At 34.8% G+C, this 61918-nt stretch overlaps 3 protein-coding genes and 2 long non-coding RNA genes across 10 annotated transcripts; 3 read left to right on the top strand and 2 right to left on the bottom strand.

Moving 5' to 3' along the window:
- Positions 1-4002: 4002 nt before the first annotated feature.
- On the top strand, positions 4003-10696 carry LOC127831748 (uncharacterized). Its single transcript, XM_052356781.1, has 3 exons — positions 4003-4442; positions 6738-7325; positions 8474-10696. Exons 1-3 carry the CDS (start codon positions 4355-4357, stop codon positions 8731-8733), a joined length of 936 nt encoding a protein of 311 aa, XP_052212741.1. The 5' UTR covers positions 4003-4354; the 3' UTR covers positions 8734-10696.
- A 2780-nt stretch (positions 10697-13476) lies between these two features.
- LOC127832027 (uncharacterized) lies at positions 13477-17869 on the bottom strand. The gene is made up of 5 exons (XR_008026634.1): positions 17770-17869; positions 17354-17418; positions 15218-15279; positions 14843-14884; positions 13477-14426 (listed from the first exon to the last, which is right to left on the bottom strand). It is a non-coding gene; the product is annotated as an uncharacterized LOC127832027 (long non-coding RNA).
- Positions 16109-16708, top strand: LOC127832028 (uncharacterized). Its single transcript, XR_008026635.1, has 2 exons — positions 16109-16352; positions 16515-16708. It is a non-coding gene; the product is annotated as an uncharacterized LOC127832028 (long non-coding RNA).
- Positions 17870-20117: 2248 nt separating the features above from the next.
- Positions 20118-23371, bottom strand: LOC127832606 (uncharacterized). Its single transcript, XM_052358128.1, has 5 exons — positions 23211-23371; positions 22437-22598; positions 21936-22052; positions 20840-20984; positions 20118-20457 (listed from the first exon to the last, which is right to left on the bottom strand). The coding sequence occupies exons 1-5, from the start codon at positions 23292-23294 to the stop codon at positions 20135-20137; spliced, it is 831 nt and encodes a 276-aa protein (XP_052214088.1). The 5' UTR covers positions 23295-23371; the 3' UTR covers positions 20118-20134.
- A 7530-nt stretch (positions 23372-30901) lies between these two features.
- LOC127881530 (high affinity cationic amino acid transporter 1-like) lies at positions 30902-58098 on the top strand. 6 transcript variants are annotated; one of them, XM_052429450.1, is made up of 16 exons: positions 32876-33035; positions 33793-33937; positions 34331-34450; positions 36143-36271; positions 38932-39087; positions 42776-42915; positions 44720-44846; positions 45276-45498; positions 48070-48209; positions 49633-49735; positions 50250-50306; positions 51363-51523; positions 52641-52807; positions 53182-53290; positions 55885-56061; positions 56987-57126. In XM_052429450.1, exons 1-15 carry the CDS (start codon positions 33021-33023, stop codon positions 56046-56048), a joined length of 1956 nt encoding a protein of 651 aa, XP_052285410.1. In that variant the 5' UTR covers positions 32876-33020; the 3' UTR covers positions 56049-56061; positions 56987-57126. The 6 variants fall into 6 exon arrangements, with proteins under 6 accessions (XP_052285411.1, XP_052285414.1, XP_052285410.1 ...); XM_052429451.1 differs by lacking the exons at positions 32876-33035; positions 55885-56061 and adding an exon at positions 30902-31223 and having other exon boundaries at positions 56987-58098; XM_052429454.1 differs by lacking the exons at positions 32876-33035; positions 55885-56061 and adding an exon at positions 31270-31547 and having other exon boundaries at positions 56987-58098.
- Positions 58099-61918: the final 3820 nt, after the last annotated feature.

The raw sequence follows: 61918 nt of genomic DNA, 5'->3' as shown, positions 1-61918 counted from the left end.
TAGGGATGTCTATTATACTTAGTTCTCAATTTAGAATGTGTTTATTACAGAAATTCCTTTAAGCAAACAGCGCAGACCCTGATGAGACGCCGCATCATGCGGCGTCTCATCTGGGTCTACGCTGTTTGCCAAGGCCTTTTTTTTAGACGCTACGCATAAATGGGTTAAGTCGTTTTTTTTATTTGGTTTTATTATTTTATGATCTCTTCTACGTTTTTGGTGAGTGCAAGTGGAAACTGCGATTTAAATAAAGCCGATCTACTATACATTGATGTATGTGATTGAAAACTGAGATTTAAGGTTATATTGGGCTTCTAACAACTGATGATACTTAATTTCTATATTTGGATCTTTGGATATTTGCCTTAAACATGTTAAATAGTCCGTCACACAAGTCTGCTAATCAGTCTGTAATTTCCTTACAGACATATTTATATGAGAACCATGCTTGTTCATTTTTAATTGTTGACTGTTATGCAAAGAATTATCGAATGTGTGTAGTGTAAACAGTAGACTAAGCAGTCGACAAAGAAGACGGTTGGCGTTTTTTAAACAAATGTGTGTGCTTTGTAATAGTTTGTAAGCATCATCGCATTGGATGTTACACGTCTGAATTCGTATTGCTAAACATACTTGTAGAGGTTGCCTTCGTCTTCATGGTTTTCTGAAGAGCGTTATATGATAATATTTAATCGTGTGATCATACAACGTTTTGTAAAGAAATAATCAATACCATTCAGTTGTTTTTGTTGTTTTTAAGCGCAAATCTCATATGGTAAAACCATGTCAGCAATAATTAAGGCTCAATAAGTATTTTTTTTATCCCATAAGCCATAAGTACACATATTTAGATCGCACCCTAAGTAGAAGTTTACATGCATCTGGTGATAGGAAATAAATTGGTAAAAATATGAACGTTGTAGTGACATTGATACCGCAACATTTTCAGGTGTCCTAGCTGACACTACCAATCCATATAACGCGCCTGCATAATATTACGTTGCACATTGTCTTTATATATATATAAAGTGATATATATATATATATATATATATATATATATATATATATATATATATATATATATATATATATATATATATATATATATATATAAAGTGATATATATATATATATATATATATATATATATATATATATATATATATATATATATATACTTCGTCCGTGGATATGCTTTCCAATCGTGTGGATTAAAGGCAATATTCATAGCGATTCGTCGCTATGTAATACGTTTCTGTTGCTTAAACGGCATTTTGACGAAGATTGGCGATATGAATATGAAACGAATTTGGCAAACATCATTTTGATAAAATATTTATATCCGAAAACATCACACACCTCGTAGCACTGGATTTTAAATGTAGCACCTATTCGAAGAACTCAATGAAGAATTCCAATGTCGGTAATTAAGGAATCCCAAATCGTAACCTTGTGAACAGATTTATAAATGAAAATGTATGCGTCTGTTAAGTTAATAACGTCTATATGATACAACATTCAATTAAAAACAAATTTTAAAAAATGTTTTAGTTTCGAAAAAAAAGCTCATTTTCATAAATGTTAACTAGTACATGTAATGAAAAACAAAAATAAACGTGATTAAAAACATAATGCAGTGCATTTTAACAGCCCGTACATTAAAAACATATTCTAGACAATTATCTGTTCTTTTTACACGAAGCTCTTTACTATTGACAATTCTATCGTATAACGATACGCTGAATTAAAATGTTTCACGTATGGCCGCAAGCTGGTATTGTTTAGTTATTGATTTTTTGTATATCATGAAAGTTCTCATACTCAGAAAGTATTTTATACACGTTGACCGCTAACGCACGTTCAAAGCACATATACATATATCAATATGTGCTGTCATTAATTGCAACAGTTCTGCTTTGGCACGGATGTGAAATAGAAATATCTCAGAGTTATTGTTGTTCAAATTCGAACTGCACTACTAACTTAATTATTCATTACAAGTAAATATTACCATCTTAATAGCCAACAATAATCTGTCTGAATTAATTTATGCAACGATGTTATTTATTCTTCTGTTTAAAATAAACATTCAAGTCCAAATTGTTTTTGTAATGTATTACTATCGACGTCACCTTCCACACAAATATTTTGTTATAATTCGATTGCTTCCAATCACTATTATTATTTTGAATAACTAAGGACAGTACTCACGATGGTATTTTATTATGCCACTAGTGCACAATTAAATTGGAGACGCTGTACCAATATAATGAAGTGTTTTATACCCATAATCGATACCGCTAATCAACTCCGCCAAAATTATTATGTGTTTTACCGATATCACAATCTTAGCCCCGTCCACATTGAGATTATCATTTTTCTCAGCACGCACTCTTGGAGAGTTTGTATGTGTGCTTGGATGTCATTAAAAAGTAAACATTAAGAATCGCTTGAGGTCAGAGGTTGAAAAGTATTAATGAATGAGGTATTATAATTTTCACAGTTTTGATTGGAAACACGTAAATGACACAAACAATAAACATACGTCCAACAGTACCTAAAAGAATTCAGAAACGTTATTGTTATCACAATCATATATAAATACAATCGCCATCTTAACTGTTACATTTTTTACAATAATAGCATGTTAAAATGCATATTTTTAAGTCTTATCGTATAATCTCTTGTCCAAAATAATCCACTGTGATCATTAAAGCGCCAACCATTTTTGTAATGGAACTTTCGTTGTGTTTGTCACAGAGTTACATATCTTGACTTTTGTTGCACTAAAAAAATCGTTTATATATGTTGTTGCCTGCAGCCATTAATTTCCAACAAATTTCGCAGAATACGTCATGGTAGGGATCGATTTCTTTACTTCTACACAAAAGCAGTATTTTGTTATAAAAATATAATATAATTTTATTCATACAAACTCACATCACATGTGAACATATATATATGTTTAATCACACGACAAATAAAGGTTTTTCAATCCGATTTTGTTCAAATATTAAATGATTGTTAAAATGTTATTATTAATGGTTTTAACAAAAGCTTATTCGTGTGTGTAATGTTCAGTACACATCGATCCATTTTGGCGTCTCATTTGCATATAGTCCTGTTCTGTAAATCGCTCAGTATTTGCGATGTGTTATATTATACTTATTTCGGGATAAGTTTGTAAGATTTTAGAACAAAGTGGAATAATAAATAGAATATATTGCTGCTGACTTTTGATATTATGTGATTTCAGACTCGTCCGAAATGGCGCGTGAAAATGCACTGAAAGCTTCAACCTTTTCCTATCCAAAGTCCCCAACCTCTATATCACTACCTTTGTATATACGTATTACGATGAACACCGTATGTACACAGCGTGCAAGTCGTTATAAATATATGATAATTGTTATGTTATGTTATGTTCATACAAGTTTTTTTTCAAAATTTAATGCAAAAAAACAACAAAAAATTAACTTTAAAACAATTCATTTTCACATATGGATATTCCTTAAAGCAACTATTGTCCCATATAAACAGTTAGTGTAGTGTGTTTTTCGCCATTCTTGTATGGCGGTGAAATAAATGTAGTGAGCAATTTTACAACTGATATTCAAGACGCAATCCCATGTGCATATAATAAAGGGAAATAGCTGCTGTTAATGTTCCTGTTTTGTGGGACGTTTTATTCTCCCTTTATTTATAAGTCTATAAGTCTATTTATAAGTCTATCAAAATCTATAATTATCCAGCTAATGTGTACACATTGCTTTAATTAGTGAACAAATCATACTACGTGGGCAGCATATCATTTATAAATAAAGTTTTATTTAAAAACAAAATAATTTCAGATTGCTCATTCATTACACAAATTGTATTGTAGTTTTAACAAGAGTTAGGTAAACTCTTTAATGATCAAACAAACCGAACCGCTTTGCTTTGTAAACAAAGGGACCAGTCATTGTAGTATACATCGCCAATAAATACAGTTTTATTATTTTGTCGAGAACACATCGCCAGTTGTGCAGTCTTTTATCGAGGCTGGTTATATATTTGCGCGTCGGAAAACAGGCGAAATGCATCCTTACTGTATAAATAGATGGCGACGTCACTGCAGAAGGGAAATGAAAGTAGATTTATCGGTGTTAATCATAATGACTAGTCCCTCTATTTTCACCTTGAAACAGCTGTAGTAAACCATTTAGCTTACCTGACATAATTGTACATGTAGCTATGGGCATTAATCGTTCGCACAGGTCCAAAACGGGCTAAGATGTGACAATTTAATAAGGGATAAGATCGGTCAGTGACTGTTTAAATACTTAAAGATGTTGATCGTTTAGAGAGGACTATGTCGAAATTTGTACCCCTCAAAAGATCGAAGAGTGAACAGGATATCTACGAGTCTACCAACGTTACATCGGAAAAATCGTATAATGGTAAGTGAAATACAATGTTAGAATGTATTAATAATATCATCGACGGTTTTCAGTAATTGGTTAAATTCTAGAGAATACTGAACAGTTAAAAAAGTAGTCGAATATTACTAGTGAACGAATAGTGAACATAATTGCGCCGGTTGTATCGTTATAAAATATAATTTATGCTTGAATCGTCTGTTATATGTAAATTTAATAGAATTGTGCGGTAACATGTCTAATATTAACGCTTTACTTACGGATAGGACGCATAATAACATCGATTGTATTATGTATGCGGTTAAACACATTTGCTACATACATTGAGGCATATTGACTTTAATGTAAAGAAATATTATCGAAAAGAAATTAACTTTTGTAATGTGCATAACAAAGGAGATTGATTATAGTATTTCAGACTACTGCAGTTACTGTCAAAATAAATTTAAATTATATGCATTTGTTACATTGAATATTGCACTTGTTCACATTAGATGAAGTCCTTTTAAACTGTGTTCACGATATATAAACCGTTCTTGTAATTTCTATCGGATCATCCCATCAATATATGTTCTTTATTTATTATTTGCACCATACCTGAAGACATTGTTTATTAACACTCTGATAAATGTAAAATAGTTAAAGTGTGCGCTTAGGTAAATAAAATATCTCCTCAGTGCCGGATTAAGCACGTTCGAGGACCATAGACAGTGAAACTTGTGGGGCCCACGAGCCAGGCCCCTAGTGGGCCTAGTGCCTACTAGAACACCAGTGCCCAGTCGATTTCACTTGGGAAGGGGACAACTACAACGAGCGAGGCATGGTATAGGGGAGATAACCATGGGTTATGGTTAGGTTAGGGTTCGGTTTAGGGGTCGGGTAAGGGTTAAGGTTAGGGTTTAGGCTAACCCTTACCCAAACCCGACCTCTAACCCTTACCCTAACCCTCTAGGCTCTAACCCCCACATGCGCATTACAATACCATGCGTCGCTCGTTGTCGTTGTCCGCTTCCCATTTCACTTGTTTAAAAATTCCTAACTCTACTCCAGTGTGAGGCGCCTAATTTATGTATTAAAAACGAAATCACTTTAAAAACAATACGGTTGCAAATAATAAAATATTTCATTCGTAAGATAATTTAAAGCCTTTAATCGGAGCATGACATTGATGTAAAATAATTGGCTCGTCAGGTAAAAAGTAAGTTAGTAAAAAGAATAATTTCGCCTCAATCTAATGAGGCCCTAAAGTCGCGGAGCCCATAGACAGATGCCTCATGTGCCTAATGGGTAATCATAGACTGTCACTACCGTACAAGATATTTAATTGCAGTATAGGTTTAGGTAATAAAGTTTCACAATGTGTCATTGCTTAACCTACTATTTGAATAACGACTTGCGTGTGTATAAGCAACTTATTTTGTACATTATCCTTAAAGAAAACTTATTATCGGTTAAGTTTTACTATTGTCTCGTTTCATATCAGAGAATGTACCGTACGCGATAAGCTATCGTATGAAAGAAAGCTGGACAATTATCGCAGGAACGTCATATGATAATTGTACGGGCATAGACAAATAATAATAATAATAACAATATTTAAAATAATTGTTAAAATTTTAATAACGTCGCCACATTAACATATGTACACAATACATATGTTCGCTTTGTTTAAATGAACTGAAGTATCGCACTCATCCATTTGGGCGTTTGTTAAATAAAAATATGTGAAAATATTGTTAAGCTAAAAGAAGCAAATAACATTTCGTCTGTGTTTAACTTTTCGAAAAAGTTGCGAGATGTTAACGATTTAAAATTGACGTTTACCTTGGTTATAAGGACGTCTTTTTTAACAAAACGTTGCTATTGAGAATACAGCTATGCTTCACACTGAACATTTACATGAACACTGGTCACCGGTACGTTTTGTTTATTTTACAAATAAAAGTAAATCTTATGCAAATTATCAAAGTTATCAAATGCGAATGAAGAAATATACCACTTTTAACTTAAGTGCGAATAAAACATATTGTTTTACACGTTTCCTTTTTAGTAAAAATAAATACATTTGCAAGAGTATTTTCACACTCAAGTGAAGTGCAACTGCCGAAGCATAAACTTTTATGACAGTGCAACCAATGAGATGTACATGTCATTTTTGTGCGAAAAATGAAGTACCTGTATGTATACATATTTTTATTGCATTGCGAGTATTGAAATACGTGTATGCAACTTTGTAAAATTACTTTTTTACGTACCTTTGGCACTTTGAGAATTATAGTCACAAAGGTCATTCACAAATTGAAATTCCCTTTCCAGGCGTGCGACTACTCGTCCAACTGGCGGAAGGCGACCTTCCGGTTCTCGACTTCCTCAACGACTTTATTCAGGAGATCCTTGACACCGAGTTCAAAGGTCACGGCGAGTTCTACATCCGGACCCACCAGTGCTTGAGCAAGCTCGAGCAACTGTACCGAACAAAGAGCTCGCTCTGCCCGTACTATCTTCTATCCTTCTTCCGGCATATCGTCACCTTGCTATCCGAGACTTTATTTCTATCAGCGTCGAGCGACGTGTGCAGATTCGCAATAGAGACTACCGTCGTGACGTCACCGGGCATTAAAGTAAAACTACGCGACCTCTGTCACAATGTTCACGAAATTCAGACCAGCACAGTACAACTTGAGCTTATAATTATGAAACATTTACAAAGCGCCGGAAACTCAGACTTTCAAATCACCCAGCTGGACTCGAAGTCTATCATTACGCAGACAGAGAGTATATGGCGGCAGATCCGCCGCTGCGAGACCCCCATGCGAGCCGTGATGACGGCCGTGGAATCCAAGGCTCGGATGGACGAGGCGTTTTTCCAGCGAGCGTCCCTGGGCATTGGCGCCGTCTGCGCAGGTTCGTCCGGACTATCAAAGTTGCCATATGGCTATTTCTTTAAAGATATTTTTAAATCCAACTAGTGTTTTTTTCGAAGATTTTCTAAGTTTTCGTGTTAAAATTTCCTCCGTCCTTCGGCCCGATTACTACGAACATTCTTAAGTTAAGTCTTAAACTTAATCGTAGGTACATCCGATGAATGAAACTGAAACCTAAAATGTAACAAGCGTTGTTATTGGTAAAAAATTAACTGGGAGGGGGAGGGGGGGCAAGTACAAGAACTAGAATGCTGTTATCGTTGGCGATTTTCTGAACGGGTCCGTTGTCAGACGCTAACACTTTGGCTTAATAACTTGTGCGCGGATGGAAAGGTCAGGTATAATGAAGCTACTCATTCATTAAAACTTATCCGCTATCCAATTCGAGCAGTTTGCACTTTGCTACTCACTTATAGTGGGTTCAACCCTCTGTGAACATTAATAGAATCCAACTAGCTCGCATGAGACAGTCGACCTTGACGTATGTACGAAGAAGAACTGGGCCATTTATTTTACAATGAGCACTAACTACGCATTCGCCTGTTTCCCATGTGACAAAAGCCTTTCCAGTTACCTAGAGTTATTTCCAATTGAGGCAATAGGCCATAAACACATATCGATTGATGGCGATTTAACCATTTCGCTGATGTGACACATTTGTTATATATTGTAATAATTATAATTCTTAATTATTGAAGATTTTCATTTTAAAGACAATTGGGATGTTTTGACCTCTTATCCCGCTAGTAAAAGCATCTCTCCCCAGTTATTTCAACCATAAACAACACGCATTTAAATTGGTAATATACTAGCGTTTTAAATAATGTACATGTCTCATAATTACTAATTAACGGTTTAAGCATTGTTGTTTGATTTGGCTTTATTTTATGTAAGCTTTAAAAAATGTGTATTATAACCCTGAAACTAATTAGCTCTTGCAAATCACGCTTTTATCTACGTCATTTGAGCAACGATACCCAAAGTCACTGAAAACGTATTGTTTTATTGTTTAATAAAATAGTATTGATTATAAATTCTAAAAAGAGCTGATCTCCATTTAACAATATTTTTTTAGTGGAAGAGACTTGTAAATGTACATGTTTACAATTATGTATGTGTACATTTCAGGTCGTTTTCTGTGGTCACTCTGGCAAGGCGGGGACCAGCAAAGCGTGATGAACGCTGGCCTTTGGTCGCTTGGAACCAGTATTTCCGGTGCGGTGCTACAGATCCCGCGTGCGCGCGCAACTAAAATCCTGGAACAGTTGCGACAGCAGAAGAAAAAGAAAAGGGAAATGCAGGAACTTGTTAGACATTGGTTGATCGAATCCGATGAGTTTTGTGCGAAACTGGTACTCATTTCATCAAGTAAAACAAAAGAATCATAGCACATGTACTTACTTAACTATATGTTTTATGATATAGTTATTTTGACTTTTAACGAATCAATAAAAAAGTTCATAATTCGTACTTCACGATATACTTTTTGTATATGATTATTTTAATTGTTATGATTATTTATAGTCGTTCAATTATTCAGTATGTCAGTTATTATTATGATAATGCAATTATTCGAATTAGGTCAAATAAGGACTTATTACTGGATTTGGCTTTTAAAGTGACTTTTATTGATTATCTAATCAGCTTATTAAGCATTAAAGGCGATGTTGATCTAATCGGTTTTGTACCCTGTGGAGATTTAGGCAGCGTTGTGAAACAAGTTAAAGACGTAATCATGTTTAATAAAGCAATACTCATTTTCCAAAAATTCCAGTCGGAAAATCAGGTGTACGATCTTAACGCCCTTACATTGTGTTTTTAGTATTTATTTATATGTTTATTTACTTATTTCGTACCCTTTGTTCTATTACATGTTTTACTACATTTGCATATTTATGAGACTATTCTGCCTCACACAAATCACTGCGGATAGATCAAACATTTAGTCGGGCACATGTTAACGTTTTGTTTTCTTTATATTGTATTGTTATCATATGCAATTTTAAATGCAATGTTAAAGGGATCTTTTCACGCTTTGGTAAATTGACAAAATTGAAAAAAGTTGTTTCAGATTCGTAAGTTTTCGTTTTAGTTATGATATTTGTGAGGAAACAGTAATACTGAACATTAACCATGCTCTAATATAGCCATTATATGCATCTTTTGACGATTTTAAAACCTAAAAATTATAAAGCGTTGCAACGCGAAACGATTGAATAATTTGGAGAGTTCTGTTTTTGTCGTTAAATTTTGTGAAACTACGAAGATTGCTTATATAAGGTATAAAATACGTCAAGAATGTATACTCGGCGGAATAGCTCAGTAGGCTAAAGCGTTTTTACTTCAGGACTCTGGCAGGACTCCAGGGGTCACTGGTTCGAAATCTGCTCCGGGCAATGTTCTTTTCCTTTTTTTAATTTTTTTCGTGATTTTTTACTGGAGCTTTTATGATCCAATGTTTACATTTATCAATATAAAGCATTTAATGAATAAGTTAAATAAAATGCCAAAATCTGTGAAAAGGCCCCTTTAAATGCATTGTTCACTCATTACATTATTGTTTAATAATGCAACTATATAACATTTTAAAACAAAGTATAGGTGTATACGTAGCGATATTTGTAAATGTATACAACTAACATTCCATGTACATGGAGCATTTAATTCATGTATTCTGGAGCTTGTTGTCCAGCTACTGTAATATGCTCATTTTGAGGAAAACAAGTAGCATGATAGGCGTTTGAAATGTCTATATTAAATATCTTATTTCTGACGGTCGCTATTCGCTTGTGAATTTCAAATTCCAGACGGTCAAGAGTTTTTCGGGTTCGTTTTTTGTTTTACACGTTTATATGATATAAATCTCGGATTACAAACTATTTATTAATGCATTTAGCAAGTATAAGCTTAAAAACGCTCATTAGAAATATGTGTAGTAAATGTACATGAAGTTTACAACAGAGTTATCTCTAGCTGTCGCATAAACAGGTTTTCAAAAGCATTATGACTGTACCGATTTCAATGGTATTTTGCGATGTGATCGGTTGGATGTAAATTGGAGTCGATTTTGTTTTAGTTCGATGCCAATGCTACTGGTTCAAGCACCATGTTTTCTCCCCGCGCCCCGCCCTCTTGTCGAGATTGTTTCATGTTCATTTATGTTTATATGTTCGTAAAATATGTGTGCTGTATATGACGTCTTTGATTTGTCAACTGTTGTTGCGGGAGTTATTTTGGAAATGTGGTTCTTTCGCATAATTCTTACATGCTCAGGACGCATTCATTATTCTTGTTACGATTTGTTTTATCGTTATACGTAGTGTTATCGTTAATAAACAGCAAAAAACTGTACTGTGTGCTGCTTTATTTATTTGTTAATTGACCAACACGTGTGTCACCGAAATGAATAGTATAAATGCTATTCCTACTAGTAGCTGATTTGGTTTTCACACAATGAGGCCCCAGGCGCGATAGGATCTCTTAAACTTCGAAATTTACGCACACATCGTGTTAAACCCGAAAGAAACATTGACAAATATAATGTCCTAAAAACAAAAATTCATTAACGGATTATGGCATCCCGCAATGAATAGAACAATACTCATATCGTGTTTGTGCAATACATGTTTCTATAAAATTGTGAGTAAATAAATTTTAGGCCCGAAATATGACGTCGCAAACATTGGACTTCCGTGTCGCATCAAGGTCACACTTCAAAAGCGTGAAGGGACAATGTTACAAGTATATAATAAGAAGATCGTCTATCATTTCCGGGACTCAACTGATGCAGAAAATGTTCATTGAAAAAATAGTTGATTTCCAATACCCACTGAATTCGCCCATGAGTCGAACACATTCGCCTTTTAAACAGGCACATATTTGTCTTAAGCACCGATTAGGTTATTCATTCCCTAGATTTATAATGATTCAAATAATCACAATTAAATCCCTGCGTTAATTTTACAAGTTTTGTATGCCCCCGGTCGAATGATCGGGGGTATATTGTTTTATCGAATGATCGGGGGTATATTGTGTTTGGCCTGTCTGTCTTTCTTTCTGACTGTCATTCTGTCATTCTGTCCCAAAACTTTAACCTTACAGTAAAGTTTTGCAATAACTTTTGAAATATTGAACATAGCAACTTGATATTTTGGATGCATGTGTATCTCAAGGAGCTTCACATTTTGAGTGGTGAAAGGTAAAGGTCATCCTTCAAGGTCAAAGGTAAAAAAAAGCGGCGCATAAGGGGGCATTGTGTTTCTGACAAACACATCTCTTGTTAACTTTGAAAATAGATTGACGGAAATAGGTTTTTTAAAAGACCAATGACATCGAAACTTCTAGAGCCGTATTCACCAATGTACGTAAGTCTCAAATCTTAGACTCAGCTCCAGTTTCTGACTCAGACTCAGACTCAGCCTTACAAAACTTAATTCACGAAACATAAAATGGTTAGTTTTAGACTCAGACTCAGTAAGATAAGTCTCAAATGCTAAGTCTACAATGTTTAGACTTACGCTATACAATCATGACGTAACGTCGTTTGAACGTTTACTTTACAAAATGGCCGCCGCACGAGCTCCTTGCGTAATAATAATATTATATTTGAAAGAGTGTATCTAGATCGTACCAACCCTTTGGAGATTTATAGGGATATTGAACTTTACAAACGGTATCGTTTAACCCGACCGGGAATCGTATTTCTTTGCAATATTTGCAAGGAATAGTTGAGCCGCAATACGATGCGGATTCTGCAAGTTCCGGTCGCCCTGGCAGTGTGTACTTTCCCGAGCAACGTGGCAAAAATCATAAAAAAGCGGCATTTAAAGTTATGGTAGCCAGAACTAGGTAGACCTGTGCACAGGTCAATAATATTTTGACAGCTAAGAGTTGAAGTTGTCAAATTTCCAGCTGGTACGACGCCGTTCGTGCAAAACAAGAACTTGGTGCGATCGCTGATACGTGAGTCATTTGCGATGTGTGCATTTTGCAATTGTTCTTATTTATTGTAAACAACTGTCAAATTCATATTTGTCCGCGTTTGTTTGTTTGTTTTTCGTGAAAATAATCTCCAAACTGAATGAACGTGAACATGCACTAATTTTATGGATAATACTTGTTGTTTGAATGAAAAAGTAATAACATATAATTTGCATGTATCATAAACTATAATAATGGATATTCTCTAAAAAGGGAAACCTATTAGAAAACGTTTACAAGACATTTACTATGCATAAATTTTGATTTCATTACTATTACAAATCTATTTATAGATGTAGGAATTTACCTATAGATATGTATATGCCGAAAAAAGTTACACTGCCATGACGCAGTTGGTAGCGCATCGGTGCTCGTGATTATATTTGACCGACTAGTCAGTGGTTCGAAATTACATCGGGGACTTTTTTTTTCTCAACATTTTCAAAATAAATTATGACGATTATTTAGTTATTTTTAAATTCTTGATCTTAAATGTAATGTTAATTAATGTTTATTAATTTTAAAAAAGGTGCTATAATTAATGTGCAAATTATACACTCTGTTTAGAAGATATAGGGTACACCTGAATCCATATGTGCATCTGTCCTTGTGTCTGTCTATGTTGTAATTGAGTTCCAATACAAAATGTATTTTTGCGACAAATGCTGTAGAATATGCATTTGTTGATGGCAAGTGCATTGTTGTAATGCACTTTATTTGTAAATTAATAAAACACTCAACAACAGGAATAATATTTTATTCTCAAATGCACATATTATTGCATTTTCAATCAATAGTAAAACGATGACATTACATTTGATTATCAAGTTAAGACACATCAGCATATTGCATCACTTCTGACATAAGGCAGAACTTTCATTCAATATAATGCACATAAATGCACCGATCATAATCCATTTATATCAATATCTATTTACTTATTAATATTGTAATTTTTACAAAAAATGGGTCAATTTTAAATGATCAACTTTCAGGTTTTACAAGTACTTTGGGGTGCATCGATTGGACGCATGTGCATATCAAGAAGCCAGTAAACCATGTAGAAGGCTACATATGGCGAAAGGGCGTTCCCACCATCAACGTTCAGGTATGGCTTAACAGTCAGTTATGTGCAAGTCTAAATGCAATCCTTTTATTTGATACAACTTTATTTTAAACACAAATATTTAATGAAACAACTGTATGTTAATTTTAACAGTTTGCCATTAGCAAAATAAGAAACATTTTATCAGCATTTTATCAAATACCTAAGAAAAAAATTACAAAAATATGTCTTATTTTGTTAGTGTAATATAACATGTTTTATGTTAACAGGCTGTGTATGATGCCAGCTACAGAATAACGAGCTTCACTCAAGTTCACTGCCAGTTGGCCAGGGCGAAAGCATGATGCCAGGATTTGTTGATGTCTAATTTCAAATTCACATAACTGTATCTACCATTATTCTGGAATTTCATTCAGTTAATTGAATGAAGAATTTTATTATTATCAATGATGGATATCTTGTAAGCAAATAATATCAAGAAGTGTCCCAAGACACCGCATTCAACTAATATTCCTCTTTGAATGTAGAATGTATTTTATATGTCAGTAACATAATACAATGACCAATGTAATATTTAACCTACATTTCTTAAAGCACACAAATATTGACTGGAATTTTATAAGTACAAAAAGGGATAGAATCATATTTTTATCATAGAAATAATAGTATGCCCCTTTTTGAATAAAAAAAAATCTTATTATTTTGTGTGCAACTGCCCCATAACTATTATTTCTAATATAGACTATCTATTTTAGAAATAATAGAGTTATGAAGTAGTTGCACAAAAAATAATAAGATCCTTTTAATTACAAAAAGGCGAATAAATCTACTACTAGTATATTACATGTCAGAGTTATAGCACTTGGTCACGTATTGACACTAAACACATCTTTTTCTCCAAATGTATTATTTCAATTTCTACAGTCAACTTTTTTATTTCTTATTCTAATTTTTCTTAGTTATTTCCCATCGGTTTCTCTGTAAGTTTTGGTAATGTATCGGCTTGTGATCTCTTGTCGTTCTTCTTTGTGAGCGCTGCAAAAATGGATAAAAAGTGTGATTTGTATAAATGGACTTGTTCTCATATTATGATCTTCAAAGGTTAAAAAATTAATACATATATATCACATAATCTATGTATGCATTGGTACTATGCATTGGTACTATGTTTTAACATATTTGATGCTAATTATGTTTCAACAAATGCATGACTTTTGTTGCATATTACATAATAACATTATACAGTACTTGCTTTGTCAAATGGTATTGTCAGTATAGTTCTAAGAACTAGAATTCCATCCATGCAAGTTAATTATTAACTCTAAATTAATTGTATGCACTGCACTACCCTCCAATTAGAGCTACCTAAGTGATAAGTTTACCAATATTTATATTTTCAAGATTTGTTCCAGACAATTTGAAATCTAAATTTAAAGATATCCAAAACTTACATTCTTTCCACTTCATGCCTCTACTTTCATGACTGGTACACTCTGAAATCACATAAAAAATATAGTGTCACTTTAAAAATCTAAATTAATTTAATCCAGTGATGTTTTTAATGCAATAAAATGGACAACTAATGTTAATATACTATACTTAAGTTAATGTATAATAATCCCAGTGTTAACTTTCAAACACAATGTTTAATGTTAATTTAATGCATGTTTTTTTTCTTTTATTTTGTTTTATATAAGGGTGAATCTCTATTATATTGTATACTGTGTTGAATGTGATGTATACAATATAAGTCATATGGTTTGCATTTTCAATGTTCTATACATATGGTTAATGGTTTGCATATATATTATTATCTATTTATTTACCATATGTTCTTCTCTGCTGGCTGTTGTGGCACTCTCACTGCTTTGTAACGCATATGAAGAAGCTGCAAAAATAAAACCGCAAAAATTAATTCAAACATATAACTTTGTAAAACACTTAGGCACATACGCTTATGCTCATTAATAATAATATGTTGCAATTATGCCTAGATTTGATGTATCTGTAACAAAAAAAACAAAAACAGTTAATTCAAAGTTAATTTAGTATGGAACAAGAGATGTGTTTGTTAGAAACAATGCTCCCTACTGCGCCGCTTTGAACATATTTATTTGTTTACCGTTGACCTTGAAGGATGTTACTTTAGGTTTGGCATTTAATGTATTTTGTTACAAAAAAGTGGATTAATTATTATTATTAAAGAGTCGCTATAAATATAAGTCAGTTCAGTGAACATGTTACATAATACTGACTATATATATTACAAACTCAGAAGCTATAAAATGCTACATAATAAATGCTAAATTATGATAGCCAAAGAAATGTCATTTCAATACAGTCATACACACAGGTATTTTATTACTAGTATATAAAATAAAATAAAAATCTACTTGTTGAAGGCTTTGTTAATTTAAAAAATATATATTAATAATAATTTAATATGAACAGACACAACGACTCTTCCAAAACATATCTCAGATTGGGTGCCGCATTTCTCCGACCTTTTTAATTTCTACATTGGAAGAATAACAAATCATACTGTTTGATTACCAAGAAATACAATGTTTGTATTTGCACTCATTCCTTGAATAAATGAACTCAACAACAAAATTGAAATAGTCAAGAGATTTAAAGTATCTAACAAAAAGGAATAGAAATACTTCCTTAAATGCACAAACTTCATTAGCCGATCTAAAATTAATGATCTTAATGTTTTATTAACCAGGTTTTCCGAAGGAAAAAACTGGTTATTAGATTGGCGAATGCGGGCGGGCTGGCTGGCTGGCTGGCGGGCTGGCTGGCGGGCTGGCGGAATAAGCTTGTCCGGGCCATAACTATGTCGTTCATTGTCAGATTTTAAAATCATTTGGCACATTTGTTCACCATCATTGGACGGTGTGTCGCGCGAAATAATTACGTCGATATCTCCAAGGTCAAGGTCACACTTTGAGTTCAAAGGTCAAAAATGGCCATAAATGAGCTTGTCCGAGCCATAACTATGTCGTTCATCGTCAGATTTTAAAATCATTTGGCACATTTGTTCACCATCATTGGACGGTGTGTCGCGCGAAATAATTACGTCGATATCTCCAAGGTCAAGGTCACACTTTGAGTTCAAAGGTCAAAAATGGCCATAAATGAGCTTGTCCTGGCCATAACTATGTCATTCATTGTGAGATTTTAAAATCATTTGGCACATTTGTTCACCATCATGGGACGGTGTGTCCCACGAAAGAATCACGTCAATATCTCCAATGTCAAGGTCGCCACGACTAAAAATAGATTTAAAAAAAAAAAAAAACTTACAAAGAGGGTTAATTTTTTTTGGTCATTTCAAAAGTTCAGTTTGAGTTTTCTCCCTTTATCAGATTTTTTTTTCACAATGAAAACCTGGTTTTGTGACAATTTTGTCCCTTGTTTTAATTGTCCTTATACGGAACCCTGCTATATTTACAACAAACAAAGATTCTGATACAAGTTGCCATTTCATAACATATTTCTGTGAACGAGTTCATGAATATTGTTATTTAGTGTAGCTTTGGTGAGCTTACCTACATATTTCCTTGATGGGTTTAATCAATAATCATATGAATTGACAAGTGTCAGATCTTTTTTATAACACTAATTCAATTACGCAAAGACAATTATTATTAAGTTAAATTTAACGAAAAAAAAAGAAAATTGTTTTCAATGCGTGACATAGCTGTATATATTCTAGCACCATTTCAGCAAAATAATACAGTAGCATAAAACATAGATTAACCAATGAAAATGCTCATAAGCTTTTTTACAAATTTTAACAACATAAGTAAGTATTCATTGTGATTATATCACGTAGAAAACACATATTAGGTTCGACATGTAGTAATATTGAAACAAACTAATTGCAATTGATTATAGCTTTCAACAAATTTAATTAAATGAAAGCATAACAAAAAAAGTAATTTATGACAACTTACACCGAGCCTTGGAATTTTGGTACTTCTTCTGGCACTGTTCACCAGTTTTTGCGACCCCAAATTTTCTGAAAGTTTAATAAAAACAATTGAATGATGTATAGCAGTATTTATGAAACACATTACATTTCATGTTTGCCATAATGACTGTCGATTAGTTTAATATAAACGACATACAGGGTAATAGTTATCAATGTTAACTTGTAGTAATTGAAAAGTTCGTTTGGAAATGTGCAGATTGTAATCAGATACGAATAAAACACACATGGGTACGAATCTAACAGGGTACGAGATGAAAACTAAAACAATAGACCTCCTTAAATGGTAAACTTATCCGTGATATCACAAATATTCATTATTAATACTTAAATAACAATTCACGTGTGCAAATTTTGGAAACAAAGAACATGCAACTTTACCATAAATCATAACAAATGTTTGAAACTAAAACACATTCCACAATCACATCCGAAATCCGTAAGTACAATTTGCTGAGTGGTTATGCCCCTTGTTTACATAGTGCATTATTCGGCGCTAGTAAAAACGACATCGGTAGCAAATCCAACAGTAAGCTATTAAATAAAATATTACAACTATAAGGCAGATACGATAATAACATATAACTTACACTGATATTCTGCTCGCCACCTCGTCCCATTTTTTTCTTCGAATAACCAAAATCTTTTCGGCACCGATCCCCTTATACTCGCCGATAGAAGGTTCCAGCGGTTCCGAACCAGCGCATTAAAAACAATCTCTGGCTCGGACCAATCTGGACCTTCTGGCGCTTTGTTTCGCTGTCTTCAACTGCCAAACACTCCATTCAATATGTTATATCAAAAATGTCTGCTACTATTTTTGACACTATTTGGCGCGTTTTCCCTACTAGAGAGTTCGCTTAGTCGTGACGTCATAAAAACACGATCTTATTGAAGTCTATTTCCAAACGCGTTCGTGAATACCAATCCTGAGTCTGTCTTTAGTAAGTCTAAGTCTGAGTCAAAGTCTGAGTTTGAGTTCAAGTTTGAGTTTATTATTGATGAATACGGCTCCTGGTGTTTATTCAAACTCTACAACAGCGGAACCATTACTGGGTTGACACAGAAAAATACGTAAATACAAAAATACAAGATTATTTGATTCTTGTTTTTGTGAGCTTAGGGATTATATCTACGTTGAGTTGTGTAGCACGAGTAATGTTGTTAATACTCGTCCATACGCCATTGCCAGTATATTAATACATGTTCGCCATAAGGGAAAATTGCATTGTTACACATATTTTACTATGAAATCTATTAAATAGAACGAACCACTGAATATAGCCTTTTAATCTTACAGGTAATTTTTTTTAAATATATGCTGTAAAATGCATCTGGTCAAAATGCCGATGGCTTAATTTATAATTGAACATTCTAAATTAAGCGTAACCAGAAATTATTAAAACTTTTACATATCCAACTTCATAATGACAAAATATTTGATAACATTTTATTTAGATTTTTTTTATTTTCTGTATTATGAGTAAAATATGTTCTTCAAAGTTGAAGATAATTTAAAAAAACAACAACAAGACGTATAATTACAAATTAAAAAGATAGAATGTCCAAATCAAGGGCGATTATTACTATAGTAACGCATGACCTTATTCCATGACGATGCAAGTCACAATAGTACTATAGAAGTAAGAGGCATAATTCATGCCCTGTCATAACGCGAGTCACACTGTTACTATAGCATGAAGGCACATTTCCTTTAAAAAATATGACGTGGTTGACTTGCTCAATACGCAGAGGCAGATATGTTCGCGTTTGGAAAAGTATGTTTGATACTGTGCAATTATTGTTTCTTTCTTTTCGTGAAAGAGCATAATTTCTTGATCTGCCATTGTCAGTTCACTTATTGGTTGCAAACTCATTGATAAACTACAACACATACGTTTTAATTTAGTTATTTACTTTAATCGTTTAACAAATGAAAACAAAAGTGACGAAGCAAAACAAACAACAAATTTGGTAACACAAAAATAATTATTTTCAACAAACGTCGGGAAAAAAAAATTACATAAAGCAAATGGTACACTACATAATAATTACATTCAGCAAAAACACAATGATCACATTCAGCAACGGTGAACAATTAAAAAATATTATTACATTTAGCAACGGTGAGCAATACAGAATAATCACATTCAGTTAAGATGAGGTAAGCATAAACGTTACATTCATCAAAGGTGAGCTAAACAAAATACGTGTAAACTCATTCAGGAATGATTTGATTTGCAAGAAAGAGTCCACGACCATTTTTTCCTGAAAACATGGTGCAATAAGGAATATAACCTTCTATGTGAAACTGGAAACGTAGTACCGTATGTTATTAGAATTGTCAGCATTCGAACTAAATCACGTTCTGCAAAGAAACTAAAGACATATACATGAAGTTGAGCAAAATGTATTATGGTCCATGTAATTCACTCAGGACCCTGACACTGCAATTAATAAAACATGAATAATGACAACAAACACCTGCAAAGGAACAAAACGTATGAATTATTTTCTCCCGTAGGCTGTATGCCACAAAGGGATGTCAACGTCAGTGCAAGCTTAGATAGAGCTATGATAGACACAGCGACTGCAATAGCAAGACAAACACGCGAAAATGAGATACAATACCTTTTTAACACAATGACGAACAAGCATATAACAGAAAAGCGAGAAACGATAACGAAATACAAATTCACAATCACGCTCAAAACGATGATGAAAACACGATGACGAACAACCGGATTCACGCTAACAAAAACGCGCAGCCGTGATACAGAATTTTGATCTGAGTGGTTACGCTTATTATCACATCATTGTACAATCGCGATATTTTCTTTCGCATTTCACATTCTTTCATTTGAAGTAGAAAACTTAAATATGATATAAACAGGCAGTTACTCGTATTTCCTACCGACATCAATGAATTGTAAATGAAAACGACGAAATATATAAATTTAAACATGCATAAGATAATTATGTTACCAAACACTTTACTGACGAGCTCTTCTGGCACGTAAATCCGCATTTCTTCGAATAACCCCTGCACACAGACATTGCGCATATCATCTGAAAACGAACCAAATGCTGTGTTACTGGCCAATTCATTCATCTAAGTACTAGTATGTGTATTGAGTGAGTGCTTTATACGGAAGTTTAGCATGTTACCCTCTTATCTTTTATACTTTTAAGAAAATGTGCCATGGTACAAAGGTTGATCTGAATCTGCTTACGTCACAGTGAAAACTGAAACAAATTTTTGAAATCGTGTTAAAATCGCAATAATTTCAGCTTATCTAGCTAAGCGGCCAATAGTGACTCTGTCAATTTTACATTCTATTGCGTTGTTATTAAAACAATGAGCATTCGCATCCGAACTCCATATCTTGATATATTTGCAAATAAACGACGCTTAATCGCAAAACTTCTTCAACAGATTTGTATTCTATACCTGCGTCATATTCCTGCAAGAGGAACATGTGATCACTGGCGACGTCACAGAAGTCCGTCAGTCTCGCTTGATTGGACAGGTAATGCTCGTTCAGGGGCCCTCCAACTATGGCGTAGTTCCTCGCCCGTGCGCGGGGTAAGATGCTCTGCAATAGGAAGGCGCTAACTCAAAATGTTTCAGCGAACGGAGACACGTGTCAAGAGAGGTTACTCGGTTTTACTATGCGCCCTCGGTGTTACCACCCTTGACCTGTTGCAGTTTGTTTTATGCTGTACCACGCTCGTCCTATCTCAAGTTTTAATAAAATATTGTTCATGGTTTCTTCGACCCAGACGGTGATTTGGATCACCAAACACCAATAATGTTATAATGCTACTTATATGAATGCCGTACCAAGGCACGATTACATTATTCCAAAGATTATTAGAATGTGTCCCTATTATAAAAAGACAAACGCAAATCAAAATCACATGTCTGTCAAAAAAACCGCATAGGAAGTAAGCTGAAGTCAGTGATTTAAATGATACCCCGGCAAAGAGCTGACTGGTTCCGAGCATTAAGCTCGTATCAAAGAGCTTCAATCTTCATCGAAAGTAACCGTTATTAACAGTTTGTATTGAAAGGTTGTCCAAGTATTAAAAAGCTATAGAAATGGACAAGTTATAAGTAGACGCGTACGTAGCTTATCAAACTCAAGATTTAAAACATTTAAAGTGGGCGTCTATTTAACTAAATAAGATTAAGTATTAAATTTCTTCTATTTTAAAACAATTACAGTGGGTGTATGTTTAATTATGTTGTACCTGTCAATTTTTACTATGTCTCAAACAGTTCGAGTAATCAGAAAGTTGAACTTTCATATATATATTATTTTCCAACATTATACTATTTTGTTTCTGGTTTCCATACTTCAATTGGTCCTAAACAATTAAGCGTTCAGTCCCAAGTACCATATATAATTTAGTACCATATAAATTCTGCACTAAATTCGAGTTGCAAGTGTCATTAATGAAACCAATCCTGTCTGTTTAAACTTCTGCGTTGTCTACTCAAACCCTGCAATCATGTTTATCCATCAATAGTTTCACACACTCACCCCCTGGCGGCTTCGAAGATCGCGTTGCACATCTTGCCAGTTTCGCCCCTGGTCACTTCGTACAATGAAACACGCACTGGTCCCATCCGATAGCAACGGTCTGATGGCGAATATACCCTGGAGGGTTATAAACATCACATCGATGGAAATTAGTGTTAGTTCAAACAAAACATGTTATTGAAGTGTTGTTTGAAGCAGATTTTTTATCATTGTTTTAACAATAATTGGAGCAACGTGTGACTTTTTGATTAAACAGATTTAACTTTGTTAAATTGTATTACATTGTCCCTATTGTATTCAAAAGAATTCATACATTTTATCAAACTTTTAAATAATATTTTTACTCCTAATTTCGTATTTTCGCAATAATGAATAGCAAGCCTATTAAATAAATATAAAATACACACACGGCTAATGCTATATTTTCCATAGACAATGTCGTAATAATTATTGTATGCATTCACATAAACACATGTTCAATGCAAAAAAAATAATATTTACCTGTTGTGATTCGTTGCTGTAGTCGAAAAAACTGACCGCTGGGCTCAAGCTGTCCGTGGTCAAGGTCGTGGCAGAGTGGAGTAGCGTCATGGTGCCAGTATCCAAGGTGACCACTTCCCTTGGTGCGATACCCTTGCCCCAGTCACGTTTCCAGTCATACACCTAAAACAGAGAGTTCAGTTAAAAGTCTCATTTAGAAGCTCTTATACGGAACATATCATTACTTCATGAGACAATATTTGCATGATGCCAAAAATGGTTGGTACTCATATAATAGCAAATAAGTTAAGTCAGCACATTACCAATAAATAGTATAAAAACTATAAAAGTAATATTTAAAAAAATCGTCTTTTCTGTCAAGTTTTACAACTGATGCAGTTTCATACCTAAGAAACTGTGCATTTCGGTTGCGTCTAACACAGAACACTGTTTAAATCTAATACTGCAGTCAAACATTCAAATAGAACATACCATTCAATACGCGCTTCGATGACGACATTTTATGTTTAATTATATGCACTGTTTTCCATATCATTCAAAATAATAAGACTCAAAATATTACACAACTTCTACACGTTTTATATATTATATGCACAATGTATAACGTCACCCTATATATACAAACTTGTTTTTAAGAAAGAACACCTGATATACGCTTCATTTAATGTGACCAAACATCTCTAGAAAAACGCATTCATATGTGCATTCTCATCATTAACATCATTTTATTTTCATACATAATTTTAATCTTAAATATCATTAACAAATGTATACCTCAACACATTCCATTCCGCTCTTTAAGGCTATACAAAGAGCAAACGAAAGCATGCGCGTAATCCTCGACATGCCCATTTTCATCAAGTGCAAGTTTGTCGAACCAAGACCCGTGAACGAACCTTCGAAACAGAGCGTAAATTGTAAGTAACCGACGGCCAGTGTGCGTCAAAACTGCTATAGTTCGTAGAGCATGTTGATCTGATCGACCACTCGAGGGTCGTTATGTTCATTGATCCGTGACACAGTGATGTTTCTATATACATGTACACGTATTATGCTATAGGTACAAGTGTATACGCCGAGATAGGTGCACTGTATGACTGTCGATTTGTGCAAGTTTGTATTCACAATTTAAATGTCAACATTTCATGCCCTCATAACTTAATTATGTCCTAATCAGGATTACCCGGTATCCGGATTTATTGTGACAGACTGGACCGTTGGACTTAGTGCTATCTTGCCCTTGAACAATTTAAAATTTAAAAAGACTGGTGTACCGATTTCACCCATCTTCTCGCTATCTTTCCGTAATGTCTTAGCGTTCTTAGGTAAAACACTTTCTGATAACATTCATATACTTTCTAGTAAACGATGCTAAGGGTCACGCTTACGCAATACAATTTGTGTTATTTGGAATAAAACATCGAAATAAATTTGTGTTATTAATAAAATATATGTAAACAGCGTGTAAATGCCAAGTGTGCGATTATCGGTGGAGCAAAATGAATATAACCGATTGCATAGAGATAGTAAATGGCGAATTACGAAATATGCCAACGACAGAATGGGAACATGTAAGTTGTATGCGAACGACCACACATTAAACAGTAAGATGTAAAACAAATAAACAAATCAAATGCAATTGTCATATGGAGTATTCCAGTCCAAGCACAATATTGTGTCGCTATTGAGGAAAGGGTCTGACAAATAACACACTACACAAGGTGAAAACCGACCGCAAACGACCAACAATTAAAGTGTACGGAAGGGAATAAACCCTTTTCACATTCACGACATCGAGTTCCATCCCTTGATAAAACGGATCCAGGACGAGTCGGTAGATGTGGAAGCTGGAATCGACTTAAGTTTGGCAATTTAAGAAACACGCATCAATAGTTTTATTTACTTAAAGGCATAATTAAAATACTAAATAAAATTGGTGTCATAAACCACAGGTGGCAGATGTCTGGTCATTAAACACAACGTATATATTACCCCCATGTCTTCTCGTAGTTGTAGCATTGTGTAGTCATTTTAGGACTAATTTAACGCCAAATACTCAAATAGAACGTTATTTGTCCATTCAGATTATCACAGGATAATAACTGTAAAGAAGCCAGTTTAATCACAGTGATAAAGTTTATGCCGGACATTCGTTCTCGCGGACAATCGTTTATATGCTAATGTTGACACAGGTGGACAATAGTTCCTACATTATTTTTACAATCCGGATTTTAATAGCCCGGACATTCGTTCCTACGTTATTTTGATAGCCCGGACATTCGTTCCTACGTTATTTGGACAGCCTGAAGGTCCGTTATTATATAATATTTACATCCAGGACATTGCTTGATACATAATTGCTACCCTGGTTATCATTATCACATTCTACCCAAATGAATATGACACTATGGACATTTCTTTTCGGAATTTCAAGTGTCACATTATTAAAATAGTGCGCCATTTTTCAAATATATTTGTTTGCACTCAACAAAATTTGTCCTGAGCATGAGAATAATAAAAATTATTCGAATATATCGAGTTACACTGAGATCTGTAATTAGAGAAACTTTGCAGAAATCGGGGCGACTTAAACTTCATAGCCACCGAATTGTAGACTTAAACGTGCGTTTTTTGGCGTACGAAGAAAAGCACAGGCTGACCGCGTTCTTTCATAAGAAGTTCCTTGATGGAAGTAAAATTGAAGGAGTGTACATTACTATAGATACATGCCCATATTGTTTTCACAGTTTATGTATTGTCTATAACTGTAAGAACCAATGGCCATGAGTAACAATTATGAAGGAACGAATGTCCTTTGCGTGGTTATTATGTATAAACGAATATCCGGTCTGTTAAAATAATGTAGGAACGATTGTCAGGCTTGTTAAAATAAAGTAGGAACGAATGTCAGGGTTGTTAAAATAAAGTAGGAACGAATGCCCTGGCAGTCAGAACAACGTAGGAAAGATTCGAATGTCTGCCTTGTCAAAATTAGCGTAGGAACGATTGTCCATGAGAACGAATGTCCGGATACCTAATAAAGTGCTTAATACCTATATATGTTAATGATTTTAAAAATTGAATGCTACACATTTAAATGGGCTCCGGAAAAATAAAACATTTCGTAGTCCTATAAAGAGTGAAATTAACATCAAGTAATTTCGTTGAACACAACGGGGTAAAATAATATTTCCGAAAAATACAAACAATAGAGATTTTTTTTATATAAAATGATATATATTTAGTTTAAACGTATATCATAATTCTTCAAAAGTGTCATAGGCATACCAGTAAACGCTCTTAATCTACAATGGGGACATGGTCTCCCTTGAAGAGAATGCGTTTGCGCCTTTATCGCAGATGTGTATTCAAAAGGCTTAATTTATTGTCTTGCTAATTTATCAGTCATAAGTGAAGGCAAAATCAATATATTGTTTCCTGTTTTATAGTTTAATCTAAAGTTTACAATGCAATTGGAAAATTTAATGAAGAAATACATGTATATAAGTTCAGAAAATATATATAACATCGCCGGAACAGTTCATTCTATACATTGATGGTGACGTCACTTCGTTATTGTCAGTAAGACCGGTATGTACACAAAGCGGAACAGTTTGATATAAATTGATCCATTTTATTTCAGCCGTTAGTTTATTATATTAATTTTAAAATGATACTTGATTAAGAAACTTAAAGTGATATTATGCGCATCTAACAGTATATGCTATGTTTATAGGTGTCTATCGCAACCGTTGCTAATTTTTGGTGTTTTCACTTCATATACACTTATATTTGTTAATGCAGCATCAACATACTAAAACAATATCCCGGAAAGAGAAAAAAAATAAATTTGATTATCAACCGTACTTTCGTTTTGACTACTCACGACCGAAATGATTCGATGTACGATGTGAATCTAAATTTAGTTTTAGTGCAGATTCGTTCATACGACACAAAGACTCAATTTTGTTTTACGGATAATTTCGGCTTAGAGGACTGTACAGTCATGTAAAATATCGAATATATATATATATATATATATATATATATATATATATATATATATATATATATATATATATATATATATATATATATATATATATATATATATATTATAAACAACTGGTAGCAAGATGAGTTGTAGATAATTGGTCAGTTACCACATTTTAACTAACTCTTTTGACCTGTTAATTATTTTCAGCTCAATTCAACAGTGAAAAATGCGCATAATATCACTTTAAAGGGGCCTTTTTCACGTTTCGGTAAATTGACAAAATTGAAAAAAAATATTTCAGATTCGCAAATTTTCGTTGTAGTTATAATATTTGTGAGGAAACAGTAATACTGAACATTTACCATGCTCTAAAATATCCATATTATGCATGTTTTGACGGTTTAAAAACCTGAAAATTATAAAGCGTTGCAACGCAAAACGATTGAATAATTTGGAGAGTTTTATTGTTGTTAAATTTTTTGATACTACGAAAATTGCTTATATATAGTATAATTTTTTTGAATTTGTGTAAGCGCCGATAGCCTAGTGGTATAGACGATAGGCCTTTACTCCAGGAGTCAGTGGTTCGAATCCGATTGAGGGCTACTATTTTTCTTTCTTTATTTTTTTATTGTTTGTTTACTGAAGCTTTTTAGACCCAATGTTTACATTTATCAATATAAAGCACATAATGACAAACTTCAATAAATGCTAAAATCTGTGTAATGGCCCCTTTAAATAAGATTACAGTTTAAAGTGATATTATGCGCATTTTTCAGTGTTGTGTGTCAGATATGTATGATGTTTGATGAAGAAGGAAAGGAAACTTTGAAAACGACTGACATATAACCATAATAGTATTTTCTCTTTGAATTAAAACCTCTTATAAAGTTTCAAAGTAAATTCCTAATAAAATGTTCATAATTATAATATATTGCACATTTTTACTTTCAACACTGCTTTCTGGATTTTTTCTGACGCAATTTACTCCTTCGGATATTGAGCTTATTATTATTCCTCCGGTAGGGTGGCATATACTGTAGCAGTCGGACTGTCCGTCCGGCCTTTCATTTTCCAGACTTTTTTTTTCAAAACGCTTTAAGATGTTGACCTGATATTTGAAGAGTGAGTCTACCTACATGACTTTACCTCAGTAACAAATAGATTACCGATCATCGTCCGATCACCGTCCGGCGTTTTATTCCACTCGGGCTGGCGACCGGTCGAAAATCGCACGGACACCGGGTCATTTTGTAGCATCGGACGGCGTCCGGATTAATTTTAAGTTAATTTTAAGTGAAAATTTTACCTGACGTCGGGCCCGGGAAGGAAACGAGTTGAGATCGAAACAAGATCGGACGATCAACGCACGGTAATCGCCCGGCGATCGCACGACATCGGATTCATTGAACGTGTATCGGCAAAAGTAGAGGTATTTCCCAGGGGCATATACATCGGCCGGCGACCGTCTGATTGCCGTAGGAAATCCGCACGATGCCCGACGGACGCCGGACGGCGCTCGTTATGATAAACGTATAATAAATGCAATTTCGGGCGTACGCCGGGCGATAACCGTGCGTTGATCGTCCGATCTTTTTCCATCTCAACACGATTCCTTCCCGGGCCCGATGTCGGGTAAAAAAATTGTGAGATTATAAATTAATCCGGACGCTGCCCGATGCTACAAAATGACCCGATGTCCGTGTGATAATCGCCCGGCGCCAGCCCAATGAGCGGAAAAATACGTCGTCCGCTAATCGGACGGTGATCGGTGTCTATTTGTGACTGAGGTATTAAACTTAGTCACTCATAGGACGGCGGACGGCTCCGACGTGTCCTGTCTTCCCGATGTCTGAAGATCGGACACCTCGGCCGACGACCGGATTATTTGTGACTGAGGCATATACAGACGAAGTGTGACTTTCGTTCCGGTCCATTGGTTATAGACGAAGTTATGGGCATTGGACTAAGACAAAGAAACTTTCTGGTTCAAATTAATGACAATTATCCACCTCTCTAATTGCTTCTAACATTATTTGTTTTACACAAATTATTAATGTAATCAATTTTCAGACTTACAACCTCCTGTATCATTTGCTTCCATTCGCTACTTCTCTTTCCTTTGACAAACAAAAGACGGGTTACATCAACCATCGATAGATGAAGATGAAGATCAAAAGGGGTAATTGACTGATCGGGGTTGTGTGTAAAAGGCAATAAGAAAACATTGCCTATGGGCTGATCTCCACTTGCGAGTAAAATAGTGATAATCCCCTTGTTTATCAGAGACAATAAAACACATCTGCTCTTTTGTATTAACTGAAAGTGTACTGTGGACCCTTTCATTCGAGAAAAAATGCAGTAGGCCCATACTAAAAACAAACAACTAACTTGACAGCTGGCGGACCCGGGCCCCAGGGCCCAGGACCTGCGTACGGGCCTGGTCTAAACTGCGCTGTATCTAATTACCGACACTTTACTTTTCATATATTGACATTTATAATGTCTTACGTATACGCGTTTTTTGTGTATGACGAAATAAATAACGTGATTATTAATAGTTAATCAAAAGAACATGGCCACTGAATATATGCAAGCAGTATAAACAACTATACAAATGCCTATTGCGAGAATCGATTTTCGATTAATCAATAGGTTATTGCATCGTGATAATCGCCAAAAGTGGGAATGTGAAACTCGTCTATTTGCAATACTGATCAGTCGCGGGGCGTCTCATAATTGTAGTAATATACTTTTTCTAGTTAAAATGAAAATGGTGTGCATAGTAAGGCCCGATTTGTCATTGTCGGCTCGGGTACTACTTACATGTACCCCGGGTACTCTTTAGTATACTTAAATGTACCCCGGGTACGGAAAATATACTAGCACGTACCCGGCCGAATTTATACTCTACTCGAGCTTTATTCCCGCCAAAAAACCGAAGTCGTAAAACGTGCTACGGAATACGAAAAAAATTCTCTTTGAACAGAACCTGCCTAAACATGTTTTTTTTTATTCGGAGTTTCGTCAATATATAGGCCAGTTTACAGAATATTGACATAAATATGGACATAATTAATTTGAAAAAATAGCCGACAATGACCAATTTAGCGTTAGAATTCCCGGGTACGTTTCCGTATATGTTTCGCACCCGGGGTACATTTAAGTATACTTAAGAGTACCCGGGGTATATTTAAGTAGCACCAGAGCCGACAATGACAAATCGAGCCACAGTAAAGCTCGATTGGTCATTTTCGGCTCGGGTACTACTTACATGTACCCCGGGTACGGTAAATATACTTAAACGTACGCGGTCGATATTAGACTGGACCCGAGTTGAATTCCCGCCATAAAAGCGATGTCGTAAAACGCGCTACCGATTTCCGTAAAACGATATTGTTTATCTTAAACATTTTTTTTCTTTAAAAAAACTGCATCAGCATGCTTTTTGAGTATGAGTTTCGATAATAAAGACAATTTTAACAGACAATTGACATAAATGTGAACATAATTAATTAACAAAAAGCTGACAACGACCGATTAAGCGTTAAAATTCCCCAATCGCACATTCTCGGTCCTTTCCGATTATTGATAATCTGCGAGGGGTACCGAATGAAAATTCCCGAGTACGTTTTAGTATATTTACCGTACCCGGGCTACATGTAAGTATACATAAGAGTACCCGGGGTACATATAAGTAGTACCCGAGCCGACAATGACCAATCCAGCCATAGTAAGTTACATTTGAGGTAAACTGGGGTTAACTGGGGCTCGAATGGTCATTGCCCGCTCGGGCACTACTTATATGTACCCCGGGTACTCTTAAGTGTACTTAAATGCACACCGGGTACGGAAAATATACTAACACGTACCCGACCAATGTAAACTGTACCTGATATTTATTCCCGCATAAAATATGATGTCGTATAACGCGCTACGGAATACGAAACAAAATTATCTATGAAAAAAACTTCCTCAAAATGCCTTTTAAGCAGGAGTTACGATAAAACATGTATAGAGGCCATTTTACAGAATATTGACATATGTACATAATTAATTTGAAAAGCCGACAATGACCAATTTAGCGTTATAATTCCCGGGTACGTTTCAGTATATTTTCCGTAACCGGTGTACTTTTAAATATTCTTAAGAGTATCCGGGTACATTTCAGTAGTACTCGAGCCGACAATGACCAGTCGAGATAAACTGGGCTGGGTGGGTATAGTGATCGATGTTATGAGCCCTTGTGTCCCTTGCCCTTACGACAACCGTCAAGCCAGGACATGGGTTTAGTGGGTTATGTTGTTTGGTTATGCGTTGAATTCCTATCGGCTGCGCATTGATTTATCTCATAAAATGACCTCCTTGTAGGATACGATTTCATAGTGTATGTACCATTGTACGATTTCCATATCTGGGACATCGCTTTATCTACAGAAGTCGAAATCACGCAACATTTCGACATTCAATTTCGTGATTACATGTACCTGAGATTTCGTGAGCAAATCTTGATTAATATGTTCTCACTTTATTCTGGACTTGTATTGCGGCGTCTAAAATGCAACACCGTAGTTAATCTATTTATAGCGACACCGACGCGTACCAACATCACGTTCTATCGTTTGAAAGGATCCGATAAGGTCACGCTCCAAAAACAATATCCGAAACGATCCGAAATTCGTGTTGACATATTGCACATGACACGTCTTGTGATCTGTTTCTGACACTGTATTCGAAGTATTCAATATTTTACAGCGGATAACGCCAAAAAAGTGGTTGATGATTACTGTGTATGTGTTTCAGTTTTTTTTAAAGATAACTTGCGTTATATATCTACTTAGTTATTATTGAATGTTTTGAGCTTTTAGGTTTACATACAAAATACAGCGACCCGGAGCCGGAGGGTCAGTAGCTCTTTTCGAATTCTTTGAGCTTTCACACGAACAGCTCAAAGCGACCAGGGTCGGCAACTGGGAATTGGGTTATCCAAGCGACCCAGATGGTCATGCAGTAGCTGGAAATTGGGTTGTCCAAACGACCAGGGACCTATAAAAGTTTGTATAGGTCCCTGCAACGACCCAATTGTCAGTTTGGTTATCCCAGCGACTCAGAGGGTCAGTAGCTGAGAGTTAGAGTTGGATTATTGCTGTACAAGTTGTACTTGTCTAGTCATACTATGTTCATGTTACTTTCAGGTTGTAATTCTTTACTTTATTAAAAAAGCGTTGACTTTTTGGTATTGCTACATGTATAAGGAACACTGATTTTTTATGGGTCACCACATCATACTATATTATATACACGGACCCAAACTGAAAGTGACACAAAGCTTTTAATACGTACTAAGTTTGCATGACGTAGGGCTAAGAAAGGACTTTGACCTTACATACAAGCTTGTTATTTCTTTGATTTTCTAAATTTGTGCATGGACGAATTTAATAGGGGAAAACTTAAAAGCATTATAGAAGGGTGCTGTTTCCAGATGCTTTTTATGCCCCCAAAGGAGGGCATATAGTGAACGCACTGTCCGTCCGTCTGTCTGTGTGTCTTTCCGTCACACTTTGCGTTTAGGTTTAGAAAAATGCCAATAACTTCTATGTCGCTTCAGATGTAACCTTCATATTTGGTATGCATATGTATATAGACAAGGCCTTTCCATACGCACACAAATTTTGACCCCTTTGACCTTGACCTTGAACCGAGGGTCCGCGTTTAGGTTTCGAAATCTGCGTTTACGTTTCGAAAAATGCTCATAACTTCTATGTCGCTTCAGATGTAACCTTCACATTTGGTATGCAAATTTTGACCCCTTTGACCTTGACCTTGAACTTAGGGTCCGCGTTTAGGTTTTGAAATCTGCGTTTAGGTTTCAAAAAAGTGTTTTTCGGGGGCATATGCCTTCCGATGGAGACAGCTCTTGTTGGTTCCTGGACAGGTCAACCACAAAGAGTGTTAAAAGCTTCTTAAATGTATCACCCCTCAGCAAATTTTCAATATGAAGCAAATGCATTATTTAATAATGAATTGTAGACAAAGAAATTAAGTGTCACCAAACTGGTTTGGCTATGTAGGGCTTTGTGATCATAGATCTTTCCCTATTTCATGATTCAATTTATTGTAATGAACTTTACTTGTAAATATTTTTTAATGTCGTCTTATAAAATTACTAAATATGTGCTCAGACTTTGATGACTGTAACCTTATTATTGCAAGTGTGATGAAGGTGCGTCGAAAGTGTGGTTTATTTGATTACTGAAGGGTCAATGTGCCTGATCATGAATAGAATGTTAGTTACAATATACAGTAAACAGCTTACATAGCATACTATAAAGATTAGAATTAAGATATAGTAATCTTTGAATATGAAACAATTGTATCTGATTCATATTTCATAATTTGATACAATTGTTTCACACTTACCCCTAAATTTCGAGATCCATCAATTGATGATATCCACCAGATTTTGAAATTGTTTTGTACTTGCAGTTATGATGATGTAGTATAATATGTACTTGACATGAGACATATGTCATATTAAAGTCCTGTGATTTGTTTGACAAAGTCTTCACACAATAAACAGGAAAGAAATGAATTCAATTTGGGTAGGGACAAAGAACTTCAGTAAATGTGAAACGGTTGTATTTTGATAGTAAGTGATAATTTTGATGAAGAGGAACTATTTGTTTGATGAAATAAAGATATTTAGGATAGAGAAAAATGAATCTGGAACATTAACTGATAGTAGCATTGGTCTATAAAGTATTCAGTGTTGGAAATTAATATTTGATATTGCATCACCTGTAAATACTGGTAAGAAATTCATGCTCTATAGATTGTTAATTAATGACATACTGATATTCTTTTAGCAGGCTTTAGTTAAATAAATTCACTAACAGAAAGTGCAATGAAATTAATTAAATATGATTATTGGCGTGCATTAGACATTTTGGCTTAAATTTCAATAAATTTAATGGCAGTGCAATTTTAGCATTTGTTTTAAAAAGTTCTTTGGAAAACTTGATTAATGTGTAAATAATGTGTATTCAACTGATTCTTCATCGAGTATCATTGATAAAAATTTAATTGATAGTCATGAGTAATAGCGGTACTTGTCATTCAGAAATTGTTAGGAGGATCCAAACTTGGGCACCTCCTTAATAGTTCTGGATAATACAAGTATATATACCCTGCAATTTTAATGATCTTGAGTGTCTAAACTAAGTGTAGAATGAATGATGAATACAAAATAGTCAACATTGAATACAATCATTTATATGTAGAGTTTCACCAAAATGAAGTTAAAATAAATTTTTTAACCAACTGAACAAACTATAAAATCTTATGTTCATGATGGATTAGTTTCAGAACCAGAACACAGTTAAAGAGCGATCCAACTTCATGGATTTTCTACACAAGTTGACGAGGAGGAAGTTCATATCAGCTGACACTGTTGAGTCTACGCAGTTAGCACGATGCCTCAACACATTCGATTTGACAGCTTTGGGTAAAATATTCCTGATGTCTTGTTTACTTATACATGTACCAGCTACTTATTTAACAACAAAATTAACAAGCATTTTTATTTCATACACACCTGTAATTAATCCATGTATAACAGTCTATTAATGGAAGGTTGGGAGGATGAATACATTGCCCCAGGTATTTATTTGGATTTTGCTAGTTTTCATTCTTTTTAAAATCAATAAGCATGTCATAAGAGGTAAACTATGAAACCTACATAAAAAGCTGGGAAAATGACACAAACAAGTAATTTTACTCAGGTTATGAATTCAAAAGAGTCTTTAATGCTTTAAAACCAATCATACTTATGATAATAAGAACACAAAAGTTAATCATTCTGGTTCACATTCCCATGTTAGATATACTCTAACTGCAGGTATCGGGAGTACCCTTGGTGCGGGTATCTATGTGGTTGCTGGGCAGGTTGCCAAGCAGACGGCAGGTCCCTCTGTGGTTCTGTCCTTCCTGATCGCAGCTCTAGCCTCCATTCTTGCTGGTAAGTCTGTTAAACGATCCCTCACCAGGATTTTTCATTGTTTGTAAAATCACAAGCTGCGATTTATATTAATAATAATACGCCTTTTAAAACACAGAGATGATTAAAGGAACACCCATGACCAGTGGCGGGAATGTGGGCAATCAACGTCCGTGAACAATGTCACCCATATCAATTTTTTTTGTTTAACGAATCAACATTATCTAAGAAATTTAAATCAGATCATCATGATAACAAAGTTTCTTTTGGATCTTCATGAATCTTGGTTATAATGTTTGTTTGGCAAAATATCACGGCCAAGTTCAATAAACAGTTATATGGCATGAAGCTATTAAGAATTATGTCCCTTATAATAAAAAAAAATTGCCATATAAACCTTGTAAATTCTCTGATTAAAAAATCACATGTATCATAGCCTTCAAACTAATAAACTTTTTTGTGCACATCCCCGAATAATGATGTTCTGTAGTACACTTATGAAATGTTCTTCCTGTGCCATTATACATATTCAAAATAATTATATACTTTCCCAAATTTCATTTTACTTGCCCCAGGCTTTGGACATATGGGTAAGCTTCGAGACTGGTATCATAATTAAACTTAAGTGTTTATAGTTATGGCCATAATACCGAGATCAAGTTTGATATTTAGCCAGACTATCTTCAGTTATTAATTATAGACCTTGCATTATCCCAAATTAATGTTGCCTGCTTCCTTATAGGCTTTTCTGTTGTTGTTAAAAACTTCATGACACTTTAGATATATTAATGGAATTGCACTAAGTTTTATCGGAGTCAAGGTAAAGGTCACTTATACTTTAAATAGGAGTTTCTGCTAAATAACTAAGAATTATTGATGGAGGTATTGTATTCACATTTTGTAATATAGTTAGCTTACATAGAGACCAATGTTTGATATACATAGGGGGCTTGTTGGATCAAAGTCAAGTGACACTTAAACGGGTTTCCACTAAATAACTTAATAACTAACTAAATAACTTAACATTAGTTTTGAAGGAATTGTTTGTGTAGGTAGCTTATCTGCAGACCTAGCCTGGGATTTCATTTGGAGCCAGTCTGGTTTTGCTTAAGGTATTTTTTACTAAAAATAGAAAACAGTTTCTGCTTAATTACTTGAGGTTGGATGATGGTATTATGATTTAATTTTATGTATAAGTCGCTTTACCTGCATACCTTAATTGGGATATAACATTAATTATTTTATTAAATTGAATTAATGAGTTACACATACGAGATCTAGTTTTATGACATTGCAGTGGTTCCATTAATTTGTATGCTATCATTTGCACAATAAAGTAAAGCATCCGTCACAAACCATTTTAACCGAGACCTTTAACAGGCTTATTTTGTGACAAGTTGGCACTCTTTAAAAAAAATCTTCAGATGTATTCAAAAAGTGAAAATCCAGCTTACCTGCACACATTGCATGGTGATGATTATCCTGCCTTTGGTATTTAAAATAAGGGACTAAACATTATCATTGTTTTAATACATGTACATTGATTTCATGTATGATCAATCCAATTGTTATCACTGTTAAGAACTGCCATGGATTGGTAAAATCTTTTTTTCTTATTCAAGATTTTGTGATATAAAAGTATGATTTATTCACAATTTTTGCCATTTCTTTTGTGAAATTAATAACTTTGAATATTGTGTTTAACTTTGTCAGGCCTATGCTATGCTGAGTTTGGTGCTCGTGTACCAAGGACTGGGTCGGCCTATGTATACAGCTACGTAACCATTGGTGAACTGATGGCGTTTGTGATTGGCTGGAATCTCATCCTAGAGTATGTCATTGGTAGGTATCTTTAGAGTTGCTTTTGTTGGATTAAACATGTCCCACACCAATATTTATAAATTCATTGTAAAAAAAGATACTTCTTATTCTATCATGGCATGTGGCTTGTTTTCTAAATACATGGACGATGATAATTTATGTTTAAAGGCACATAAATATTCAAAATCAATGAATATTTCGTAAAAAAATATTTCGTAAAATAAAGTAAACCTATACAAAATCAGTGTTCCTTATAGCAATAGTCAAAATTACAATGCTAGATGTGGTCTTGAAACAAAGATTTAATGAGATACAAAATGCGCGTTTTTAATTTTTGGGTGACAATATATTCCATGTGAATTTCACGCGATGATATCAGAACATTCATGAGTGAACGGGAGATTTGCTTCGGGCAGCTCATGAGAACTTAGTCAAGCTTCCGACACTGCCGGAAACCAATCTCGCGGGAAATTCACATGGAATATATTATGAAACAAACAAATAAAAAAAAAGCATTTGTATCTCGTTCAATCTATTCCTTGAGTAGTAATGTGGCTTTAATTTTGCAATTATTATTTGAGTAGCATTTTATTAAGTGTACACTCCGCTTTTACTTAAATTTTACATACAGGAATTGAAGTAAATATATATCAGTGAACACAATTCCCTTTGAGGCAAAGGACTTTATTATAAAACGTGCACTGTGTTGCTTGAAAGGTTTATGGTGGAAAGCTGGAACAAATCTTGTAAATATTCTTGTAAATAGTTTATCCAATGTTTGTTTTTTATTATTGAATAATCAATGTGTATTTATTGCAAAATAAATTCAACTAAGCTATTGTATTTATGTTAAGTCTTATTGGTGGTAGGGCAGAACCAAAAAGTAACAAGAACACCACCCTGCTGTATTTTTAGCTCGGCTGTTTTCGGAGAAAACCCGAGGTATTGTCATAGCCAGCTCGCCGTTCAACGTCTGACGTCCGCCGTCCGCGTCGTGCTTAAACCTTTCATTGGCTCTAAAATTAAAGTGCTTCCACCTACAACTTTGAAACTTCATATGTAGATGCACCTAGATGAGTTCTACACGCCACACCCATTTTGGGGTCATTAGGTCAAAGGCCAAGGTCACTATAACCTCGTAAATGTCATTGTGACCTCTAAAAAAAAAAAAAAATTATGACAAGCTTTCATTTATTCAAAACTGCACCCGCAGCTGAGTGTTGGCACCCGTTATGCGGTGCACTTGTTAAAATCTTTCAATAATTTGTGATACAAATGTAAGTAATTAAACAAGTTTTGCTTGAGCTTTATTGTATGTTTTAATTTTAATTTTACATGTGTATTGAACATATTTGGCCAATTTATTTAACTTTCAATGCAAAAATACTGAAAATCTATGTTCATTTGCATTTTATTATATATTATTCCCTGCATTTTATTATATATAATCCCCTCACATTTTCTATTTAATGCCTACACATGTTTTCCTGTGACAATGGCTTATTATTCGACAAGCTATTTAAGAAAAACATTGTTCCTATAATGATATATAATAGGTAATTTGACAATCTATCATGAAAAGAAACAAATTGTCCCTGAATTGTTCTAAATGAAATCTCATTGGTTATTCAAAAACAAACAATGATAGAAAAATAGTATTTATAAATGAAATAATGTAGGTTCTTCCAAAAAAAAACAACTATGATAATAAAACATTAAAGCCACACCCCTTGAAATTAAATACATGTTAATCAATACATACAGAAGCAATTTGAAAGTATGCAAAATTGTCATTTAATCTATAGCCTAGTTAGAAAGTAATTTATAATTTTTCAAACAGCTTTTAAAACCGAAAGTAGGTATTCTATACGTACACATGTGTACGTCCATTTCAACAAACGCGGTTATTTTTAAGTTTTAAAGCGCAAAAAAGACGGGTTTCTACCTTGTTAACACCAGATATATTCTATTTGGCATATATGAAATTAAATCTATAGCCTAGTTAGCAAGTAATCTATAATTTTTCAAACGGTACTGCTTTTGAAACCGAAAGTAGGATTTCTAGAGGTATACGTCCATTTCGACAAACGCGATTATTTTTAAGTTGTAAAGCGCAAAAAGACGGATTTCTACCTTGTAACCACCAGATATATTCTAATAGGAATAGATAAAATATGTTTCTTATTTATACTTAAATTTACTATGCAAAATAAGGTGTGTGGCTTTAATCTTTAATGAAATACTTTATAGTTTTTTAAAACTAACTATGTCTGAAAAACATGATTTGTTTTGATGAAAGAAAAAAATTATTCTTAAATTACACACCATATCTAATTTGACAAAAACTAGTATATAAATACATTGATCATTTATGAAATACAGTTTGTTATAAGACAACATTATATTATAGAAAAACCTTGGTCTACAATATACTGCATACTAGAAAATACTGTAGCTATGTATTAACAAATAAGGAAAAAAGAAACATTGGTTCTTAATGACAGACCATAGAATATTTGATAGCAATATAACTATGATAGAAAAAAACATTGTACCTTAATGACTCACTGTGGATTATTTAACAAGAAAAACAATGTGCTTTAAGGACATACCTTTGGTTATTCCACAACAAACCATGATAGAAAAACATAGGTCATGAATAATAATTATGTTGTTTTCAGGTACAGCAAGTGTGGCCCGTGCCTGGAGTTCCTACTTTGACTCGCTGGTACACAACAGCATCCAGAATTTCTTCAAGGAGAACATGCCCATGTCTGTGGGAGGCCTTTCACCATACCCAGACTTCTTTGCACTGGCTATCACATTGTTCCTCACTGGTATGCACAAGTTATTGTAAGGATTAAACTTCCAATTGCACTGAGGACAAGTTACTGTGCACAATTACTTGCCAAGAGTGCAAAAAAATTCCCAAAATGTCAATGCTTGTTTTAAGCTCAGCGTATTGTCTATACTACTTACCTAAATGTCAGCATTAGCTTTGCCTTAGGCCGCTGCATCCTCGTTATGCTCTGGTCAAGGTAAACATGGTTTGAGGCCAAGTCCTGTTGCTCTGAGGTGCAAATTTGTATAATAATGCCCGCTTTTAGGCTTAAACATTTCATGAAAGAAAACATGCAACTTCTCTGTTGCACTGATTCTACTATCAAGTTTTATAACAGTGACTTGTTATTTAGCAGAATTAGGAGCCTTTTAGTTATTTTTATGCCCCTAAGGTGGGCATATAGTGATGGGACTGTTCGTCTGTCCGTTTGTCCATCCGTCTGTCTGCCACACTTTTGTGTTTAGGTTTTGAAAAATGCTCATAACTTTAATGTTGCTTCAAATGTAACCTTCATATCTGGTATGCATGTGTATATGGACAAGGCCTTTCCATACGCACAACAATTTTGACCCCTTTGACCTTGTACCTAGGGTCTGCGTTTAGGTTTCGAAATCTGCGTTGAGGTTTCGAAAAAGCGTTTTTCGGGGGCATATGCCTTTCGATGGAGACAGCTCTTGTTGCACTATGAAATTCCAAGCATTGGTGTCCAGCAACTCCCATCTTTTGTTGAAAAAAGATCAAAAGAGTTGTGCTTAATATCTTCATTAAGGATGGAGAAATTGTGCTGAAACTGTTTTTGTAGGTACATGTAGGTTACAGGCAGATCCATAGTTAGGGGCTAGTTGGGTCAACGTCACTGTTCTTAAAAATGGAAAAAAAAGTGTCTGCTTAAGTTTGGATTGACATTTGTGCTTTAATTTTGTAGGTAGCTCTCATTCAAAGATGGGATAGGATTTCATTTGGGGCCAGTTGGATCCAAGTTATTGTTACTAAAAATAGAAAAAATGTTTTCGCTCAGCACCTTGACTTTGAGTGGAGGTATTTTACTTTAAAGTTAATAAATTGTAAAACAAAATAAATTGAAATGATGAAAATCTAGTTTTCTTGTTTTAACTTATAAATTTTTATATTTTTTGTTAACTACTACACAGTTTCATCAATAAATATGTGTTTTTGGGGTCATTATATCAGCTGATTTGCAGAAAAAAACGTATGTTATATTATCAAAGCTGAAGAATAGTCGATTGATTGTGTTTCAGAAAAGCATGTGTTATTCCGAAAAACTTAATGAATCAAGCGAAATTACTTTTTGAATGAATGCTTTTAAGCAATTTACAAAATAATTTAGAAATGAATTAGTTTTCTGATAGTCAGTTGTAATTTAAATTAAGATTGATTTATACCTTAATAAGAGGATAAATGCAAAGAAAGATTCTGTAGTCATGAAGTTATGATAATTTACTTGCCTAACGGGCTACCTACTTTTTAAAATCACTTGCCCCCAGGAATTTTCATACCGGCATCGCCTAGGATATACATGTAATGTCAGATTTCCATTGTATTTATTTTGTATCTGCTTTTTCATTTTAAGAAATGTGCTCTTCTACAAAAGTCACACTTAATAAATTACTTTTGTTACCAGAGTATCATTTCAATATCATTAAATTAACTTTAAAAATGGGCATATTGAAATTGTTCCCTGTGATCACTTAGAATGATTAACATGTATGTCTAAGAGGAATTTAAAAAGAATATATATAAGAATGAAAATCAAGTTGCAAAACATTTATTGTCTTTTAGTTGCAAAACATTTATTGACTTTGAAACTTTGAGCTTGATACCACAATTTTTAATCATCAGAAAGTATTTATTGTGTTTATTACTCAATCTATATTTAAGCCAAGGCTTTCAAAAATGGGTATAATGCCATATTCAGCCAAATAAGCTCCGTACCAGCCTGCTTGTTCAGGCAGTCTGATCATCTGAAGCTACCTTGTTTGCTGATAAGACCACACACAATTGCTTTTCTTTAAAGCATTCAGGGTGTCTCCTTACCAGTCTGAGCAAATGCTATGCTGGCAACATAAGGCATAATACCCAACATAGGGCATAAGACCAAACATAGGGCATAAGACTCAACATAGGGCATAAGACCCAACATTGGGCATAAGACCCAACATAGGGCATAATACCCAACATAGGGCATAAGACCCAACATAGGGCATAAGACCAAACATAGGGCATAAGACCAAACAAAGGGCATAAGACACAACATAGGGCATAAGACCCAACATTGGGCATAAGACCCAACATAGGGCATAAGACCCAACATAGGGCATAAGACCTAATTTTGCAGGAAAAGGCTCATTTACCAAAAAAAAAATTTTCACCAGACTTAAAGACCAGCATTTATGAATATAAAATGGACTATTTCTCCTGCTTTGGCAACATGTGTCAACCTTAAGTTTGGCACACTTGCTCGGGTACAAAATAAGATGGCCAATACGGTCAAGACTATTACAAATTATTAAAAAATCACTACAGTTTCATTAGACCCGTATAATTGCCTAGGCTGTAACACATCTACTGCAGTCAAATAGTATTCCATTACAGTTCATACTGTTCTGTTAATAAAAATGCACACAGGCAAAATAGAGAATAGCCTAAAAAAGGATACATTGGCAAAAAGGTTTATGATATTTTTTTCAAATCTAATATAAAATCTGATATATGTCATACCGTACACAGTTCTTCTACACTTAAAAAAAATTACTGGACTTCTTTTGATAAAATTCAAAACTGCCTAATTTAATAGAAGCTGTCTTGTACTCCAATTCTTCATTAAACTTGTTCAGTTGTTCTCCCAATAATGTCTTGGCCCATATTAAGTCAGGGTCATGTATATAGTGCTGAAGTCTGACGGAAAATCCAAAACCTGTAAATCTGCATAAGGTATGGTATACAGGCTCTCATATCTGGCAAAATATTTAGGTTAAGAACTTATTTTCAATTGACCAGTTAATTGGAAAATGGGTCAGTAATAGATACAACTCTTTTTTTAACTGGCCCTGGTGGCCAACTTCCGCTCAGAAAAACTTACAAAAAACACAGTTTTATGTTGGTTTAAGTGTGTTTTGGTATGAAAGTGGTTAAATTTTTGGCAAGGGAAGTACCATAAAACGCTGTGTATAACGCGCATTAATGTATAATGGGCATCTACTTTTTGAAGCAAATAAATTGGGAAAAAAGTTTTTGAAGCAAAATAATCGGTGGAAAAAAACCATAACATTAAAATAAAAATGGCTTCCTTGTTTTTCATTTTCTTCAAATTTATTGTATTTAAATGTTGTGTACGAACCTGAAAAAGATAGAAAATATTAATGTTAACTTTATAACGTTTGTCCATCTATATTCAGATCATAAATATAACACAATTATTAACATAGTTACAGTTAAAACAACGGGGAGCAGAATGGTGCGAGTTACCGTAACTCGGTAACTGACAAGGAAAAAATCTCTCGGCATGGCAGTAGTTGTGTAAAACGTGAACTAAGTTTTTAAAATTAAATTTTGGGTTAAAAAAGTGTGTGTTATACACAGCGTTTTACGGTAATGTTTGTTAGGACTTTCATGCTTTCATGACATCTGAGTAATATGTTTTTAGATCATGTGAATGTTTTCAGTGATACTTGCTGTGGGAGTGAAGGAGTCTACACGTTTCAACAACATCTTCACTGGGGTGAACATCCTGGTGGTGGCGTACGTGATCATCTGTGGTTCCTTCAAGGCGGACACAGCCAACTGGAACATCGACCCCAAAAAGGTCGGTCACATGTGGGGAGGCTTCCTTTGTAAACATGGGCCTGTATTTATTCGCTGATTTTAAGACTTTTTCTCTGAAGAAAAAAGAATATTTTAACACCCCCAATTAAAGTTTGAGAGGAGATTTATTGGAGTCTCTCTTTGGGTAGTTTGTTTATACTTTCTGTCTGTAAGGCAGTCAAAATAATATTGTATAAGTTTGTGGAGCAAGCTACTTTAACCTTTTTCAAGTGTTTTAAACAAAATTTTAAAAGGTCCTAGCCATTAAGTGTAGATGTACAGGACACTTGTTATGTCTATCGATCCACTGTAGATGTGCAGGACACTTGTTATGTCTATCGATCCACTGTAGATGTGCAGGACACTTGTTATGTCTATCGATCCACTGTAGATGTGCAGGACACTTGTTATGTCTATCGATCCACTGTAGATGTACAGGACACTTGTTATGTCGATCAATCCACTGTAGATGTGCAGGACACTTGTTATGTCTATCGATCCACTGTAGATGTGCAGGACACTTGTTATGCTATCGATCCACTGTAGATGTGCAGGACACTTGTTATGTCTATCGATCCACTGTAGATGTGCAGGACACTTGTTATGTCTATCGATTCACTGTATTGCTGAGTTATTTGCCCTTGAACCAAGCTGACAAAGTGGTTTGTGGATATCTGATGGATTAGTGACAAACTTTATGCAAAACTTATATCTGAAGATTTAAGGAATATTTTCTTCTTTGCAATTACCTGAAAAAAGCTGTCAAAGTGAATCTTTTTTGTGTGTTTTTCAAAGCAAACTTTAGTGTTCACAAACTGAATTGATATGATTCAATAATGCAATAATGCCATAAGTAAAGTTTTCTCAAGAAAAATATTGCTTGTTTGTGTATAATATGTACAATCGAATAATTGTTTTCCTTGAGTGTCCATTCTTCGCAAGTAATTCTAAGAAGTAGTTGGTAAATACAAGCCCAGTGGTAAAACTTATGCCTGTAATAAAAAGATGATTTGAATGGATTGATTTTAGAACATTTCTTAACTTAATTGCTATGTTAAAGATAAGTAATATAAAGATGCCCATATTAAAAGCTATTGATGATAAACGTCAATTTATAAATACATTTTAAAGTTATTTGAAAGAAACCAATAGCTGCATTAGATTTTTAAGTTTTATGCACATGTTTTAAAGAAATCAGTATTGAACATTCACTACTGTACTTTGTGACATGACCTCCTTTAGTATAGATTCTTATCATATGAGCCACACTTTGAGAAAATGGGGCTTAATGCTTGTGCGTAAAGTGTCGTCCTAGATTAGCCTGTGGAGTGCGCTGAGGCTGACTAGGACGTCACTTTACGCCCTTTAGGTGATTTTGGTGAAAAGGAAGTCTCTTCCCAGAGACAATTCAATTCAGTGAGTGCATGATGTCCCTGATGAGCTGGTGCAGACTGCCTATACGCCACATAGACCCAGAGCATGGCTCATATTTACATGTCAGTTCAGCTCGATAACAAGTTTACTAAGGAATCTGTACTTAAAGGGTTGAGTGTAAAACTATTGTATTTCATTAAGCAGAAACAACAGTTTATGCTCGACCCTGAACATATTGTTGCCTGCCTTTACTATACTGTATTATTATAATACTAATACATGCATTGAGAATTTTACTTATTTCATGTACTCATAACAGTGTGTAGGCTGTAGTGTAAAACTTATGTAGGCTGTAGTGTAAAACTGTTTTATCTGCTTAACATTTCTTTATGAGGTACATTTATTTTGCTCTCAACAATCAATGTTTGCAGGAGACGGGTTACAACTCCACAGCTATCGGTACAGGTGGTTTCATGCCATTTGGATTCTCTGGCATGTTTTCTGGAGCTGCCACTTGCTTCTATGCCTTTGTGGGATTTGATGCAATTGCCACCACTGGTATGCTATCATTGATGGATAAATGTATTGAAATTGAAAAGAAAGTAGTCCAACAATAAATAACATGCAATTTGTTTTGTATAACAATGGTTTGATTCGCACCAGTCTATAAAAATTTAAAACAGTATTTAAAGCAAACTTGCCGTTTTGTGGGTTTTAATAAAAGTACATCTAAATTTTATTCAAAGTTAAAGAGGGATGGATGTAGGTCATTTATTTTTCTTTTGCAAATTTTTATTATTTTCACATTTTACCACATTTTTGAATGGAGAATGAACTTTTGTTTGTTTATTTGTTTAGTTGGACTTCAACAGCATTTCAGTCTAAATGAAACATAAATGGCATTGTTTAAGTGTTTTGTTGTTATTTTCACTTGTGCGTAGAACATATATATGGTAATTCATTTTTTGATATGTATGTATACTTCAGGAGAGGAGGTGATGAACCCCCAGAAGGCTATACCCATCAGTATTGTGATATCCCTGCTAGCGTGCTTTGCAGCCTACTCTGGAATCTCAATAGTGATCACCCTCATGTGTCCGTACTTTCTGCTGGATGGGGACGCCCCCTTGCCCGCAGTGTTTGACCGTGTGGGATGGAATGTGGCTCGATACATTATTGCTGTAGGGGCTATATGTGGACTTTCCACAAGGTAATGACTTTGTGTTCTCAAAGTATCAATTTACTGTCAGTCTTTTACTATAATTTATGATTTAATTTTAATGACATAGTAGTAATTTACTGTTGGCTTAAAATTGCAAACATTAAACGTATAATTGGCTGTCTACAATTTTGTCTTTATGGTCTTTTAAGTTAAAAATTATTATATAATAAGATATTCACAAGTAAGGATTTTCCGTTACCCTACGAATGAACAGATTTTGTGTTGATAGAACATAAACTAAATTACTTATTCTGTATTAATGTTTTCGTTTACAATAAGGTAATGATTTATTTCTGTTAATGGCTTTGCCTCGGGAAATTGTGCAACAGTTCCTATGTTTTCCTGGACAAATACTGTTGTATGCACTTGGCATAATTTAGAATAAAGTTTGTTGTTCAGATTTACTAGCAATATAGCCTTGCTCAGGAAAAATGGGGCTTGATGCATGTGTTTTAAGTATTGTACCAGATGAGCCTGTTATGATGCATGTGTTTTAAGTATTGTACCAGATGAGCCTGTTATGATGCATGTGTTTTAAGTATTGTACCAGATGAGCCTGTTATGATGCATGTGTTTTAAGTATTGTACCAGATGAGCCTGTTATGATGCATGTGTTTTAAGTATTGTACCAGATGAGCCTGTTATGATGCATGTGTTTTAAGTATTGTACCAGATGAGACTGTTATGATGCATGTGTTTTAAGTATTGTACCAGATGAGCCTGTTATGATGCATGTGTTTTAAGTATTGTACCAGATGAGCCTGTTATGATGCATGTGTTTTAAGTATTGTACCAGATGAGCCTGTTATGTCTACACACCCAAATCAGGAACAACTCTTTCTGCTTACACTGGAAGTTTGTCTATGAGAGACTTCCTTTAAACAACAAATTACATAAAAGGGTAAAGTGTTGTCCCTGATAATCCTGTGGGGACTATCCTGTAAAGCGTTGTCCGTGATAATCCTGTTGGGACTATCGTGTAAAGCGTTGTCCCTTATAATCCTGTGGTGACTGTCCTGTAAAGCATTGTCCCTGATAATCCTGTGGGGACTATCCTGTAAAGCATTGTCCCTGATAATCCTGTGGGGACTTTCATGTAAAGCATTGTCCCTTATAATCCTGTGGTGACTGTCCTGTAAAGCATTGTCCCTTATAATCCTGTGGGGACTATTCTGTAAAGCATTGTCCCTGATAATCCTGTGGGGACTATCCTGTAAAGTGTTGTCTCTGATAATCCTGTGGTGACTGTCCTGTGAAGCTTGTCCCTGATAATCCCGTGGGGACTATCCTGTAAAGCATTGTCCCTGATAATCCTGTGGGGACTATCCTGTAAAGCATTGTCCCTGATAATCCTGTGGGGACTATCCTGTAAAGTGTTGTCTCTGATAATCCTGTGGTGACTATCCTGTAAAGCTTGTCCCTGATAATCCTGTGGTGACTATCCTGTAAAGTGTTGTCCCTGATAATCCTTTGGGGACTATCCTGTAAAGTGTTGTCCCTGATAATCCTGTAGGGACTATCCTGTAAAGCATTGTCCCTGATAATCCTGTGGGGACTATCCTGTAGAGTGTTGTCTCTGATAATCCTGTGGGGACTATCCTGTTAAGTGTTGTCCCTGATAATCCTGTGGGGACTATCCTGTAAAGCATTGTCCCTGATAATCCTGTGGGGACTATCCTGTAAAGTGTTGTCTCTGATAATCCTGTGGGGACTTTCCTGTAAAGCGTTGTCCCTGATAATCCTGTGGTGACTATCCTGTAAAGTGTTGTCCCTGATAATCCTTTGGGGAATATCCTGTAAAGTGTTGTCCCTGATAATCCTGTGGGGACTATCCTGTAAAGCATTGTCCCTGATAATCCTGTGGGGACTATCCTGTAAAGTGTTGTCCCTGATAATCCTATGGGGACTATCCTGTAAAGCATTGTCTCTGCTAATCCTGTGGGGACTATCCTGTAAAGCTTGTCCCTGATAATCCCGTGGGGACTATCCTGTAAAGCATTGTCCCTGATAATCCTGTGGTGACTGTTCTGTAAAGCATTGTCCCTGATAATCCTGTGGGGACTATCCTGTAAAGCATTGTCCCTGATAATCCTGTGGGGACTATCCCTGATAATCCTGTGGGGACTATCCTGTAAAGCATTGTCCCTGATAATCCTGTGGGGACTATCCTGTAAAGTGTTGTCTCTGATAATCCTGTGGGGACTTTCCTGTAAAGCGTTGTCCCTGATAATCCTGTGGTGACTATCCTGTAAAGTGTTGTCCCTGATAATCCTGTGGGGAATATCCTGTAAAGTGTTGTCCCTGATAATCCTGTGGGGACTATCCTGTAAAGCATTGTCCCTGATAATCCTGTGGGGATAATCCTGTAAAGTGTTGTCCCTGATAATCCTATGGGGGCTATCCTGTAAAGCATTGTCTCTGATAATCCTGTGGGGACTATCCTGTAAAGCTTGTCCCTGATAATCCTGTGGGGACTATCCTGTAAAGCGTTGTCCCTGATAATCCTGTGGGAATTATCCTGTTTTCCTGGAGTGTCATTGTAATATTTAATTGTTTCAGTCTTCTGGGCGCCATGTTTCCTCTTCCACGGGTGATCTATGCCATCTCAAGTGATGGTCTTATGTTCAAGGCACTGGCAAAAGTTAGCGAGAAATTCAAGACTCCGCTCTTGGCTACGGCCATCTCTGGAGTGTTTGCAGGTTTGTTGTTTTTGTGGGTTCATGGTTTTATTTCATGTACTTCCTTGTGTGAGGCTGAATTATGTGGGGATCTGCACCTGTGACCTGGCTGAAGAAAACGGTTTATTTTCATGGAAAGTAGATCAATTTTATGCTGGCGTGAGCATTTTCAACAGAGATCATTTGGATCTAAATAAAAAGATGCATATTAGCAAATGATACACCCCTTGTTTGCATCACCCCTACTCAGTAAAAACTGAACAACACATTTATGTGACAGTTCTAACAGACATGATATAATGGAACTGTCACATAAATGTGTTGTTATTTTCAGTTGGATTCATATTATGTCTGTATTTTCAGTTGGATTCATACCATGTCTGTATTTTCAGTTCCATTCATATCATGCCTGTATTTTCAGTTCCATTCATATCATTGTCTGTACTTTCAGTTCCATTCATATCATGACTGTATTTTCAGTTCTATTCATATCATGACTGTATTTTCAGTTCCATTTATATCATGTCTGTAATTTCAGTTCCATTCATATCATGTCTGTATTTTGAGTTCCGTTCATATCATGTCTGTATTTTCAGTTCCATTCATTCATGACTGTATTTTCAGTTCCATTCATAACATGTATGTATTTTCATTTCCATTCATATCTTGACTGTATTTTCAGTTCGATTCACATCATGTCTGTATGTTCAGTTCCATTCATCTCTTGACTGTATTTTCAGTTCCATTCACATCATGTCTGTATGTTCAGTTCCATTCATCTCTTGACTGTATTTTCAGTTCCATTCATATCATGACTGTATTTTTAGTTCCATTCATCTCTTGACTGTATTTTCAGTTCCATTCATATCATGTCTTTGTTTTCAGTTCGATTCATATCATGTCTGTGTTTTCAGTTCCATTCATATCATGTCTGTGTTTTCAGTTCGATTCATATCATGTCTGTGTTTTCAGTTCCATTCATATCATGTCTGTGTTTTCAGTTCCATTCATATAATGTCTGCATTTGCAGTTCCATTCATATCGTGACTGTATTTTCAGTTCCATTCATATTATGGCTGTATTTTCAGTTCCATTCATTTCATGACTGTATTTTCAGTTCCATAAATATCATGACTATATTTTCAGTTCCATTCATATCATGTCTGTATTTTCATTTTCATTTATATATCATGTCTGTATTTTCAGTTTCATGCATATCATGTCTGTATTTTCAGTTCCACTCATATCATGACTGTATTTTCAGTTCCATTCATAACATGTATGTATTTTCATTTCCATTCACATCATGACTGTATTTCCAGTTTCATTCATATCATGACTGTATTTTCAGTCTTACATAAATGGTCATCTGTTTTCTTTGGATATTTTGTAATTACACACACGTGTACCTAGCCCTGTTAATACAATTGTATTCATTCACTAGGTGTTATGGCCATGTTGTTTGACCTCCAAGAGTTGGTGGATATGATGTCAATTGGAACCTTGCTGGCATATACACTGGTTGCAGTGTCTGTTTTAGTACTACGGTAAAAATAGATTTACACAATATTTATTCAATTGATGTTCATTTAATTAACCCAAATTTGACATGTTATGTAATGTGCACATGTTAAAACAATGTAATACAATAAAAGCGAACTTCATGTAGCCCTCAACTAAATCTTAAACTATTTAATATTTTCACACCCTGTCTTAGTCATTTCAGATTGTTGAATCACTCATCTTTAAATTGCTTTTATGTCTGGCTGAAATGTATGTTATTTCCCTACTTATAGCAAACAACATAAAAGCAATGTTTAATACAGATCAGTCTTGTAACTCCAGTTTAACAAACCTAATAATATACAAAGGTCTGTATTGTTATTGCCAGCTGTGTAATGAATATAGTGACTCCCTTGGAAACCCTCAGTAATGACCATAGCATTGTTGGCTGTAATGATATTGCATAAGCCCAAGTGAAAACAATCAAATATTGCTCATCAAAGTGAACCCTTGTTTGTTCACATTTGCTTATCATTGTATCAGTTTATTCCTTTGCAGGTACAAGGTACATAATATTGGTGAAACTACACAGAGCTATAGTCAATACTCACAATTGTAAGTTTCTTCAGTTTTTTATGTCTGTAGTATGTTTTATGATAGATAGATTAACGACTAGTTAAAGTGAAGATTTGGGTTGTTGCCTTTAAACTCAATATTGATTTAATATCAATAAACAACGTAAGCATATTGAAACCCTGTGTATTGAAGTAGAGTGTTGATACAGTATGAGTGAACAACATTTACTTAGTTATATCCTATGTATGAGTGAACAACATTTACTTAGTTATATCCTATGTATGAGGGAACAACATTTACTTAATTATATCCTATGTATGAGTGAACAACATTTACTTAGTTATATCCTATGTATGAGGGAACAACATTTACTTAGTTATATCCTATGTATGAGGGAACAACATTTACTGAGTTATATCCTATGTATGAGTGAACAACATTTACTTAGTTATATCCTATAACAAAGGAGCTGTTTAATGGAGTATCAGTTAACAACAGGAGGATTGCACTTAGATATGCTGCCTGTAATGAAGTACAGGGTTGTCATAGTATAAGTTTATACTACTATAAACTTAGATATGCTGCCTGTAACTTAGTAGAAGGTTGACATAGTATGAGTAAGAACATAATATTCTAGTTATACACCTGTAACGAAATTGAAGGTTGATACAGTTCAGTAAACAACCCCTTTGGTGAAAATTGCGACCATCTGAGTTCAAAATGTTAATAGTAAAATCTTATATTTGTTCTATTACTGTCTGAGACAATATCAAATATGTGCTATAAATAGTAGAAACGTATATAAAAGTCACAGTTATTACAAAAACATAACAAATCTTTAAATATCAGTTAAGTTTCTGCATGTCTTGGGTGAGCAACCTAGGGCATTTATGCCATCTTATTTGTAAAATTGATTTGCAACAAAAGTTTTTTTCTGTGATTATTAATTATTATTTCTATTAATTATTATTTGAAGCTGTGTATAATTCTCCTTTTTTCACACAGCTAATATTCACAAGAGGGTTAAATACAATTTCCTTAAAAAACCTGCACAATATACATAATCTAATTGCATTACACTTTAATTATCTCCAGACCCACAGATGAAACAGACTCGAACCTGGGTAAAAAGCGTTCAGATCGACAGAAACTGCTTCCTGAGACTCCGTCCATGTTGTCGACAGTGTTCAACTTCAGAAACAAGGATCCCACAGCAGTCACAGAGAAGGTGGCAGCATACTGTGTTGCAATATTTTGTAAGTAAGGTTTGAATGTACACCAAGTTTTGAAAACATCGAAAGCCAATGGAATAAACAGACATTTGTGAGTCATTTCTTGGGAAGACCATAAAGAACCAGGTCTTAGTGTTTGTGGGTTGGAAGCAGATGCCAAATCTTGCCATTACGTCATTGCAAATTTACAGGTTGGAAGATGGGGGATGCCAGTAACAGATTGGAAGATGGGGGATGTCAGTAACAGATTGGAAGATGGGGGATGTCAGTAACAGATTGGAAGATTGGGGATGTCAGTAACAGATTGGAAGATGGAGGATGTCAGTAACAGATTGGAAGATGGGGGATGTCAGTAACAGATTGGAAGATGGGGATGTCAGTAACAGATTGGAAGATGGGGGATGTCAGTAACAGATTGGAAGATGGGGGATGTCAGTAACAGATTGGAAGATGGGGGATGTCAGTAACATATTGGAAGATGGGGGATGTCAGTAGCAGATTGGAAGATGGGGGATGTCAGTAACATATTGGAAGATGGGGGATGTCAGTAACAGATTGGAAGATGGGGGATGTCAGGAACAGATTGGAAGATTGGGGATGTCAGTAACAGATTGGAAGATTGGGGATGTCAGTAACAGATTGGAAGATGGGGGATGTCAGTAACAGATTGGAAGATGGGGGATGTCAGTAACAGATTGGAAGATGGGGGATGTCAGTAACAGATTGGAAGATGGGGGATGTCAGTAACAGATTGGAAGATGGGGGATGTCAGTAACAGATTGGAAGATGGGGATGTCAGTAACAGATTGGAAGATGGGGGATGTCAGTAATTGTAATAATATTAAGATAAGTTTATCTTTAATGTCACATTAGAAGAAGATTACTCCTAAGGAGGAATATCAATCCAGATGTACTGATTACTAATAATTTAACTCATTCAGTACCCTCAAAACCACTGTTATAATTGTATCATTTTATTTTATCATAACTTTCATAATTTTTTTTTTTGAAAAAACGTTTTATATATTATTATATGCATATTTTAAGACTCTTTATGCATTGCTTAAAACAGTCCCGTTTTTTTCAATTGGCATTTTGTGCATATTGGCATGTAATTAGAATGCCTTTCCTTCTATTGCAGGTTTCTTCTCCATAGGGTTTGCTGTGTTTCTGAGGTTCATAGAGGACCAGCTCAGTGCGGGGGACGGGGGAGCCATAGCTGGGGCTGTGATATTCACGTTGATTATGGTAGTACTGCTGGTATCATTGGTCTGCCAACCACAAAACAAGAGCAAACTGTCATTTAAGGTATGAACACATACAGTCTTGTTTGATTTTAGGTATAATGTTTTTTGTCTGTATTTTCCCCTGTGTTTTTGTTTTAATGGCTATATCTTATGCATTTAAAAAAACAAATACATGAAAAAAGTCACAGGCCAAAAGTTTGCTTGATAATGTTTTGAATTATGGACATGATGGCTTTAAATATATTTTTGTTTCATTGATTGCCACCCATTGTATTGATAATTCTGGTACATTTTTTCATGTTATGGCTTTAACTCGGCAGACTGTTGATTTCACAATCCAGATTTTATCATTCATTTGCCCTTGACTAAAAATACAAACCTATCATTAAAAAAAGACGACATTTCTATTGCTATAACATTTGGCAAATATTCCAGGTTCCTTGGCTGCCATTCTTGCCAGGTATCAGTATCTTTGTTAACATCTTCCTTATGATGCGACTTCCTGAGGCCACATGGATACGGTTTGCTGTCTGGATGGTTATAGGTGAGCAAATTTTCCTTGTTTGCACAGTAAACCTTCTACCTGCTAGACAATCTCATTAGAATCGAAACATGTTTAATTATGTAAATAAATGATCCTGTTACAGAGCATTTAACATGAAATTCACTTTAATAAAATATTCAGCTTCAACCATAACTAATTGTTTTAAAACATTATATATTCTGATTAGAAATTAAAACAAAATATAGTTGTGTTTTATAGTACAGGCCGAACAAAAGTTCTCACAAATATTCATACTTCCATTTGAAGACACCTGTTAAAATACATGTATTGTCATATTTCAAATTTTTTATGGCAAGGTGTGTATGATTTTAAAAGATGAACATGTAAGACTGACTCGAGTTTTAATGAGATTGAACAACGTCCACTCATTTTATGTTATCAGACGTACTTTCTATCCTGAAACAATAAGCCCTTGCACAAGTATTGCCATATAAGCCATACTTACTTATTTACTCTCAAGCAGAATGTGTTTTACACTGTACGAAGAATATTATTAAGAAATAAGCCTGTGAACCTTTTTTTTCTTGAACCAGTTTCCATAACAGATGTTTTAAAATGAGTATTAACATTTCCTTTGAGATTAAGTAATGTCCTAATTGCTAAATGACTTTACTTTAAAGTTACTTATGCATTAGATATTGTTCACTTCTATTTAATGCATAATGATACAGTTTATGCCAATGCCAAAACGTTAACTCGTGTTTGTGGCACAATTAAAAATTGTGTCTAAGTGTCGCACTTTTCGACTGCAAACGAAAAGTATTTGCAATTTTTTATAGCGTCTGGCACCACTTCTTTAGAACTTGTATTCTAGTATGTTATAAATGGCCATTTTTTATAGCCCCACAAACGAAGTTTAGGGGGGTATATAGGAGTGAACTTGTCTGTCTGTCCGTTGGTCGGTCGGTCTGTCGGTCTGTCTGTCGGTCCGTATTAACTGTCCGCTCTCTAATTCAAGTAGTTTTCATCCAATCTTCACCAAACTTGGTAAGAAGTTGTATCTACATGATGTCTAGGCCAAGTTCGAACATGGGCCTTGCCGGGTCAAAAACTAGGTCACGGGGTCACTTAGTGCGTTTTAAATATTCAGCATGTTGTCCGCTCTCTAATTCAAGTAGTTTTCATCCGATCTTCACCAAACTTGGTCAGAAGTTGTATCTAGATGATCTCAAGGCCAAGTTCAAACATGGGCCTTGCCGGGTCAAAAACTAGGTTACGGGGTCACTTAGTGCGTTTTAAACATTGAGCATGTTGTCCGCTCTCTAATTCAAGTACTTTTCATCCAATCTTCACCAAACTTGGTCAGAAGTTGTATCTAGATGATCTAAAGGCCAAGTTCGAACATGGGCCATTTCCGGGTCAAAAACTAGGTCACGGGGTCATTTAGTGCGTTTTTTAACATTCAGCATGGTGTCCTCTCTCTTATTCAAGTAGTTTTCATCCGATCTTCACCAAACTTGGTCAGAAGTTTTATCTAGATGATCTGAAGGCCAAGTTCGAACATTGGCCATGCCAGATCAAAAACTAGGTCACAGAGTCACGAAGTACATTTTACACATTGAGCATGGTGTCCGCTCTCTATTTCAAGTAAATTAAATCCGATCTTCACCACACTTGGTCTGAAGTTGTAACTAGATGATGTGTAGGTCAAGTTCGAACATGGGCCATGCCGGGTCAAAAACTAGGTCACGGGGTCACTTAGTGTGTTTTAAACCTCACCATGTTGTCCGCTCTCTAATTCAAGTTGTTTTTATCCAATCTTCACCAAAATTGGTCAGAAGTTGTATCTTGATAATGTCTAGGGCAAGTTTGAATATGGGTCATGCCGGGTCAAAAACAAGGTCACGGGGTCACTAAGTGCGTTTTAAACATCACAATGTTGTCCGCTCTCTAATTCAAGAAGTTTTCATCCAATCTTCACCAAACATGGTCAGAAGTTGTATCTAGATGATGTCTAGGTCAAGTTTGAATATGGGTCATGCCGGGTCAAAAACTAGGTCACAGGGTATCTTAGTGCGTTTTAAACCTCACCATGCTGTCCGCTCTCTAATTCAAGTAGTTTTCATCCAATCCTCACCAAACTTGGTCACAAGTTTTATCTAAATGATCTTTAGGACAAGTTTGAACATGGGCCATTCCGGGCCTAAAACTAGGCCACGGGGTCACTTAGTGCGTTTTTTAACATTGAGCATGGTGTCCGCTCTCTAATTCAAGTAGTTTACATCCGATCTTCACCAAACTTGGTCAGAAGTTTTATGTACTTGATCTTAAGCCCAAGTTAGAACATGGGCCTTTCTGGGTCAAAAACTAGGTCAAGGGTCACTTAGTGCGTTTTAAAAATTGAGCATGGTGTCCGCTGTTTTTTGTGAAGACAACATGCAAAATATTATGTGTCAATGCGGCATGTGGGGGTATTCGTCACGTCTGTGACAAAGCTCTAGTTTCTGTTTGGTTTTGTTTCCTTAAGATTTGATGTACCCGCTTTTAAGAAAGATCAACATAAAAAAGCTCGATACGATGCAACTCTGAGCACTGCCTTCCCTTTCCTTGCCAAGTACTACCTTGCTTTCCAGGCTTCCTCATATATTTCTCCTACGGTATATGGCACAGTAGCGCAGACACCCAAACCAGCTACCTGGACCTGACCATTCTGGATGCAAGCCAAGCGTCTGATAGTGATGGCGATGTTAATGGGGATTACGGAGCGAGAAGGGTTGAATATCTGTCTGATGACTGATCCTTACCCTTATGTAATTGTTTAATTTTTGACATGCTGTGTGCTTCGATCTCTGAAATTTTATCTAAATCTTTTGCTTGTATGATGCTATGATGCTGGGTTTATTCAATAAATTGCGCATTTATTTAATACGTGTATTAGCATTTTTTGATATCAGGATTTGTGTAAATTGTTAGAGCATTACTGGGATTCTGTTCTCTTTTCTTTCTCATCAGTTTACATTTCAAATTAAATTTATGTAATTTTGTACTGAAGTTTTCATGCATGAAGACAATGTACATATTTACTATCTTTTTGACACATATTTGTAAGTTTTGCCAAGAACCGTTTTACAAGAATTATACAATTATCATTTTTATCACACAAGGCCTTGACAGTAAAATTAATTACTGTAATTTATCTCTGATCTAAAACAAATCGTTTCATGTTCTATAACAAGGCAAAAATGTCAATTCATGAAGGAAAAAATTTGACCAATACACATTATTTATCCGTGGAACATCCTTAACATCATATGTGTGATCTGCCTTTTGCCTTTTAAAGAAGGATATGAATTCATTCAACTGTTTCTTAAGTGTTACCTTTCAAATGTCAAATTCAAGCTTCAATTCATTGACTTATTAAAATACAGTTTCGATATCAAATACCACATATACTTTCATACTAGCATCATTTGTAAATTCTAAAAGTGCGTCACTAAGTTTGAATTCCATGTAAAGTTGTCTATCCTATTTCAAGAATATTAAAAAATCAACTATTAAATAAACCATTATTTTTTTACTTGCAAATTAAAGTAAGTTCACTCTAATATTTACAATATATTTTAAATGTACGATGGTCCTGTCAGCTAATAAACAAGAAACATTAGACACTTGCAGCTTGCTCTGCACTTATTATTTTAACACGTTACATATATGTTTATTTTACTTTATATTCAGGATTTTTGATCTACTTCCTGTATGGTATTCGGCACAGCGTCGAGGGTCTGCCCCATCCCGCCACGGCTGAGAACGTTCACGTCTTTTCGGTGAACGGCCATGCAAAGTTTGACGAGAAGCAATTAGCGGTGAACGTCAACGTAGTAGGAGGGCACGTAGCGTCGACGTCGAGGGAGGGAGAAGATAGCAGTCATCCAGCGTAGAACACTCGCCTTATCTCTTGTTGACTTTTATAACTTATAACTTAATGTTATTTTCTGACTGATGATTTAACTTGATATCCAAGAGCAGTGATACACACGTCAAACAGCGCTATTGTTTTATTTCAGCCGATTTTACACCATACCAAAACAAAGCAATTCTTTCATAATTTGCAAATTAAGCTCATGTATCCTTCCTAAATTTGGATGAGCCAACAATGTTTGTCCCTTTGGGGTTTTCATGCAGACTTTTATTAGGTTTCATAAAGAACGAAATGCAACTTGTTTAATTTGTATGCATGTGCTATCTCTAAAATTGCGATATATATTAAAATGTTTTATTTGCTTAAATCCATTAATATATTCTTTTGGTATATGTCTGAGTTACAAATATCTTATATACTATCAATTGTTTCAAACTATTTTTAAAATAGTATTTTTCAATTACCGAAACAATTGAATACATAATATATTTGTGCATTGTTATTTTATTTATTATATAGTTATTGTATATGTTTATTTTGATCAATGCCTCAACATATATATTTTTCATAACAACACATGTCTAGTACTTTTAATTAAAAAGCGAGTTTGATAGTAATAAAATGAATCGCTTGAGCTATGTTCAATACGCAATATTTACTATTTTATCATGTTAAGATTAAAGCTTTTATTGTGCCAAATGTGATTCTTATACATATTGTTTGATTTGATACTAAGCACATAAGTTCATAATTTTATTGTGTCATGTTTTGCATGCGTTTAAAATGTTTATATAGCAAATCAGTAACGTTTGCATTAAGAATATCGAGTTAAACAAAATGTTGTTTGAATAGACTTGGACGTGTAGAACTGAAATGTTAAACATGCATTAAGGGGATCAGTTTTGACATAAAACACAAGGTAATTCTATTCATGAATTGTTTTTGTTTGGTTTAAACCTATTTATTTTAGCTCGACTGAATCGAGTGCTTCAGGCTTATTGAAACGCTCTCGAGTCTGTTTCCTGGGCCTAGAATCAGTACTTGGTGTCTTGAGGGGAGATATTAGGAACACTCCCTTAGTGGGGATCGAACCCGTTTCCTCCCCATCGCTAGGCAGACGTCTCGGCGACCTTTAATGGAATTCTATTTAGACGGACTTTGTTAGATTCCAAGGAAAATTATCAGGGCATCTTGCCTCAACGTTATCTCAACCGTGTTTGACAATCGTTCCGCTCCGTGGAAAAACATGGAGTCCAGAGTGAGAGGCATTTTGGATAAACAAAGTAAGGACACATAACAATATACCAATGTCCGTTTTAACAATCATAATTTTTCAATGAATATTGACTGCGCTCTTAACACACTAATTTCTTATCTTTGAGTACAATTTTTAAGTTAATGCTCCGTATTTTTGTTATAAGGTTAAGTTTTATTTTGGCTTCCATAACTTTAAATCCCGCCGTAATACGAAGACCAAGTCCGGTCAGTACAATAAAACTTGGTCGCTGAAGTTTTCTTTTTGTTTTCTATTGGTTTATTTTGTATGCAATTGGGTTACAGTTGCTTTTGGTTGAACTATTTTCTGCTCGCCTGGTCGTCTGATTATCGAAAAACTAAGTTTACAAAGATGTACAGTTTCCTCCGAACATAAATATTGTTAATACCGTACTAAACTTGGCTGAACTGCGCCACTGGCATGCATTATGAATCGCGCCGTCATTTTATATGGGTATATGGCCCTCATCTTTCACAAATCAAATAAACATAAAAATACACACATGCGTCAACGTCTGTGTTATTTTAATTTAAATTCATTTGCTTTAGTCTGTGAAAATTATGCCAAATACTACTCAAAATCAACGAAAAATTCGTACAATATTTCGTTAAATAAAGTTAAAACACTTAAAATGAGTGTTCTTAAAGGCAATTGCCGAAATGTCAACGCCAGATGAGGTCCAGTAGCATAGATGTTTGTAGATACAAAATGCTAGTTTTTTTGCATATTTAATTCCATTTTAATTTCCCGCAACGATATCTAATCATACGACACATGAACACTAACATGGTACCATTTTAGTGTTCGCGTGTCGTATGAATAGGTATATTTGCGGGAAATTAAAATGGAATTAATTGTGTCACAAATAAATAAAAAGGAGCATTTTGTATCTACACAAATCTATGTTACCAGAGCACATCTAACGAAGAAATTTTGGTATTACTATGAGGAACACTTATTATTTTTATGTTAACTTTATTTAACGAAATATATTACGAAATTGTCGTTGATTTTTGACCGTTATAGAGGCTTTAAAGCTTGTCGTCATTGCTATGAATGACCGTGGCATTAAACTACCATGTTCGTATAATAGATACACTACGTTAGTGCTAATGTCCATTACTGAAGTCACATCAAAATCAATCTCCATCGTCGCTTTCTCGTTGAAACGTAACATAAAACGACTGTGCTATTGAATCTAATAGTAAAAACTCAGAAAATTAATATTTGGAAAACACTTTACTAGCGTATTTACGGAACATATGGCCTTTATATATTCTTTCAACTTGTACAAATTGCTTGAAAACCATGAAGACCAAAAGGCTTATAAATAATCAGATTTAATTGATCGCCCGTGTCGTTAACTAATTATCAATATCGATGTTACTTTCAACAGCATCAACGAAAACATCAATAGTTTCGTGTAAATTTTGAATTATTTATAGCTGTATTCAGCCGAACTCATGGCCACAAACCGAAAGATATCTATGTTTGTACGAAACAAGCAAAGTGTTGCTAGGGATTCGAGGCATAACACAAAAACAACAACATTTGAGTGCAATGTGTGTTGATAATATCCAATATTATATAAATTTCTTAAAAATAGAAATCATATGAGCGAGAAATTAAAAAAAATCTAGAAATGAGTGGCGATCATATAACAACGAACCAAACAGCACGAATAAAAAACAATTACACGTCAGTCATATAATGTACAATACAGAGTCATATTGTAACGATACTAACTTAATTAATAACTCGGAGGCACAACGTGGACACATTTGGAAACCATAATTCTACCCTGGTGGAATTAATGACTGTTGAGAAGTCCATTTGGTTAACAGCCCTGAATATATATGTATTAAACGAATACTGCATTAACATGCATTAACAATTTGATAATGAAACTATCCATAATGTAAGTTTGCGTTATGCACGTTTTGTTTTTAAATATATAACTTTTTTATGTTTGATTGTTATTATTTTATGGTCAAGTATTTTTTGTATGTGCTTCTTTGTATTTCGCTTTGGTTTGGTTTTGCTGATGTTTCACAAAGTCTTACAAACTCTGTTTATGATAACACATGGGCATCCATTTTCCTCAAATGACACGTATAATCACCATTAACCCATTTGTGCCTAGCGTCTAGAAAAAAAGGCCTTGGCAAACAGCGAAGACCCAGATGAGACGCCGCATGATGCGGCGTCTCATCAGGTCTGCTCTGTTTGCTTAAAGGAATTTCTGTAATTTTGAAAATAAATTGATCCAATTTAGAAGGATGGGAGAGTTAACTAGGCACAAATTGGTTAACTTCTGAGTTCAAATGTACGGTTTGAACTGTGAGTATGCAGGAGATCCTGTACGGAATGATGGAGGATCTACAGAAGACCATCCGTATCACCCTTGCCTGTAGAATCCAATTGTAGCGGCGATCGAATCACCCTTGCCTATAGAATACAATTGTAGCGGCGATCGAATCACCCTTGCCTATAGAATTTAATTGTGGCGGCGATCGAATCACCCTTGCCTATAGAATCCAATTGTAGCGGCGATCGAATCACCCTTGCCTATAGAATCCAATTGTAGCAGCGATCGAGAATATTGCCAATAGGCATTCGTTATCACCGAGAGCTACACCACAATTGTAACACAGTATATGCCAACACATACTTAATTATATAAATATAAACGTAATTCAATTATTTTTAAAAATAATTTTAATAATCCAATTATTGGCAAAAGATGAGTGTACAACTACTTCAAATAAAGTGAATTTTAATTTTAAATAAACATAATTCAATTATTTTTTAATAATTTTAATTTCCCAATTATAGGCAAATGATCAGTGTACAACTACTTCAAATAAAGTGAATTTTAATTTTATCATGGATGATATATATTCCAGAATGCTTTTTTTCTTCTTTCTTTTTTCGTTCTTTCTTCAAGAACGGATCGTCAGCAGTCTGCGTCGGATAATTGTTTTGTTATAATTGATACTTAAGCGAACGAGATCAGCAACAGCAATTGGCTAAAAGGCAATTGTATAGTTGGCGTCGCCCTGAAGGGCGGCGACTAGTATGTAATGCATTTTGTTTTCGCTTATGGGAGGAGAAGTTATTTTACGGATCAATGTATATATTTTTGTTTTAAGAATATCTTGTATAATGGTAATTTTTTGTGTAAATTAGTGTAAATAAGTCATGCATTTGTGCCTATTACATTTATTACAACATTTATTGCCAATAATGCAAAGCTAATTGTTTTAATTAATAACTGATCCACAACTGATCACAGGGGAAAGATCACAGGGACTGGGCAAATACGCGAAACTTTCTGGTTTTGTATAAAAACAAATGATGTTTTGTATAAAAACAAAACATAATCAAAATATATTTATTTTGTGGTTTTTCTAATTTGCTTATTTAGTAGAGAATCAATGTAGTACGATATATGACGACCTTTCGCGCAAGC

Source organism: Dreissena polymorpha, chromosome 5, assembly GCF_020536995.1.
Source record: "Dreissena polymorpha isolate Duluth1 chromosome 5, UMN_Dpol_1.0, whole genome shotgun sequence".
NCBI lineage: Eukaryota > Metazoa > Mollusca > Bivalvia > Myida > Dreissenidae > Dreissena > Dreissena polymorpha.
Note: the sequence above shows the minus strand (reverse complement) of the source record. Positions and strands in the feature narration are given on the sequence as shown.

What these genes read in the sequence shown, in the direction of transcription:
- LOC127832606 (XM_052358128.1), bottom strand. Translation starts at nt 23,294, where the DNA reads ATGAAAATGGGCATGTCGAGGATTACGCGCATGCTTTCGTTTGCTCTT. An exon ending in ATCTTCGAAGCCGCCAGGGG is followed by an intron (nt 20,985 to 21,935) that starts GTGAGTGTGTGA and finishes TTCCTATTGCAG; the next exon opens with AGCATCTTACCCCGCGCACG. An exon ending in CTTGCAGGAATATGACGCAG is followed by an intron (nt 20,458 to 20,839) that starts GTATAGAATACA and finishes GTTCGTTTTCAG; the next exon opens with ATGATATGCGCAATGTCTGT.
- LOC127881530 (XM_052429449.1), top strand. An exon ending in CATCTCTGGAGTGTTTGCAG is followed by an intron (nt 48,210 to 49,632) that starts GTTTGTTGTTTT and finishes TTCATTCACTAG; the next exon opens with GTGTTATGGCCATGTTGTTT. An exon ending in TGCTGTCTGGATGGTTATAG is followed by an intron (nt 53,291 to 56,986) that starts GTGAGCAAATTT and finishes CTTTATATTCAG; the next exon opens with GATTTTTGATCTACTTCCTG.
- LOC127831748 (XM_052356781.1), top strand. Translation starts at nt 4,355, where the DNA reads ATGTCGAAATTTGTACCCCTCAAAAGATCGAAGAGTGAACAGGATATC. An exon ending in ATCGGAAAAATCGTATAATG is followed by an intron (nt 4,443 to 6,737) that starts GTAAGTGAAATA and finishes TTCCCTTTCCAG; the next exon opens with GCGTGCGACTACTCGTCCAA. An exon ending in CATTGGCGCCGTCTGCGCAG is followed by an intron (nt 7,326 to 8,473) that starts GTTCGTCCGGAC and finishes TGTACATTTCAG; the next exon opens with GTCGTTTTCTGTGGTCACTC.